This window comes from Lactuca serriola, chromosome 3, assembly GCF_051521515.1.
Source record: "Lactuca serriola cultivar US96UC23 chromosome 3, Lser_US96UC23_V15, whole genome shotgun sequence".
Taxonomy (NCBI): Eukaryota; Viridiplantae; Streptophyta; class Magnoliopsida; order Asterales; family Asteraceae; genus Lactuca; species Lactuca serriola.
This window is the reverse complement of record NC_136410.1, coordinates 7,399,185-7,471,273: the sequence shown is the minus strand read 5'-3', so window position 1 is coordinate 7,471,273 and position 72,089 is coordinate 7,399,185. Positions and strand designations below refer to the sequence as shown.

Here is a 72,089-nt window from a genome sequence, read left to right as displayed (position 1 = left end):
TCAACTATTGAAATTAACGAAAATATAAAGTTGGAAATAAATAAAAATATGTTATTGAAAGTTGTATATTATCTCGTTAGAAACATTTAGGCGAAAACCTCATCGAAATTTGAGTTATAAGGAAGAAGTTATGACCAATCGAAGATCAGCGACAAAACCGGGAAAACACTATTTACCGTAAAAAGTGAGTTTTCGATATACTACTTTTTAGCTTTAGTGATCTAAACGAAAGTCGTAGTATTCGTTAGACCGAGAATTTTCATAAAAAGAACGTCAAAATCTGACTTCGTATGAGGAAGTTATGATTTTTCTAAGTTTCAGTATACCAATATACAACTAAAAACCCGAAATAAAGATTGAGTGATTTTTAGCCGATGCAACCTAAACGAGAATCGAAGGTCTCGTCAATAGTAGTACAACGGTAAAAAGACAGACGAAAACGAACATCGGATGAAGAAGTTATGAATTTTTAACAAATTTGCATGTCCCGGCCTGTTAAAAATATAATAATAAGAATAAAGTTAATATTAGCCGACGGAGTCTAAACGAAAGTTGTAGAGCATAATTTCATGTACGCGTGCATATAAAGAACGTTGAAAATGGAGCTTGTATGCGAAAGTTATGGATTTTTGAAGTTCGGGACACAAAATCCGAGAAATCACGAGAGCCGAGAAATTTCGCATGGCCAGGGTTCGGCCATGTCACCTCGCACGCGAGCCTACCCCGTGTCTGATACCAGTGAGTCATCCGACGTGCGTCACATCCTCCTCGCATCTTTAGCGGAGGTCCAATCGTGAAGCACCGCGTGTCGCATCCGAGTCTCGGTCTTGGACTCGCCACCTCCCCCCCCTCGCACGCGACACGTGTTTCTTCTCCTTCTCTCCTCGGTTCGAAGCCTCCCCTATATAAAGGGAGGTGCAAACCCTCCCAACTAATGTTCGAATTTTGCACATTTTCACCCCTAAATCCTATTTTAAGCCACTTTTAATCCCCTGAAGCCCCGAGATCATACCCAACACCCGAAAAACGTTCCGAAGTGCCCGAAGACCCCGATAAATTTGTCTTTTCGGTTTGAATCTCAACCCTCGCAAGGCCCGGTTTTCAATAAAGCTATCGGTTTTCATCGAAGAAACTTATTTATTAGAACGAAGTGCTGCCCAAATTACTATTTTAACCTCCAGTTATTTCACTGTGAGTTCAATATATAGGAGCAATTGTATGTTATGTGTTATATATGCTACGTGCTTTTCCATGTTATTTTCCTGTGTTATTATTTCGTGCTATTTTGATGGCAAAGTCGTACCTTTAACCATGTGATCAATGAAAGGATTTAGATTCACAAGGATATTGGTATGTCGCTTTTGGCCATGTAGAGCATGTCTCATAAGAGAATGACATCTACCCCTATGGCATTGGCAGAAGGTTAGACAAGGTTGAAAGCCTGAAATCTACCAAAATGTTTAATCAGAAGTTGTAGGTCTTCTTAGCCACTTGGGCTGAAGTCTTATTGATGTATATGAAGTTGAAATTGTTGTATCTCATTGATTGTATATCTTTGAATCAAATCATTGATTGATATGGAAAGTTTGTCACATGATTCACATATGCCTTTGTTGTTCCTTGTTCCTGTTTACTTCTGCCATATTGATGTATATATATGGCATAACATTATATTGCATCTATTATTAAACTCAGTAAGCATCACCGCTTATCCCTCTTAGTGTTTAACCATTGCAGGTAATAAGGATCCAGTAAAGACATATAATGTTAGAAGATAAAACTATTATATCCTAGGTAATTATGTAATAAATATAATACTTTGTAATAGTCTTAATAGTTGGTTTCTATCCAGTCTTTTGTAATTAAACTATCAATGTAAAATATTATTTAAAAATATACATGTAACATGTTTTGGAATAATATGATGTAATTTTAGAGAGGGGTTCTCTCATTCTCCTACTTAGATCTTAACTGAAATGGCCCTATGAAGGGTAAAGTTACCAACTTTACCCCTAAGAACTACAAAAATGGGTTTAAAACCCAAACCCTAAACTTAAAATGGTAAGGAATTAATCATTAAGCACTTATTCCACAAGGACACGACTCCAAGATGCTAATCTGACCATATGAGGCTAGATGACCATGTAAAGTTTCCAACTCTACACTTATTCATACTTAGAAGAAGCTCAAAAGCTTAAAAGAGACAAAAAGAAGGACTTAATGAATGCATGAAGCCCTTAGGACCATAAAGTTGACACCTTTATGCCAAAAGAGCTCAAGAGGACCATAGATCTGGCACCAATCACCCAAACATGGCTAAAAGCATCAAAACATAGTGTCCTACATAGTATACTCAGAAAACTCACTTGAGTCAAAATATGGATATCAACAATCAAGTCTTGTAATGACAACTATACGAATCATCTAAAACAATTAGAGCTCACCTCTCAGTCTAAAGCTCAAAACCTCTAAGTTTGACCAAAAGTCAAACTGGTCAAAAGTCAACAGTCAACCACCACTGACCACCACGCCGCAACCAACTCCTTAGTCGCGCCATAGTTGCTAAGAGACAAAACAATTGCTGCTGGATCTCGCAACCCGTATCACGGCCAACAATCAACTACGCCATGGTTAATGTCCTAAATAGCTTAATACATTAAGCTCTTATTCCTCAAATTAAGAGCTCTAAAGCTCAAATCTAGATCAATTAATGCCATACATGGATAAATTTTCCAATTTTATACATTTCCTACCCTATATAAGCCTTGATCTAGAACCCTAATCCTCTAAGGGACCAAAAAGACTCAAAACTCATGCATGTCACCAAGTTCTCAACTTGAAGGGACCTAGAGTTCTAGAAATCATTCAATACTCCAACAATGGTCTTGAAGTTGCTCAAACTCCAAGAACACACATCAAAAGGCCGTTAAATGACCCCATAACCAATATAATCAAACATTAAACCAAAAGGTATGAACTTTATATCTTTTGAGCTACAGAAGAGGCTTGGATGTAAGAACTTCAGCTGGAACAATCTCTACAAGCTTCAACAAGCCTCCTTCTTCTCGAAGAGGCGCTTCAATGCTCAAAAACACCCACACACACTAAAACACACACACACACACACACACACTCAAGGTTAGGGTTTTGCTTTTAGAGGATGGAGGCTACAATGGAGAGAATTTCCTGTTAGCACCATTTATTAAATGGGTTGAAAATCTCAACCCGACGTAACCTATTTATTTAAATGTGTTAAGATTTCGAGCCCAACCAAAACCTATTAAATAAATAGGTTGTCATCGGGTTGACTCGTTTATGTATTTAATAATCCAATCTATTAAGTAAATTAGTTGAGCTTAATTTGACCAATTCAAATTAATTAATATAAATAGATTAAAAAGATTTAACCAAAATAAACAACTTAAATAACAAAAATGTGAACACTGTAATATATATTACTTTACTTACTATTCTAGGGGAGGATGAAATTAGAATACGGGTTGTGATTTGTGAATCAAAGAAAGCCAATGGGAGTGTGAATTAGAGGGAGATAGAGAGAGGTTGATAGGATTAGAGAGGGCTCCAAAAATGGAAGAGAGCATAATAGGCTCAAGCTTGACAATTCATGGTTATGCGGTATTTGGGGTAATTAAGGATGAGGTCTAGAGTGTGTAGTATTGTCGGTACCATGGTTAGAGATGGAATTATGAGTGTATTTTTAAATAAAAAAACACAAATAATAGTATAACATTATAATTAAAGTACAAAATAATATTATTGAATATAAAATTAAATCTATACTAATTTAAATGAGTTAGCGGGTCGAAAACATGTTGACAATTTTACCTAATCTAGCCCATCTAATTAAATGAGTAATACGGGTGGACACATTAAAATTAAATGGGTTGAAAGTCTGAATTCAACGTATTAATTTTAGGTTAGATTGAAGGGCTGAGTCGTTTTTTGCCGACTCTTTATTCCCCATATATTTTATAGTGTTATGATTACCATGATTATATAAAAACTATAAAATTGATAAATGACGGAGCGAATAAAAAGAAATGAATCATGAAAATGTTGGATTCATCTCTTTATGAATACTAATATTTGAAATAATATAAAAAGGGGGGGGGGGGGAATGACTTATGAGGGTAATGAACTTATGATTTTGTTCATATTTAGTTTCTTTTTTTTTTGTACACCATATACAATCCACCTTGTTGAACCTATTCACATTTTACCCTTATGACCTTCTACCATAGGTAAAAGGGTAATATGTGAACAGTTCAAGAAATTGAATGGTATATAGTGTACAAAAGCAAAATGACTAAATATGAACAAAAACTGAGCCTCCCCCGGCCACCTCCAACCACCTCATCTACCACCAACATGACACTTACCACCTCCACCTCCAGCACTACAACCACTGTCATTACTACCACCCCTTCCACCACTGTCTCCACAACCGCCTCCGTCACTGCCCCCACCTTCACCACCGTTACCACCACCGTCTCCATTACCGCTGCCTCCGCCGCCACCACCTCTAACCACAACCACACCACCACTTCCACCACCATCACCACCTCCATCATCACTAGTACCGTTCTCATCACCTCCACGGGAGGCGATGATGGAGGTAGAAGAGGTGGTGGTGGCGGTGGCGATAGTGGAGGTGGAAGAGGTGGTGGCAGTAGCGGCGGTGGTAGAGGTGTAGGTGGTAATGGTAGTAAAGTTAGCGGTGTTGACGGTCGAGGTGGTGGTGGTGGTGGCAACGGTGGTAAAGTTAGAGTTGATGGTGGAGGTGGTGGCGGCGAACGCGGTGGTATTAGCGGTGGGGGTGGCAAAGTTGGAGGTGGTGGTGACGATGGTAACGGTGGCGGAGGCAGTGGTGATGGAGGTGGATGTGGAGGTAGTGGTGACGGTGACGGAGGCGGTTGTGATGGAGGTGGAGGTGGCGGTGCTAGTAGAGGTAGCAACGACAATTGTGGAGGTGGAGGTTGTTGGAAGTTATGGGGGATTTTTTTTTTTGTTCACATTTAGTCCTTTTCTTTTTATGCACTATATACCATCTAACTTGTTGAATTGTTCACATATTACCCGTTTACCTACGGTAGCAGGCCACAAGGATAAAATGTGAACATGTTCAACAAGTTTAATCTTCTCTAATAAATGAAGGTTTTTTTTGCCATTTGTCACACTCTCATTCATTTTGCCACATGTCATTTTGTGGTTATTTTGAATTAATTTTTATTCCATATGTAATTTTGTGGTTTTCCTATTTTATTAAATTCCATATGGTATTTAAATTTAATAATAAATGCATATAAATTTCATTAACGAACTTTCCTTATAATTTTAAAATTTTAAAATAAAATGTGATTAATTTGCTTTAATTATTTTATTTAAATGATTTGTTTAAATTTAAAAGAGAAAAAAAACACTTTAATTTTAGTAATTCAATATTTTTCTCATTTTTCTTATAAATTCAAATTTCTCAAATGTTTATACATATTTAATTATTTTAAATACACCCATGTAATACATGAGGCTCACACCTAGTACTTAATATTATGTTAGGTACGCAATCAATATCGTTTCCCGTTTCAGTTATCTTAAATATTAATTTGTCAACTAATCATTAAAAACTTCAAGACCTTACTATATATTGCAATGGTATCTTGTTTATATATTTTTTATGTATCAATTTCTTAATATATTTATCGTCGTCGGAACAAACCATGTATTTTGACACTTAATAGATTTTTAGTTGTATTTATTTATTATTTATTTTTTTTATATGGAAAAATGACTTATGAGGGTAATCAACTATTGATTTTGTTTACATTTAGTCACTTTTCTTTTTTGCATACCATATATCATTAAATGTAAACAAAATCAATAGTTGATTACCCTCGTAAGTCATTTTTCCATATAAAAAAATAAATAATAAATAAATACAACTAAAAATCTATTAAGTGTCAAAATACATGGTTTTTTCCGTCGGCGATAAATATATTAAGAAATTGATACATAAAAAATATGTAAACAAGATACCATTGCAATATATAGTAAGGTCTTGAAGTTTTTAATGATTAGTTGACAAATTAATATTTAAGATAACTGAAACGGGAAACGATATTGATTGCGTACCTAACATAATATTAAGTATTAAGTCCACTAGCCTACCAAGTTGACACTTGCCAGGCAATTCAAGAAAGGGGCGGCCAAAATGGCACCATGGTTTAATGTAGCTTTTCATGAAACATTGAAATGGTGTCAAACCATTACAATAATAAACTATAATACCTCATTTAATTTTTCGAAAGAGCTAAAATCCCTCATTTTTATCATTGCAACAAAGGGAACATAATAAAGTTGATAGTAAACTATTACAAGTTAATGGCAAAGAATAAAGACATAAAATAACTTTGTAGTTTTATCAATATTTTTATTTGGCATTCATACATTTATTTTTTCTACTATGGTATGGAGTTTTTATTATTTCAAAATCTATCCAATGGCATCCACATTACATAAAAAAAAATTAGATAATCGAGACTTTTCTATTAAAAAACCAATATAAAGAAATCTCCGATAAAGTCTCAATATAGAAAAATGATATCCACGTTACATAAAAAAAGGTCCTACAAACATACATATGTGGCTAGGACTCTCATGATGATATTGTTTTTTTTGGATTACTAACCAGAGACCTTCACTAATATCTAGTAAGTGTAATGAACACGTCTTTCACATGTTATGTGATGAACACATGTTAAGTAACACATAATGATATGTAGAAGATAAAGAGAATGACGATGTAGAACGACAGGAAGAGCATGAGCACATTAGAGATGAAAATGAAGTTGAAGTTGGTGTATATGATCCAAACGTGAAATGGAACAAACCAAAACCCATTGTTGTAGACATGTATGAGCCCCCTACACAATTAAGGTTTTCATTAAATAACCATATTTTAGAAAATAGGTACCAACTTTATTTTTTTAAATATAATAATATTAGAATAATTTCAAGGCTTGGGGTAATGACAAATAGCTATATGTTTTTAGGGTGACATAGATGTATAACGAACGTTCTTTTCACAATAAATACATCATTGATACATACTTATGTGATATGAATTACAACTTTAGATGTCTTTTTAGTGGTAATTGGTTAATCAGGAAGCCTAAAATGGCTTTGAAAGATATGAAAGAACATGTCATAATATAGTACTCTATAAATTTTTCATCATGTCAATACCATAGGTCAAGGGTAAGGGAAAGAGAAATGATCGAGAGTAAACTAGAAGAAGATTATGTCAGGTGTAAGATTACGCACATAAAATTCTGAGGTCTAACCTAAGTATAATATATAAAGTAGGAGTAACTATTAATCTAGATATGAAGAACTATTTTCAAAGGTTTTATGTTTATTTCAAGGCAATAATCAATACTTGGAACAGAGTTTGTAGACATGTAATAAGATTAAATGGTTGCTTCTAAAGGGTTAAGTAACGGAAACTTTTGACTAATATTTCAAGAGATGCTAACAAATATATGCATCTAATAGCATGATTTGTGATGCATATATTTGTAGCAAACATAGAAAACAGAGAAATCTAGACATGGTTTTTGAAACTATTGGTTGGTGAATTAGGATATGTTGGTGGAAGGGGACTATTTGTCTTTTTAGACCGACATAAGATATAGTTATTCATTTTACCTCCTTTCTAATTCCTTTCTTAATTTCATTGTTTATACTTAGAAATATTATGTTGTGTCATACTTTTTAGGGTTTGCTAAAAGCTATGAAAAACATAGTTCCTTATGTTGAACATAGGCAATATGCAAGACATATTTATTCAAATTTCAAGAAAACTTACACTAGTTTCAAGTTTCAAACCTTGTTTGGTGGGCAGGGGGTGCAACAAGTACATTGGAAAGGGTTTGCCTATATAAGATGGAACAAATTAAGAGAATAAGTCAAAATGCCAATGATTAGATCCTATCAATGACCACAAGTTCATAATGTATTTTTCACAAGGATATGCATATAAAAAAAGTAGATAATGGAATATCAAAGTGTTTTAAGGCCATAATCATTTATATTTGAAAAACACCTACTTATAATGTTTAACTAATAATTTACATGATGCACATATTTTATCATATGACACCAAACTAACAAATCTAACCATCATAACAACCTAGACCAACGGCAATACCAACAAAAAATGGACTTTGGTCAACAATACAACCCAAAAACATGAGAAAGAATCTAATTAGCACCATCACCAATGATACCAACTCGTAAACAAGAATATTTTATTATCCAATTTCCCTATTTGTAGTTAGACATGGGCAAAAGAATATCACTATTTAAGGCTCATGCATCTTCAACATAATAGCCTTGTAGTATTGATTTGGAAATAATTGTTCAAGTCGCAAGAATTAATCACAACGCTTATATGGATCATGAAAGAACATGGCACAAAAGAAAGTTAAATGTCTTACCAAAACTACCATCTTGATGCTAAAACATACCTTAAATATGACGTCAACTTTCTTCTAGGGTTCTAGTCGGTCCATGAATTTGGGAAGTTTTACTTCAACACCACAACCACACTTCACCCCTCTAGTATATGGATGTTTAAACTTACTATAACTGTATGAGTCTTCCGTTAATTAAGATATTAATGAAAGGTTAATTAGTTATTAACAATTGTTATAAGATTCTTGATCAATGGATAGAAACTGTTATCACACAATTATTTTATGTAGTTTATGATCATTTGAACATTCCCCCAAATTTAGATGTAAATGAGAACATGATATAAATTTAGAATGAGATAACTGATAGAATCTATTGATCTAATGTAATCATACAACTCTCTTTAGTTTCCGATTTTAACCGATTAGGAGTACTTTTGGCCTTATTGAATTAATCATTAATATTATAATAAATGTAGAGTCCATATAAATGTAGAAATTTAAATCTTCCGTATATTTTAATTTTTTAAAATTTATCTACTAAATTCTTATTTTCTCATACATTTTTTCAATTTATTATGTGATTTCCAAGATTACCCTTATACACAAGTCGGTGTATAAGGGACAACTAGGCACCTCTATTTCGAGTAGGAGATTAAGAGTTGTATTGTGAGCCATGTTTCCTTGTAGAACAAGGATTGGGATCAATATAAATAGAGGCAATGTATCAACTAGATGAGAGTTGATTAAGAGTTTCTAGATTGCAGATTATAACCCAAGTTTTGAGTTAGTTTTCAAGTTTTTATTTGTTACATACCTTTTGTTTCTAACAATTGGTATCAGAGCAAACGAAAGATGGGTGTCGATGACAACAACTCAGGTGGAGGGAAGGACAACGGAAAAGGCATAGCTACAACCAAGGAGGGTCTATTTATGTCATTCCAGGTTTCGATGCTCAATTCGACAAACTACACTGTGTGGGCAATTCACATGAAGGCGATTTTCAATGTACATCAAGTTTGGGATGTTATTGAACCATGTACGACTGATGCAAAGAAAGGAGAATTGCCTATCCATAGCAATAACAAACTGAGTAAGACTCAGAGTCCAAGTACCAATGCTGAAATAGCAGAAATGAGTCGAGTACCATATGCTTCTGCCGTTGGCTCGATCATGTATGCTATGACATGTACTCGCCCTGATGTGGCTTTTGGTTTGAGCATGGTTAGTCGATATCAAGGGAATCCTCGTAGAACTCACTGGATAGCAGTAAAGAACATTCTTGAGTACCTGCAGAGGACTACGGACTGGGTATAGTGATGCTAGCTTTTAGACCGACAAAGATAATTTCCGCTCTTAGTCGGGCTGGATATTTACTCTAAATGGAAGAGCAGTAACATGGAAAAGTTCCAAACCTGAGACTATAGCTGATTCAATGTGTGAATCAGAGTACATAGTAGCAAGCGAAATGTCGAAGGAGGAAATATGGCTAAAGAACTTCATCAGAGACCTTGGAGTTGTACCAGATGTAAAGGAGCCTATGGAGATTTTCTGTGACAACGAGGGTGCGGTCGCTTTAACCAAGGAACCAAGGGATCATGGCAGATCCAGGCACACCGACAAAAAATATCACTTCATAAGACATCGAGTAGAAGATGGACTCCTCGTAGTAAAGAGGGTATCACCAGAGCATAACCCAACAGATCCCCTTACAAAGGGACTGAGCAGCGTTAAGCATTTGCAGCATGCTAAGAGCATTGGCCTAAGAGACGATATTAGTTTTAGTGATTAGATAGGCAGTTAGAAACTTGTAATAAATAAATGTAATTAAAATTTAATGATTATATAATAAGGGTTTTATTTATGAGTAAAGTTACTGTCTTTTGTCAATTGTTTATTTTATGTTTCATTTTTTGCATGTTTTGACTTCCAGAATAATATGATTATTCGAACTATCCACAGTCAATCATACTTTGGAAGTAAGCTACAAGGTTAGACAGTCATGAATTGGCTTGTAGATTGTCTAAATGGTTTAGACATAGCAAAAGTTTGCTACAACGTTCATGAGTGCTCCTGAAATAAGGTTTGAGTATTGGATTAAACTCATGCTCACATGAATCACTTCATGCAATTTATCACGAGTGCTTGTGAGATGATAATATCGTATAGTCTTCAAACCAAGATATATGAGTTGTTGATTACGAGTTGGTTGTGCATTGATAGTACGAAAACGCATCAGTAACTTGAGGTTATAAAACGTGTTGTTGTGTATAATTTAACAAGCAATTAGTGATGAGTTTTAGCCATAAGAACTTTCCTATGTGTGCATGCAAAACCCTAATGCTTGGATCTAGGCTTTCTAATTAAACATGCTTTGAATCCAAGACTTCTAATGACTATTTAGGAGTAAGAACAATGTTAAAACAGATCTAGAATCATACCTTTGAATCCCTTGTTAATCTTGTTGTCTTGGAGCTTCTAGAGTCACAATTGTCACTCCTCTAATGGCTTACAAACACCAAATAGCAAGGAGGATGATTTGGGAGAGAGGAGAGGGGAGGAAATCGGCCAGGGGTTCTATACTTTAGACAAAGTACCGATTTCCTTATGCCATAGGGTCTATTTATACTTGTACACTCCTTAAGGGTTACAACCTAAACCCTGATTGGATAATCTTCTCTTAAGGCTATCCAAATCCATTCCTTAGATAACTCTTGGACGATTTGAAGCAATCCTTAGCTTCTAGAATCCGTCCAATCCATATCTATATGGATTTACAGTCTAAAGTTTAACTATCAAACAATTGACAGTTTATACCCTCTTATTTAATTAATCTCTTTAAGTCACCAAATTAATTCCAATTAATTCTATGACTTATATTAATCAAATAACAATATATTATTCTTTATATTATTCTCATAATATACTAATAATATTTACTCTCTCTTAATAAATCATCCTATCAAGTTGCTATGGTGAAGGCAACCCAAAAGGACCATGCACAACCGGGTCAAATACTTGCCTAATATAGTTGCAGCCTTAGACACTATTCCAACAGTCTCCCACTTGGATAAGTCTAGTAACTATATGCTCAAGTACAATTCGGTTTGCAATCGTAGCTCTCAAAGATGCTGTCAAACTCTGATCTAATCAATCTTGTCCTTTAGATAAGGGATCGTACAGTCCTCTGTTAGATATCATGCTGACAATCCTATGGAATGGTTAGTCAAGCATTTAGGTTTCTCGATCTCTGATTTATTTGACATAGAACTTAATCGAACACATCAATTCAGTTCTGACCGGGCCCGGCACATAAGTCAAATCAAATCATCGAGCGGCCGAGATATCGCTTTTACCTTCTTAGATAAAAGTTACAGATAAACTTCGACTTATATGCATTTACTTATTCAATAATCAACTATACACAACAATGCGTTTTATAACATTGAGTTAGCAATGTGTTTTCGCATTATCAATGTACAATCAATTAACAAATAACAAACCATATATCTAGGTTTTAAGACTATATGATATTATCGTCTTGCGATCACCCTTTTATATCATATTCCATAAGGTGATTCCAGCAAGCGCGGGTTTGTTCCAATGCTCAAAACTAGTTCATAAGCACTCATGAACGTTGCAGCAACCCTTTGCTATGTCTAACACCATTTAGACATTTTACACACCAATTCATGACAATCTTCATTCATATCTACTTCCAACATATGAACGATTGTGGACAATTTGAACAATTCGATTATTCCTAACAAACTCAATTATTCTGGAAGTCAAAACATGCAAAGTGAAACAATAGTTAAATAATTAACATAAGATAGTAACATTACTCATAAATAAAACTCCTTTATTTAATCATCAAATGTTAATTATATTTATCTATTACACGTTTCTAATACTATCTAATCTATGCTAATATCATCCTTCAGCCCAATACTCCTAGCATGCTGCAAGTGCTTAACCCTACTCAGTCCCTTCGTAAGCGGATCTGCTGGGTTATCTTCCGATGATATCCTCTTCACTATGAGTTGTCCTTCTTCTACACGATGTCTAATGAAGTGATATTTTCTGTCGATATGTCGTGATCTACCATGATCCCTCGGTTCCTTGGTCAAGGCAACTGCTCCTTCGTTATCACAGAAAATCTCCATGGGCTCCTTTATGGCAGGTACAACTCCAAGATCACCGATGAAGTTCTTCAGCCATATTGCCTCCTTTGACGCTTCGCTCGCTGCAATGTACTCTGATTCGCACGTTGAATCAGCTACGGTTTCCTACTTGGAACTCTTCCATGTCACTGCTCCTCCATTCAGGGTAAAGACCCAGCCCGACTGCGAACGGTAGTTGTCCCTGTTGGTCTGAAAACTGGCGTCACCATACCCTCGCACCTTCAAGTCATCACTCCCTCTGAGGACTAAGAATCATTCCTTCATCCTCCGAAGGTACTTAAGGATATTCTTCAACGCAATCCAATGGGCTCTGCCAGGGTTCCCTTGATATCTACTAACCATGCTCAAAGCGAAGGCTACATCAGGGCGAGTACAAGTCATAGCGTACATGACTGAGCCAACTGCGGAAGCGTATGGTACTCGGCTCATTTCTGCTATTTCAGCTTCGGTACTCGGACTTTGAGTCTTACTCAACTTGACATTACTTTGTATTGGTAATTCTCCCTTCTTCGAGTTTTCCATACTAAAACGTTTTAGTACCTTCTCTAAGTAAATGTTCTGACTAAGTCCAATTAGTCTCTTACTTCTTTCTCTTACTATTCTTATTCCTAAAATGTAAGAAGCCTCTCCGCGGTCCTTCATAGCGAAGCACTTCCCGAGCCAGGACTTAACCTCCTGCAGAGTCGGGATGTCGTTTCCTATGAGTAATATGTCATCGACATATAGAACGAGGAAGCTTACTATACTCCTACTGGCTTTGACATATACACATGATTCATCTTCGCTTCGTACAAATCCAAACTCTTTGACTTTCTCATCGAAGCAAAGATTCCATCTGCGAGACGCTTGCTTAAGTCCATAAATGGACTTCTCAAGCTTACACACTCTATTCGGATGCTTCGGATCCACAAACCCCTCTGGCTGAGCCATGTAAACATCCTCAGCCAACTTTCCATTAAGGAAAGTGGTCTTGACATCCATTTGCCAAATCTCATAATCATGAAATGCGGCAATCGCTAGCATCACTCTAATAGATTTTATCTTCGCAACTGGTGAGAAGGTCTCATCATTGTCAACTCCGGGAGTTTGAGTAAAGCCCTTCGCGACCAATCGCACTTTATATGTGTGTACGTTTCCATCCACGTCGGTCTTCTTCTTGAAGATCCATTTGCACCCAACGGTCTTACGTCCGGGCACATAATCAACCAAATTTCAAACTTGGTTATCATACATGGATTGGATCTCGCTATCCATTGCCTCTTTCCATTTTGTAGACTCCGGGCCTGCCATGGCTTCCTTATAGCTATTAGGTTCATCAAGATTTATTAGTGTACCATCACTAATATACATGTCCCCTTCGGTAGTAATATGAAAACCATAAAACTGGGGTAGAACTCTAACTCTATCGGAACGTCTAAGAGGTAAGGATTCGTCAATCGGTTCAACCGAAGTTTCCTCCTCGGGTTGAGTGCCAGCGGTAGAGGTTCCTTCATCTATCGACTCTTGAATCTCTTCAAGCTCGATTTGCCTCCCACTGTCTCCTTAGCCTATGAGTTCTCGCTCTCGGAAAACTCCTCTCCTCGCAACGAAGACAACATTGTCCTTCGGTCTATAGAAGAGATATCCAAAGGATGTCTGCGGGTAGCTAATGAAAATACATCGCTCACTTCGAGGTTCGAGCTTGTCGTGAGTATCTTGTCTTACAAAAGCCTCGCAACCCCAAACCTTGATATGTGCCAACGAGGGAGCTTTCCCTGTCCACATCTCGTGAGGTGTTTTGGCAACCTTCTTAGTAGGGACTCGGTTAAGGATATGGGCGGCAGTCTCTAAGGCATACCCCCAAAAAGAGATAGGTAGTGAAGCACGACTCATCATAGAGAGAACCATATCCAATAAGGTTCGATTATGCCTTTCTGCCACACCATTCAACTGCGGTGTCCTAGGAGGCGTCAATTGCGAAACTATTCCACATTCCTTGAGATAATCATGGAATTCAAGACTTAGGTACTCTCCTCCTCGATCGGATCGAAGCATCTTGATTTTCCTGTCCAATTGATTCTCCACTTCATTCTTGAACTCTTTGAACTTTTCAAAAGTTTTTGACTTTTGCTTGATTAAATAGATATACCCATATCTACTATAATCATCGGTAAAAGTCACGTAGAAGCGGTTCCCATCCTTCGTGGTTGATCTAAACGGTCCACATACATCGGTATGTATTAGGTCCAATAGACCCTCACCCCTTTCACACGTACTCGTGAAGGGTGATTTAGTCATCTTTCCAAGTAAACAAGACTCGCACGTGTCATCTTCCCTAAGGTCGAATGAATCCAACACTCCATCCTTTTGGAGTTGGGCTATGCGTTTCTTGTTGACATGTCCAAGACGACAATGCCACAAGGATGCTTTATCCATACTAGTGGAAGAATCTATATTCAAAACATCATTTCCTAAGTTATCAACAATCATAACAGTTTCATAAATTCCATTACATGGTATAGCTTCAAAGTAAAAGACACCATTTAGATAAGCCAAAATAGAACCATTCTCATTATTAAAAGAAAATCTAAAACCTTGTCTAAACAAACCATGAAATGAAATGATGTTTCTAGCCATTTCTAGCGAATAGCAACAATTGTTCAAATCTAAACACAAACTATTCCTAAGCACTAAAGAATACACTCCAATCTTGGTCACAGGCGACGATCTTCTGTTCCCCATGATTAGATTGATCCTTCCTTGCTCCACATCCCTACTTCTTCTTAGTCCCTGCACATTAGAACAAATGTGATAACCACAACCGGTATCAAGAACCCAAGAAATAGCATGATTAGAATCGTTAGATTTAATTGTATATATACCAGCGAAAGATGGCTTGATCTTTCTTTCCTTGATGGCTTGCAGGTACTCTGGGAAGCTTCTCTTCCAATGTTCTATCTTGTGGCAGTGGTGGCACTCTACCTCCTTCGGGTTAGGGCAGGGCTTAGCGGGATCAACTTTGGTCCCACTAGAAGAGGCACCATCTCGGGCTTTAACCTTGCGATAGTTCTTAGACGAAGCCTTCCTCTTCTTTCCCTTTCCTTGACCAATAGCCAAGACAGGAGCAGCGGGTGGATTGGGAGTTGGTGCAACAGACTTGTCTTTGAAGTTGCTCTCAGCGACCCTCAAGAGACCTTGGAGTTTGGTTAGGGTGACCTCCTCTTTGTTCATGTGGTAGGTCATCCTAAATTGATTGTACATCGGAGCCAAAGAGTGAAGCACCATGTCGATCGCCAAGTCTTCCCCAAAGTCAACATTTAACTTGCGAAGGCGGTCGACATACCTTTGCATCTTTTGTAGGTGCACGGTAAGAGATTCTCCATGACCCATCTTAGCGGAAATCATGTTGGTGAAAATCTCATAACGCTCTCGTCTCGCGTTTTGGTGGTATCTCTCCAATAAGTCTTGATGCATCTCGTACGGGTACATGTCCTCGTAGGACTTTTGGAATTCGGAGTTCATGGTGGCTATCATGATGCAATGTACCTTCGTTGCATCGCGCTCATGAGTTTCAAAAGCGGTAATTTCGGCCGGAGTAGCGATTTCGGGGTTGATTTTCTCGAGCTTCTCGTCGAGGACATACTCCTTATCCTCATAGCGAGCAATGGTGTGAATGTATCTTATCCATTTGCTAAAGTTCGTTCCATCGAAGGTCACCTTTTGGCAAAGGCTCATCAACGTGAAAGAACTAGCAGCAACGTTGTTCGCGTTCGACATCTACAATTAGAAAAAGGACAAAGATAGATTAGAATATGAATCCCAAATTATCACCCAATAAGAAAAATTAGGGCTAGGATCCAACAACAACATTCACATATTAGAAAAGGGATGCCGTAATCTAACATGCAAATAAATTGAAGGTAAGTGAATGACGATTCACTAATTCTCCACCATAAAACCTAACTATTAGTCCTAAATGTATTGAGAATTCCTAGGTTCGGATGAGATTCATTGAAAACTATTCAATGGCATGTTTAAATCTCGATATGCCCCTCTAGTTTGTGACTGGGATACCGAGGATCACAAAGCGGGTGTGAATTACCATGCAAATTCACATGGTGCCTTCATTGTAACGATCACCTATTCGATGTGCCGGTAAACCACACACGCTCCATCGAACTATGATAAACAATGAATCACCCTTTGCCACCTTTGCTTAGAACCAATTAGTGTGCCGGTAAACCACACACGCTCCACTAACTTCTTAGCAAGGGTGCAAAGTGTAATTTCATGGGATTGCATCAATTCACTTTTCCTAAAGTAACTAAGATTGGGAAATTTTAAAAATATGTATAGTTACTTTGTATTTCCTATTATACTTTTAATGAGAGGATGAGGTTGCCATATCCTACCCGTTCGGCTAACGACCCTCCACCGATCAAGCAAGCGGTGGGTGTGAGTGTACACCCATTAAGTGCCATTTTATAGGCCGCAACCTTATACCCACCTTATAGATCGGCTTCGTGAATGAGGCCTACTAACGGTAAGACTAGCATTTTAGTTATACATATATATATATATATATATATATATATATATATATATTAATCTTGTAATATCATATTAGTATAGGGTTGTATTTTAAACATTTTAAAATCTAGGGTTTGAAATTTAAATTGTCTAAATTAAAACTTTTAATCACAAAATTTAAATTTCAAAACTTGAGGACAAGTTTTAAACATTTAAAGCATGGAGGATCAAATATCAAATAATTTTAGTTAACAATTAATTTCCTAATTATCTATATTTGATTTATTCAAGATTTCTTTCAAGATAATTACCAAAATAATCAAAATAATTAATTAATTATCATATAAGGAAATTAAATATTTTATTAGTTGATAAATATCTTTAATTAGATCAAGATAATAGTCATATATATCAAAAAATCGGATTAGGGTTGATCTAATATGATTAAGGTAACTTTCCATATGATAATCATGAAGAAATCCCGAATCTGGCCATTCCTGACGCTTGGACTCGCCGAGTGCACCAAGTGACTCGCCGAGTCAAGCCAACTCGCCGAGTCCATGACTCAGAAACACAAAAATCGAATTTTGCAGTTTAGTTTCAGACAATTAAGCAACAATTTAATGAAAACCAAGCTAGGCTCTAATACCACTGATGGGTTTTAGCCATAAGAACTTTCCTATGTGTGCATGCAAAACCCTAATGCTTGGATCTAGGCTTTCTAATTAAACATGCTTTGAATCCAAGACTTCTAATGACTATTTAGGAGTAAGAACAATGTTAAAACAGATCTAGAATCATACCTTTGAATCCCTTGTTAATCTTGTTGTCTTGGAGCTTCTAGAGTCACAATTGTCACTCCTCTAATGGCTTACAAACACCAAATAGCAAGGAGGATGATTTGGGAGAGAGGAGAGGGGAGGAAATCGGCCAGGGGTTCTATACTTTAGACAAAGTACCGATTTCCTTATGCCATAGGGTCTATTTATACTTGTACACTCCTTAAGGGTTACAACCTAAACCCTGATTGGATAATCTTCTCTTAAGGCTATCCAAATCCATTCCTTAGATAACTCTTGGACGATTTGAAGCAATCCTTAGCTTCTAGAATCCGTCCAATCCATATCTATATGGATTTACAGTCTAAAGTTTAACTATCAAACAATTGACAGTTTATACCCTCTTATTTAATTAATCTCTTTAAGTCACCAAATTAATTCCAATTAATTCTATGACTTATATTAATCAAATAACAATATATTATTCTTTATATTATTCTCATAATATACTAATAATATTTACTCTCTCTTAATAAATCATCCTATCAAGTTGCTATGGTGAAGGCAACCCAAAAGGACCATGCACAACCGGGTCAAATACTTGCCTAATATAGTTGCAGCCTTAGACGCTATTCCAACAATTAGTACAAGCATATAAGTCGAAGTTTATCTGTTCCTTGTATCCTAAGAGGATTAAAAGCGATATCTTGGCCCCTCGATGATTTTGTTTTGACTTTTGTGTCGGGCACGGTCAGGACTCAATTAATGTGTTCAATTAAGCTCTATGCCAAACAAATCAAAAATCGGGAAACAAACTGTTGGACAATGAGTATGAATTTATTCCATGGCTTTGTCCACACGATATCTTGAAGAACAGAGGATTATATGATCCCTTATCTAAAGGACGCATTATTGACTAGGTCAGAGTTCGACAACGACTTTTGAGAGCTACGACTGCTAATCGGATTTTGAAGTTACATTGGCAGTTATAGTTATTAGACTTATCCAAGTGGGAGACTGTTGGATTAGGTTTCTAAGCTCATAACTATAATTGGTATGTATTGTTGGATTAATGTCTAAGTCCATAACTATAATTGGTAAGACTTGACCCGACCCGACATGGTCCATTTGGGTTGCATGGCATCATGCATTTGGATAGACTAAAATGAGAGAAATAACACTTAAGGTTTATTAATATATTATAAGTTCTAATATATTAATAAGATTATTTAATTAGTATTGATCAAGAAATAATTAAGTGATCAAAATAAGACTAATTAAATATATGGGTTGATTTTGTAAATCATCCATACTTGTATAGTGGGCTAAGACTCCATGGATTATCAAGTTGGGCTAAAACCCATAGGATGCTCCATGGTGTATTTGAACCCATGGATCCAAGGAAATGGAAAGCCATGACAATTAGGGTTTACCCTAATTGTGACACTATATAAAGATCATATTCTTTGGAAAATTTGGCAACTATGTGTGAGAGAAAGGGCTTGCCGATTTTCATGAAGTGTGTATATTCTCTCAAGTCTTTCCAAGTGCATATGATATTGTGTGAACCATTTGAGGTGTCACACTTGGGGCACTGAGCACTCAAGCTTCATGAAGATATTCTACATCAAAGAGGTATGTAATTCTAACTTGATATATTCATATGAATCAATGTTATTATGCTAGTTAGGATGAATACCTTAGAAAGTTCATATTTGCATGTAAAATAGAGAAAAACATAGATCCAAGGTATTTAGGGTTGCATGTACCCTTAGGAGTGTTAGAATGCTCAAAACCCAACAGTGGTATCAGAGCCTAGGCTTGTTTTCTTGTTATACTTGCAAATTTAGCTGGAAAATCAAATTTTGTTGCTGTCTGCACAGCAGACTCGCCGAGTCCATAAAGGGACTCGGCGAGTCCAAGGCAAAATGCATCCAACTCGCCAAGTTTGTTCTTGCTCTCGACGAGTTGGAACCCCAAACAACATATATTCGACTGTTTTGGCTGGAATTGGACTAGGAACATTACCCTAAGCTGTTTTTGACCTTATAAACTTGTTTTTGATGTGGTAATGTTCATGCTAATCCAACTTCAAAGATAATTGTCAATAGATTCATGTTTTGTATTAGTGTAAAATTTATGCTAATTACATGAAAAAGTTTGATATGAATTATCTTTGTTCTTATGAGTTGCATAGATTAATAGGAAAAGTTAATTGATTATGTGTTTTCAATCCATTTTAATCTAAGAGTTGATTCTAAAATGTGTTTGTGTAACTTGTCCTCAAGTTACATGAAAGGTCACATTTAAGTTTCTTAAAACTCATATAAGTTGGCAAAGGTTACAAAATGAAGAGTCTTGTCCTCATTAAATGGTTTTATGACTCCATAACTTGTTCTCAAGTTATGGAGGTTCAAGAGTCTCTTCATTAAATAATAAAATGTGTAGCCTTAATTAGTTCCATAAGTTACAAAAGAAAAAGAGTTACATTCTTTAATAGTTTAAAGTCTTCCATAACTTGTCCTCAACTTATGGAACTCGAAGAGTTTTTAATTAAAACAACTTTAAACTCATAAGTTATGGAATTAATTAGTTTTGAATATTTTCAAAAACTTGCCCTCGAGTTTTGGAATTTGAAAAGTTTTCACTTATGAATACTTTAATTCCAAGTTAAGCCCTTAGAATTTTAAAAAGTTAAAATTCAACCCGTATACTTTATAATATTGTAAGTTAATAATATTTATATATGTATAAAAGCAAGTCAGTCTTATCGTTAGTAGGCCTCATTCACGAAGCCGTTCTATAAGGGGGGTATAAGGTTACTGCCTATAAAATGGCAGTTTAATGGGTGTCCACTCTCACCCACCGCTTCCTTGACCGGTGGAGGGTCGTTAGTCGAACGGGTAGGACGAGGACTATAATTCTCCCTTCATTAAAAGTATTAATGATAAATACTAAGTAACTAATGACTTATAAATTCTCAATCTTAGTTACTTAGGAAAATGTGAATGTGGTGCTAACCCATGAAATTACACTTTGCACTTTCCTTAAGTCGGTTAGTGGAGCGTGTGTGGTTAACCGGCACACTAACCTGGACTTAACAAGGTAGGCAAAGGGTATCTTAATATTTTTCATAGTATCGGTGGAGCGTGTGTGGTTAACCGGCACATTGATTAAGGGGTAAATATTAAGGGTACCAAGTATATTTTCATGGTTACTTCACACATTGTTTTGTGATCCTCGGCATCCTAGTCACAAAACCTGAAGGGCACACTCGAGATTGAAACATCCATTGAAAAGTTAAATGAATCTCAAAAGAATTTAGGAGTTTCAAAACCAATTAAAACTTAATAATACATTTCGTTTATCTTGGTGGAAATTGGTGAATCGTCATTCACCTACCTTCAAAATATTTTATAGCTTGGATTACGGCATCCCTCTTCCAAGTTATAAAATAGTTTGTTGGGTCCTAGCCTTAATATTTCATATTGGGTGTTATATTAAGGACTTTAATTCAACTATCTTAAATATCTCCCAAAAGATGTCTAATTCAGACATCTATGATCTTCCCAAATCTCTTGGAACTTCACTTCCTCCACCTCCTCCAATTATTCTCCCTATCCCACAAGTTCAAGGTCACTCAAGCCCTATTAGCAAGGCAAGGTCTAGGTGTGCTCACATCTTGGAGATGAAGTCACATATTGACAAGCCGGGAGAGTTAGGTGTCAAAGTCTTGAGAAAGTTGGTGGTTCAATCACTTTCTAAGTCAGATAGTGAGTTCCTTTGGGACTCCTATAAAACAGACTATGACAAGACCCTTAATGATCTTATTTATTTGCTTGGTGCTGCTGAATCAGCAATGATTTTGAAGGATAGTAAAGCAAATTTGATTAGAAGATCGACTTCCAAAAACTTTATGGAGATTGACAATGGTGACACTGGAAATCCAGAAAAAAGCATTCTCTTCCTAATGGAAAGGGATCGGCCATAGTCAACTCGGTTGACCAAATGGTAAAGAGAAAGGCTAAGTCTGTGATAGTCCCATGTACCATTACCAAAGTGTCCATATGTTAAATTACCAAAGGAAGGGGCATTGATTGCGAAGCTGTCAAATTTACCTAAGGATGTTAAAGTTAATAAGTTTGACTTTACTTCAGGTAAAGTCCATTGTCTAACTCTGTTAAGCTCCTATTTGGAGATTCTATTACATAATGTGACTGGTTCACCTGGTGATGTTATAAGAATCAAAGAAAGAGAGAAAGTTTAAAGGAAGTATATGCTGATTCTGATCGCAAGATGGATTTCGATCGCATCAGAATTTTGAGCTGTTACTTAGGAGTTATGACACATTGCTTAGGAATAGATAACAACAAGGTTTTCATTTGCACTGTTAGGATAAGTTTTTCCGCAAAGTTTTAAAATAACAGGAAAAATATTTGATTTTATTTATTTTAAGGATCCTTACAATGGCATTTGTCAAAAAGTGTTGCTTATATGATTCCATTGATAGCAATATTGGAATATGAATTTGATTCTTTCATTTGTGGTAGTGTCTAAATTTACGAAATAAGGAAAGATTCTCATCACCCAAGTTTCAGTTGGATAGAAACTTGGAATCATGCAAGTTGTATAGCATGATGAATGAGAACTTTCAAGCATTGGAAATATTAAGACTAACTACTTGTTCACATGGATGTGTGAGTTAAGTAAAGGACTAAGGGATCGAGTACACATTCTTGTGCACTGATCAAGTCCACCACAAAAGATGTATAAGACTATTCATCATGATTTACTAATGTTTAGTAAATATGGTTACACTTACAAGTTTAAGTGTAATTCTGATACATTGGAAAAATTTCGATGCATGGCAGAACGAATGAGAAGAATCAAATTAGGCAGAAGGATAAAAGTTTCTCAAATCTGAAAAGATGGGAGAGTACTTTAGTATCATGTTATATGATCATCTTAATGATTAAGAGACCTTATCACAATTCATCCTCTAAGTACATTCTAATAGCTAAGAAAAGGAGCTATGAATTGTTGAAGTGGTCAAATCAAGAAGATGAGTCATACTTTGTTCCAAAACAAGTCTTAGAGTCATACTCCAAGACTGTAAGTTGAGTGACATATCTTAAAGAAAGGTTTAAAACACTTGTCAAATATAAGAGTAAAAGTGTCCTACTCTTGTACATTTGAAATTGGTAAGTTGTGATGTTTTGGATAAAACAAAGACCAACTAAGGCCAATTGTGTAAAGTGTTTGTCTTGATAAAGAATCCAAACTATCTCTTGAATACTTGGCAAGTGAGTCTTATGTGTCAAGAGGATAGTGGGAGTCTTAAAGATCCTGAAAAGATAATTAAGAATAAAAACATGTAAGCTTATCGCTAGCACACAACGTGAGGTTTATAACCTATCGTGTTAACATATTTCTATTTCTGTGCCCATTCCAGTTAAAGTTGACTTTGCATATGAGTTCTTAGAGTTCTCAATTGGTTGCATAACAACTTGGAAGCAATGGTAGGCCCTTGTGCTACCAGGTGGCAAGAAGTTAAGATTGCACAAGTTCAATTCATAAGAGTTTGGATTTGTCACTAACCTTGTCTTGTGATTATGGTTTTGACAATTCACATGGATAAGAACACATACACCATTAAATCTAAGTGTCATAAGGTTTCTCTCCGATTCATGAAAATGATGGTAAGGAAACACTTTCACTAAGTAGATTTTAACTAGATAGCGATTGTGATATTTGCATTCTCAAAGTCGTTAGTGGAGCATGTGTGGTTAACCAGAACACTAACATGGACTTGTGAGAAGTGGCAAAGGTCTAAATAATTGAGACTATGATTATGGCATCCCTTTTCATAGTTCTTAAATTGTTTAGACACACTTATCAACTATCTAAGATAAGGTGTATGATATTGATAAAGTTTTATCAAAACAATCTAGTATCAGAAAATATGAACTTTGGTAAGAAAGTCAATAAAGTATTGTTTTTCTAGAAGTCCAGCTGATTTCTAAGTACATGTCAAAGCTAGTGGAAGCATAAGTTTTATGCTAATAATCATCATGTTAGGGGGAGCATGATAATTATGATAAGTATTGCAAGTTAGCAATGTTAATTATAGAAAACAAAAGTTTCAATTCGTGAGGTTGCAGGGGTTGAAAAAGTTGTTTTGCTATAATTAAGGGAGAGGAAATTATACTTCATCTCAAATCTATAAGCTTAGATCGTGAGATTTTAATCAAATTTAGTCAAGTATATATATGAATGTTATGTTGGAATGGCTCAGCATAAGAAAATTCTATATATGGGTCCATTATTTGCGTTCTAAAATTTGTTTATGATTACGAAATCCCTTTTCATAATCTGAATTATGAGAACTTGGCAAATTGAAATGGAAATATTATAGCAAAGGACTGGTCTAGTATCATGTCTTTATGTGAGACATCATGAATCGTGTCCCATATGCTTCGGATATAGGATCGATTGCATGTGCTATAATATTCATCCTTTCTAAATTTTCCAAATGCCTGGGGCATTAAGAGGGAAAAAGGTCTAGAATTGGATTTGACTAAAGTAATTAAGCAATTGTCGAGGACAATCTAAGGTTTTACCAAGGATTGGTTGCTCAAGGATAATTGGAAGTATAGTGTTGACTTTGGAAGGACCATATTGACATATTCTGAAAAGAGTCAACTCTTGTTCAGAAGTGATAGTCAAAATGGGAATATAGAGTTGTTCCCATAGTTGGAAGTTGTTCAATAAATCTGTGTAAGATTAGGAAACTTAATGCATGAAGGATGTTTCCAAGGAGTTGATCTCCTTTGGAATGCTCTGTAATGTTTGTTGTCAAGTCTTTGTGACTTTGTGCATAATCATTACAAGAGGATCAATGCATATAAGTTTAGAATCTAACAGATTTCAATAAATGGCATGAATTTGGAATTCTTGCATTTGCAGTAAGGAATTGGGAGTGTGAAAAGAGAATCATTGAAATTATGTTCAATCGATCTAGTTCACATAGTAAGGATCATAGACAAACATAGAGTGCATACTTGGTGTATGGCAAAGCTATTGTTTAAAAGAACATAGTTTACATGCTTGGAGCATGGGACAACTATTGTTTTAATTCAAGTATAAAGTTGATAGTTTGAAACAGTATGCAATGAATGATGGGTAATCAATACGGTGATAAATAAAAGATGTTTTATTTATATTCATAAGTTTTGAGACCATATTGGATTCGATTATTCTTGTGTTTCACTTTGCATGTTTTGACTTCCAGAATAACTAGGTCGTTCTTCCTGAATGACTAAGTTATTCAAACTATCCACAGTCGGTCATATGTTGGAAGTAGATATGAATCAAGACTGTCATGAGTTGGGCTTGTAGAGGTCTATGATGTTGGACAAGGTGGTGCTACACCACTCATGAGTGCTCATAAGTTCTGAGTATTGGACTCAACCCGCGCTCATTGGAATCACTTCATGGATTTTATCACGAGTGTTCATGAGACGATAATATCTTATATTCTTCAAACCAAGAGATATGAGTTGTTACTATGAGTTGGTTGTACATTGATTGCATGCAAACGCGTTGGTAACTCGATGTTATAAAACGTGCCTTTGTGTATGATTCAACAAGTAGTAGAACAAGCCATATGAGTCGAAGTTTATCCATTCCTTTTACCTTCAGGATAAAAGCGATATCTGTGGGCCCCTCGATGTTTTAATGATGATACAAGTGAGTGCTTGGCCAAGCCAGGACTGATTTGATTTGTTCAATCAGTCAGTCATCATGAATCGGAAATCAGGAAACAACAGATGGACAGAGAGAATGATTTATAATCCATGTCTCAGTCCATATGATATCTAGAATGGAGGAATATATGATCCCTTATCTAATCGACAAGTCATTGACAAAGGTTAGAGATCATCGGCAAGGTCAGAGTTCGACAGAAGCTTTTGAGAGCTACGATTTCCAGTCGGTTCTTGAATTCATACTTGCAATAATAGTTTTAGACTTATCCAAGTGGGAGACTATTGGATTAATGTCTAAGTCCATAACTATAATTGGTAAGACTTGACCCGACCCGACATGGTCCATTTGGGTTGCATGGCATCATGCATTTGGATAGACTAAAATAAAGAAATAACACTTAAGGTTTATTAATATATTATAAGTTCTAATATATTAATAAGATTATTTAATTAGTATTGATCAAGAATTAATCTAGAATTAATTAAGTGATCAAAAGAAGACTAATTAAATATATGGGTTGATTGTGTAAATCATCCATACTTGTATAGTGGGCTAAGACTCCATGGATTATCAAGTTGGGCTAAAACCCATAGGATGCTCCATGGATGCTCCATGGTGTATTTGAACCCATGGATCCAAGGAAATGGAAAGCCATGACAATTAGGGTTTACCCTAATTGTGACACTATATAAAGATCATATTCTTTTGAAAAATAGGCAACTATGTGTGAGAGAAAGGGCTAGCTGATTTTCATGAAGTGTGTATATTCTCTCAAGTCTTTCCAAGTGCATATGATGTTGTGTGAACCATTTGAGGTGTCACACTTGGGGCACTAGGCACTTAAGCTTCATGAAGACATTCTACATCAAAGAGGTATGTAATTCTAACTTGATATATTCATATGAATCAATGTTATTATGCTAGTTAGGATGAATACCTTGGAAAGTTCATATTTGCATGTATAATAGAGAAAAACATAGATCCAAGGTATTTAGGGTTGCATGTACCCTTAGGAGTGTTAGAATGCTCAAAACCCAACATGTACTTGACCGGATATTAGCATGGTCCTTTTGGGTTGCCTTCACCGGAGCAATTTGATAGGATGGATATTTGAGAAAGAGGTTATTTGTTATTTATTAATATATTATATGAATAATATATTAATTGAGAAATTATATTATTTAATTGGTATTGATCAAGAATTAATTTAGTGATCAAAAGAGACTGATTAAATTTACAGGGACTGATTAGGTAAATCAGTAATACTTATAGTTTGGGCTAATGATCCATGTTGATTAGATATGGACTAAATCTACATGAGAGTCCATGAAGAGTTAGTCCAAAGGTCTTATCATATGGATCATTGGAATACTTAAAGGTTTAAGTAAATTAGGGTTTTATGTAAGAAACCTTAAGGATTCCACACAATAAGTTGAACCCCTAGCCTTCCCAAAACCGGCTAATCATTCTAAGGTGAAACCCTAGCCGATTTTAGTGTTTACTAACCTCTCTCTCATAAGCCTCCTCTTGATTTTGGTGTTTGTGACTTATTTGAGGTATCACATTTGAGGTACTAAGCTCTTGGAAGGCCAAGTTCTACAAGCTACAACCAAGAGGTATTCATCTAACTTGTTTTATGTTGTAAATCTCTAAATTTTATGCTAGTTAGGGTTCATGCTTTGGAAAAATGAAAATTATATGTATAACTTGAGAAAACTTAGATCCAAAGCATTAGGTTTGTATGTGCAACATAGGATTGTTATAGTACTCAAAACCATCAATAAGTTTGGTCACTTTGCCTCCCAACACCCTAACCGAAAGGTCAAACAATTAGAAGCAAATCTAACCGAAACAAATGATCACGGTCCACACATGTTCATGCTCAAAACCCTTTATGAAACCGTACTCTTGAATGAAGACGATGTGATACCGAGTATGTATGAATCAAAAGGTGACAATAACATATGGTAACTAGATAATGGAGAAATTAACTACATAACTGGGAACCTCACTTTGTCAGCAAAATAAACAAACGAATTGGACGGCGAGTGAAGTTTGTTGATGATTCATGTGTTGATATCAAAAGGAAAGGTTCTATCCTCTTCGAAATAGAAAGTGGCAAGTAAAGATTGTTAACTGATGTCTATTATATTCCTAGTCTCAAAGCAAATATAATCAGCTTAGGTCAAGCAACAAAAGGTAGGTGTGAAGTCTCAATGAAAGGAGAGCACCTACTGATGTTTGATAGTCGAAACACACTTCTTTTTAAAATAAAAAGATCAATAAACAGGTTGTAAAAAACCAAAATATCAATTAGGAAACCGGTGTGTCTTCACAACCGGCTTAACAAAGAAGATTGATTGTGGCAAGCCAGGCTTGGGCATGCTAACTTTGATACGATCACAACCATGGGAAAGAAGGGGTTGGTTTTAAGTCTGCCATTAGTTGTCAGGGACAATCAGCTATGCGAGTCATGCTTAGTTGGAAAACAAACACATAAACCATTCTCTAAAGGTTCACAATTTCGAGCTAAAATGAGCTTGGATCTCATTCATGGTGATCTATGTAGACCCACATCTCCACCAACTGCAAGTGGAAACGGGTACATTTTTGTCCTAATTGACGATTAGTCACTATAAGTGTGGAGTTTTTTGATGAAGGGGAAGAGTGATGCAATTAAGTACTTCAAGATTTTCAAAGCAAACACAGAACATGAAACCGGAAATATTGTGTGAGTATTCCGAACAGACAGAGGAAACGAGTTCAATTCCCATGAATTCAATGAGCTATGTGATAATCATGGGATGATAAGGCATCTCACAACCCCATACACGCCACAACAAAACAACACGGTGGAGAGAAGAAATTCTATTCTTCTAGAGATGACCAACAACATGTTAAAGGAAATGTGAGTTCCAAATGAATATTGGGGAGAAGCGGTGATACATGTAACACACACCATAAACAAATTTCCAACATAAGCAGTAATGGAGATGACTCCATATGAAGCTTATCGAAAGAGAAAACCAAATATTAAACAACTGCGTGTGTTTGGATGCTTAGCTTATTCAAAAGTTGTAGGACCACATGTCAAGAAACTTGATGGTCACTCTAAGAAAACAATTCACTTTGGTATGGAACCAGGAACCAAAGGCTATTGTATTTATGAACCAATAAATTGGAATGGTATTGTATTACGAGAAGTTGTTTTTGATAAGAAATCAAGTTGAAATTAGGATGAAAAATGTGACTCTAAACTAAAACTTGGAATGATTTGGGTTCATTGGTCAAATCTCGTAGATACAGGAGATGGACCAGTAACTCATGAACAAGAAATCATGGATGTGGAAGCAGAGGTGGATAACAGAGATGACGAAGGAGGAGGAAGTGAGAATGAATTTTTCGATCACGAAAATCAAGAACCCACGATCCATGAAGATGTCATTCATCTAGATCCAACATGAGCCCCTAATAATGTAACAACAACACCAGACCTTCACAAATCAGGTTGTATTTCAAACCTGCCAGAGAAGTATAATGATTTTGAGATGGATCTTTATATTGAAAATCTTGAACTTCTATTAGCATTGAACAAAGATGAACCAGCAAATTATTAAGAAGCAAAGGAAAATCCAAAATGGCTGAAAGTTATGAAGGAAGAAATAGATTCAATTGTACGGAATAAGACTTAGAAATTAGTCCCAAGACCAAGAAATACAACCATCATAGGTTTGAAGTGGGTGTTCAAAGTCAAAAGAGATGCATATGGCTCCATCAGTAACTATAAAGCAAGAGTTGTAGCAAAGGGTTATCTACAACATCAAGGAGTCGAATTTAAAGAGGTTTTTGTAGCAATAGCTCGAATAGAAACAATTCGTGTTCTTATTGCCCTTGCAACACTCAAAGGATGGGAATTGCATCATCTTGATGTAAAGTCTGTTTTTTACATGGTGAGCTACAAGAAGAAGTGTACGTTCATCGGTCAGATGGGTTTGTAAAATAAGGGAAAGAAGATTACGTGTATAAACTTGAGAAAGCACTCTATGGCTTAAAACAAACTCCACGAACCTGGAATTTGAAGATTTATAAAATCTTAAAAGATATGAGATTTTGAAGGTGTGTATAGAAGCAGATTGTATACACAAGAAGAATAGAAGAAAATCTAATCATTGTTGGAGTGTATGTCGATGATCTTGTTGTCACAGGATCATGCACTGAAATAATATCAAAATTCAAGCAAGAAATAGCCATACACAAGAGGGGAAAGGATATTACAGTCACACAATAAGATATGCAAGAAAAGTGTTAAAAAATGCAAGTATGTTTGATTGTAATTTGACTCTCACTCTAATGGATGCAAATGTGAAATATTCCAAAGGAGATGGTGAAGAAGATGTTGATGCAAACGAATATCAAATCTTGGTACCGGAGACTCAGATATTTGCTTCAAACCAAGCCAAATTTATCATATGAAGTTGACATTACAAGTTGATACATGCAAGAACCAAAAAATTGCATATGTTAGCTATCAATTTTTTTTGAGATATGTGAAGGGAACTATCGAATTTGGAATACGCTACACTCAATGAATTCATTAAACATTGTTGGTTATAGTGATAATAGAGATAACATTGATGAGGATGACGGAAAAAGTACAACTAGGCATATTTTTTGAATGAATCTCCTATTACCTGGTGTTCACAGAAACAAGAAATAATTTCACTTTCCTCATGTGAAGCTAAATATATGGCTGCATATGTAGCATGTTGTCAAGCTATTTGGTTTCGTGATCTGGTAGCTGAGATAACTTGAGAGAGGATGTTGGAGGTGGTGTTACATGTTGACAATACATCTACAATAGCCTTGATGAAAAATCCAGTTTTTAATGGTCGAAGCAAGCACATCAAGTATCGATTTCATTACATACGAGAAAAAGTTGAAGTAAGGAAAATTATTGTAGAGCACATAAGGGAGAAGGAACAAAGTGTTGATATCCTAACCAAGGAACTCACGAATATTAAGTTTGTTGAAATACACAAGTTTTTAGGTGTAAAGGATCTCGCAATTTCTAGTCAAAAATTAAGGGGTAAATATTATGTAATTTACGAGATTACCCTTATACACAAGTCAGTGTATAAGGGACAGATAGGCAACTCTATTTTGAATAGGAAATTAAGACTTGTATTGTGAGTCAAGTTTCCTTATAGAACAAGGATTATGATCACTATAAATAGAGACAATGTATCGACCCCATGAGACTTGATTAAGAGTTTTTAAATTGCAGATTGTAACCCAAGTTTTGAGTTAGTTTCTTGAGTTATAATAAGAAGCATTCAAGTTTTTTTATGTTATATACCTTTTGTTTCTAACACAATCCACACACAAAGACATCCTTTTTTTTTATTGACGATGAGACGAGAGACAATTTTTCCGGTGATGCCTCACAACAACAATAGTTGTTTGCCTTCTTTATTGACATGTGTGAGATGGGCAGGTGAATGAAATGTTGTTGTATGTGTTTTCATCTTTATTGACATTCTTTCTCTTTGACATCGAGTAGAGAGTAGAGATACAGGGGAAGGCTTGAATTCGATGGTTATAAAATCTTCAATTTCAATTTTTATCACTTAAGAAACGCATGAAATGCCTATTGAATCACTATAAATTATAAATTTTGAATGTACATATACTTTTGAAAAAAAAATATTTCATAATTATACATGTTAGAACTTCATGGAAAATCTATCTAATCTAAGTACTATAAATTATAAACAATTCAGACTAAAACATGATAATTTAGTTAGGAAAAAATTTATGCCTATAGATGTCTCTTTTTATTTAAAAGTGCGTAGGTTAAAACTATGATATCGATCTTTTTATTTTTACTTTTTTATTTTTATTTTTAGTTACGGCTTTTTCTTAGTTGATTGTTAGATTATGGGCGTGTTTGGCAAAAGTAGCTGTTAGCTGGAAGCGGGTAGCGGTTAGCTGGTAGCGGGTAGCTGATAGCGTGTAGCTGGTAGCTGGTAGCGAGAAGCTGTAGCTTTTATTTGTTATATGAATGTTTGGCAAAAGTAGCTGAAAGCTTTTGAAATATATAAAATTACATAAAAGAACAATTGATTAAAAATAAAAAAAATATATAAATATATTTTTAAGGGTAATTATGGAAATTGATTTCAAAAGCTCCGGAGCGTTTTGTTAAAAGCTACATGAAGTAGCTTTTAGAATCGGAGCGTTTTGTTAAAACTAAAAGTTAAACGCCCGTACTACCAAACGAAGTTTTGTGTTTAAACTAAAGCGTTTTGTCAAAAGCTAAAAGCTAGAAGCTCCCAAACGCTTCCTAAAGCTCCATGCCAAACACACCCTATATATAAAACTTCCCGTTATAAAAGAGAAAAAAATAGTCAATTTCTCGAACACTTTAAAATGTGATGATTTAATCAACGTATTTATTCATTCTATTAAATAAAAAACTTAATGAGAAAATCGAAGGATATGACATGTAAAAATAGTATTAATTCATTTAAATTCTATCATTATGAAATTTTATGTTGTCTTCAATGATTATTGAATTATTTAATAGACGAAAATAAATATTTTATTAAATATCAATAAATTAGATTTTATAAAATATTTTATTAAAATTTGTAGATTTTAATGCATCACAAAAGAAAATTATTATATAAAAATTATTAGACTTGTATAGAAAATATAATTTTTATGTAACAATCTATTTAAACTCTAATAAATTCAATATAACATAATGTTTTTATATGATTAAATGTAATGATTTATAAGCAATATGTAGACATATTATTTTGCCAAAGCCAAATTAACTTTACAATGCAAGCATGTTCACTGAAAACTATATATGCGAATATTATGTCTGTCAAAGTTCAATTAAGTATTCTATAAATAGAAACCTATCACCTTTGGATACTCGCAAAAATAAGCAACTATGGAACTTCTATTTCTGGTTATATCTTCCATTACTTTCTTCCTCTTCCTCCATGGCCTCAACCTCTACCGTAGAAGAAAACTACCGCCGGGTCCTGCCGGCTTTCCCATCATCGGAAACCTTCTTGAGCTTGGACCTAAACCCCATGAGTCCCTTGCCAAACTCTCCAAGAAACACGGTCCACTCATGACAATCCGATTGGGCAGCATCACCAGTGTGGTGGCGTCCACACCTGACGCCGCCAGAGAAATCCTCCAACGCAATGACGAGGCCTGCTCCGGCCGTATTGTCCCGGACGCCGTCACCGCCTTGGATAACCATGACGTGGCGGTCCTATGGATCTCACCAAACGAGGAGTGGCGGACCATCCGGAAAGCCCTCAACACTTACCTCACCCACCAACACAAACTCGACACCCTCCGCGACCTTCGCCAGAACGTTGTGGAAGGCATGCTGGAGTTCCTGCGGGAGTCAGGGAGGAAGAATGTGGCCGTGGATATAGGAAAGCTGTCATTCGCGGTTGCGCTCAACCAGATGTCAAACACATGCCTTTCACAGAACGTGACGAGCTACGAGTCGGATGATATCGGCGGGTTCAAGACGGCGGTGAAGACATTGATGGAGGTGGACGGGAAGTTTAACATAGCAGATATATTTCCGGTGCTGAAACCGTTGGACCCTCAGAACATACGGCGGCAGGCGAAGGCTGCTTATGATTGGTTCGATAAAGTGACAGCAGGTTTCATAAGTGAGAGGCTAAAGCATCGAATGTCGAGCATGGAGAGGTTTGGTGATATGCTGGATTCGCTGCTGGACTACAGTGAAGAGAACGAAGCAGACTTCAATCTCATACATATCAAGACTTTACTTGTGGTAGATCCTCCTTCTTAATTTTCCTTATTTTACGATTTTTTTTTTTTTAATTTAAAAAAATAGCTTCCAAATACTCTTAGTGACAGAGTTGTTTAGTTTTTTTTCTTCTAAATAAGTAAGTAGTTATGGCTTTTTTTTCAAAATTTTAGAAGAGTGTCTAACATAATCCGTAAGGTTCAACGTATTTAAACAATTAATTAGAATCAGGCCGGTTATTCAAATCGTGGCAACTTGTTTCCAGTAACATGGTATAAGACTTTATTCCAACAGAAAGCCTTTTATACTCCAACTACTAATATATTTTTTTTGGAAATTAACTGCGGAATAATTGTATATGAAGATCCACATCTACAATTTTGCAAGCCAACTACTTCTAATAATTTAATATAAGAGTCACTACTTTTGATCTCCTTTTCATAAACATCATTACTCCAAGTTTTCCAGTACTAGTGAAACGTTGCTTATAAAAAGACCAAAAATGTCACATTGATTTTATGTCGATCGTTGAAAGAGACAACAAGGAAAATGATAGTCGGATCTGGAATTGTAAAAGTGTTGGATTGATCATAATACTCAAAAACAATAGTTTAATATTCTCAAATAAAGAATTATAGCAATAAGGTTTGATAATTGTTTCATTTTGTATAGTAAATGCAACGATGCTAATGAAAGATTTTAATACCAATATTCCGTTAAATTACAGGATCTATTTTTAGCTGGGACAGAAACAAGCTCAAATACAACCGAATGGGCAATGACTGAATTATTGATTAATCCTGATATGTTCTCAAGAGTCCGAAAAGAAGTGTCTACAATAGTAGGAAAAGATGGGAAAATTCAAGAAGCCAAAATCCTCGACTTGCCATATTTGCATTCTGTCATCAAGGAGACAATGCGACTTCATTTATCTGTTCCATTATTAGTGCCTCACAAAACTGAAACGGAAGTTAAACTTGGTAAATATGTTGTGCCAAAAGATACACAAATTTTGATCAATGCATGGTCTATAGCACGGGACCCAAGGTATTGGGAGGAGCCAGAAAGGTTCAAGCCGGAAAGGTTCTTGGGAAATGAGCTCGACTATAAAGGTCAACATTTCGAGTTTATACCATTTGGATCAGGCCGAAGGATGTGTCCTGGAATTCCATTGGCACATAGGGTTGTGAGTTTAATGGTTGCATCCTTTGTGTATCATTTTGAATGGAAGCTTCCGCACGCTAGAGAAGAGATGAATATGAATGATATTTTTGGTCTCACTTTGCTAAGGGCAACACCTCTCGTTGCAACTCCTATACCCATTAAATGAGTGCATAGATTATGAAGAGAGCATGCACCTATTAATAACTATGGCCGAAGAATTCTAGTATTATTTTTAAAATTGTAAGCTTTGATTTTTATGTAACTAGTTGTGAGACTCACGTATTACATGGGTTAATTTAAATAAAATAGTTAAATATAAAAGTTAAAATATTTAAGAATTTGAATTTATACGAAGATAAGAAAAATAATAAATTATTATAATGAAAATATTTTATCTTTTAAATCTAAATAGATAAACAAAAAAACTAGCGAGTTTTAATTTTGAGAATTTTGAAATTAAAAGGTAAGTTGATTAATAAAATTGATATTAATTTATTACTACATTTATTTAATTATTACATTAAAATATTACGTGAAATTTAATAGAATAGAAAAACTCATAAAATAACATATGAAAAAAAAATTCAAAATAATCATAAAATAATATTTGGCGAATTGAATGAGAGTACCATAAGTGGTAAAAAAAACATTCATTTATTAAAATAGATATATACTTTTAATTTACCGACCATTTTCAAAATAAGTACACAAAAATATTATAACTTTCCAAATATCATTTATATACAAAATACAGGCCCACCCTACGGGTGTAGGGATGCGACCACATAAGGCCATGAAAAAAATAGCTTTGGGTTTATCGAACATAAGCATTTTTTGTTGTTAATTGGTCCGTTTTCAATTCCTGGCAGGTACAATTTATTTTAGGAAAGAATTCATTAATATTTTTTTTTATATTTTAAATATTAGTTGTATGTCCTTATAATTTTTAGTTTACATGTATGTCCACTTAAAACTATAGAATATATATATATATATATATATATATATATATATATATATATATATATATATATATATATATATATATATATATACTATAAAAAAATATTTTCTTTCCTTACATGTATTTGAAACTCCTATATTTTTCAATTTGTTTATAATAATGATTATAAATCGGGAAATCTCTCCGAAAAAAGTCCTAATATTTCACCATAATTTATGAAAAAGTCTCAAACTAAAATTTGTTTACAATTTGACCCTTTTTCGGTTTATCGGTTTCAATACTTACCCGATTTCATTAAAGTCTCATTATTTTACCATAATTTCATTAAAGTCCAATTATTTTACCATAATTTTGGACTTATTCCTAAATTATGGTAAAATAATGAGACTTTAATAAAACTGGGTAAGCAATGAAACCGGTATACGGGGAAAAATTGGTCAAATCGTCACTTTTACCAGTAATTGAGATTTTTTCGAAAATAAATTTTAGTTTGTGATTTTTTCGTAAGCAAGGGTAAAATATTGAGACTTTTCTGGAGATTGTCCTTACAAATTTGGTTAATATTGTTAAATACATGCAACACATAAATTGTAATACTAAATTAATTAAACATCAATATTAAAATATCATCTTTTACTTCTAAGGAACATCCTAGAAAAACCCAACCTATTATCTACCAACACTCGAAAAAACCGTTATATTATTTTTGCGTACGATAAAACCATTTTATTTTTCGATCATACCTAACCTAATGCTTCGTAACCAGAAAACCTTTCGTAGCCGGTTACATAACATTTTTGACATCAGAAAAACCCAACTTATTAAACTATAATGCTCAAAAAAACCATTATGTTTTTTTGTACAAAAAAACCATTTCGTTTTCTGATTATGTATAGTAAAACCCTTTTATGTTATGATTTTGTACAATAAAACATTTATTTCCCCCGTTATGCCTACATGTGTTATGCTAGGTTTTGTGGTTTGGGTTTGTACTCGATAGTAGAGGTTAACTCATATGTTTTTGTTTACTCAATGGCACAATCTTGGGTGTTACAAGACTACATCTTACGGGATAGCAATATATGTGGTATGGATTCTAATTATGCTTGTGCATTGGTTTTTCTACGTAACAAGCTTCCGTACATTGACCTTATCAATTTTACTGCTAAGGACATAATCGCCCTCCTAAATCCCAGAATATACCTGATAGTGCCATTTTTACTAAAATTGTCGAAAATATGGAAGTGCATTTTGACATGATAACTCGGCAGAAAGCGGTTTTCCAGTGTTTACATGCACCACATGCTTAAGATTTTCTTCTACTATACCTATAGATGGTCTTGGCTAAATATGTCTCATGTGGAGTGTTGTATTATCCTCAAATATCTGCTCCTGATCCCGATATTTCCAAATGACGAGATATGCCTTGTGTGTCGTAAAACATGTTTGGACTCCTTTGGAGAGCATGCAGTTCACTGTAAAGTACTTCTAGGGTTCAAATACATGTATGATATGGTTAGGGATGTTTTTTTTTACATATTTAAGCATGCAGGGGTTTCCACCAAGAAAGAGGCACCTGTGAGTTTCTTGTCTGACCAGACAGAAGGAATGTCAACCCTTAGACCGGCTGATGTTTTGATTCCTGTATGGGTTGGAGGGAAACACGCCTGTGTGGATCTTACAGGGGTATCCCATCTCATGGGCTTGAGGGTTATGGGCTTCAAGACGAGACATGCTGCTTTAAAAGCTACTACATGCAGGGCCACAAAACCTGAGAAATCATGCATGGAAAATCAACATGTGTTCATACCATTTGTGTTTGATACGTTTGGTTTCCTCGCGTCGAAGGCGGTGAGGGTTCTTAATAGAGTACAATGGATCATGCATAATGATGTTATATCCCCTAGATCTATGGATGTAGTTTTCAAAAGAATTGACTTTACCATACAAAAAGGCTTAGCAACACAACTTGATGCCCATTTGCCTTCTCATTCAAATTATGATAACTAAGTTATTAGAAATGTCTTTATTCTTAAGAATGAATTTGGTTGAATAGATGATTAATTACCCATGTTTTGTTCATTACTTTTTGCATTTGGTGAATACTATGAAAATGGTAGTTCATTACAAATCGCATGTTTAATTTGATGAATTGTAGAATTGTGCGTGTTTATGTGTAGTGGGTTTGGGGTAGTAAATAATAATTTGACTAAAACATTATCTTCACTTTAGGGTGCCTTTTTTTAAGAGGACCTATAAGGAAGAGCTCAAGCATGATCAAAAGTACCTTGTATGTAACCCAATCCAACTTGATGTCTATACTAATCGTCCACCATAGACCCACACAAATCCAGTCTACAAACATTGTGGAAACGGTGAACATATACCGTGTGTCCCGGGATTTTCTAGATAGGCTAGGTGACTTACAATACAATGGCATAAGCTCTTCTCTATATGTCCTCTTTTTAAAAAAAATATATGCACCCTAATGTATCCATATAAGTTTTTCTGCAAAATATTATTTACTACCCTAAACGCACTACGAATTAACCCACACAATTCTACAATTTATCAACTTATGCATGTGATTTTTTATGATATTCCAATAACATAGTGTTCACTAAATGCAACAAGTGAACAAAAAATGGGTAATTAATCAATTTATTCAACCAAATTCATACTAGCATACCACCGATGTTTTAAAAATCGGTTTGAACCGATTGGACCGAAAATCGGGGAATGGAGCAGTTTAACTATCACCGGTTTTATGTCTATTTCTGAACCGGTCGGTTTTCACAAAAATCCGGTTGAACCGGTTCAATTAAACCGGTTAAATTGAATAAAAACACATGGAATCGAAACCTTTTGCATAATAAATTTTGGTAGTTTTTTCACATTTCTTAAAAAATTTATGAATAAAAACACATGATAAATACTATGAAGTTTTTTGATGCATTTATATTTATCTAGGACTTTATTTTCTTTTTAATACACATGGATTGACGTAAAACTTATTGTTATGAGTTATTTTAATCTATTTAGAATGATCTACAACTTGTTTTCATGTGTATTTTAATGTTTGAACATGTGGGCATCATATTCTCGATTTGTGTATATAGGTATGTGTATGAAAATACGGAAAAAGATGAAAATTATAGAAATCAGTTTACTCAGCGGTCGAACCGGTTAAACTGGAAACCGCTCACCATTCCGATTCAACTAAAAAACCGTTTTTAAAACATTGCATACCACATGTGGGCATAAAGGGGGTATAAATGTTTTATTCTACAAAATCATAACATGAAAGGGTTTTAGAGAAAAAAAAACCTAACATATTTTCATCAAATGTTTAAAAAAACCACTATATTATTTTTTAGTGCATTAAAACCCTTATATTTTCTAAAATTCTTAAATAATGTTTTCTAACCTTAGAAAAACCTAATCTATTTTCATGGAAGGATTAAAAAAAACCCTTATATTATTCTTTTTAGTGCATTTAACCCATCATATTTTAAAATTTTTTTTTTTTAAATAATGAATTGTAACTATCAAAACGTTCAGAATAGATTAACTACCATTTTTGGCTATCAAGGATTTACCGAGTTTAATGCTTTAAATGATACATTTTAAAAAATAAAAGGGTTTTAACATACAAAATAATAATTATAGTGGTTTTTTTTAAGATTTTGATGAAAATATGTTGGATTTTTATATGGTTTTCCCAGGGTTTTATTGTACATAATCGGAAAATAAGATGGTTTTTCTGAACAAAAAATAACTTAATAATTTCTCCAAGCATTAGAGGATAATAGGTTGGGTTTTTCTGATATCAAAATGTTACGTAACCGGCTATCAAAGGTTTTCCGGTTACGAAACATTAGTTTATGCATGATCGACAAATAAAATGGTTTTATCGTACACAAAAATAATATAATGGTTTTTTCGAGCATCAGTGGATAATATGTTGAGTTTTTCTAAGGTTTTCCCATATTTCTATTTATAAATATATGTATATAATTTTTAACAAATTATAATTAACTTATTAGTTTAGATACGTTTTTGTATGTAAATCATTATCATTTTAAAGTCATAAATTTAAATAATTTGTATAAAATATTTGAATTATCAATTCAAATATAAAGAGAAAAGGTTAACTTAAATAGAAATGTCAAGTAAACTTAAGAGAAAATCCAAATATTATTTTGTCAATAACCAAAAATTATAAATTGTCATGTTAATGCAAAACCTAAGTTGTAATCCCAAATTAACTAAAAATATTTTTATAATCATTAAGTGCTTCCAAATAAATAGATTAAAAATGACTTACAACAAACTTAAAAATATTATATAAAAAATTATATTGCTACCTTTAAAAACATAAAACAATGTTTGATATTTTAAATAATTACAATGATATAAATTCGAATGTTATATATATATATATATATATATATATATATATATATATATATATATATATATATATATATATATATATATATAATGACAACAACTATAAATAACATTAAAGCATATATTATATTTAATTTTGTTCATGAGTAACTTGCAGGTATATGCGATTGAAACGATTGAGATTATATAGTTTTGACTTATGTGTGTATAACACCCGTTTTGCAGAACGGATCGGTTAAAGAATTGATGGAGTGTAGATATGATTTTTTGGGAAAACTACATGCCATGGTGTAACGCCTGTGTTTCTGAGCTTGCCATTTGTAGCAATATAATAGTCTACGTTAACCTTTGTAACTAAATTTGAAATAATAAAAATGTATTATTTGTGAATTATGTGAATTATGTGATTTATGTGTTTATTTTCTTGATTTTTATAATTTAATGAATTAAGAATAAAATAAGCGTCAAAATTAAAGTGTGAGATAAGCCCGATATCTTTGCATAAAGTTGTAGTGGTCGAAACAAGGATTCCGGAGATATAAGGAATGCCAGAATCCGAGTTATAACGAAGAAGTTATGACCTGTCAAAGTTTCGCGACAGAACCGGCACGACGCCGAGTGACGTAAAATATGAATTTAAGATAGAGCGATATTTAGCCTTAGCGGTATAAACGAAAGTTGTAGATTTCGTTAAACCGAGAGCGTGCATAAAAGGAACGCCCAAATCTAACTTCGTATGAAGAAGTTATGATTTTTCTAAGTTTCGACTTAGCAGTATGCAGCCCGAATACTCGATTTGAGATCGAGCGGTTTTTAGCCGAAACAATCTAAATGAGAATCGAAGATCTCGTTGTTAGTAGCGAAGCGATGAAAAGATAGGCGAAAACGGACGTCGGACGAAGAAGTTATGATTTTATAACGAAGTTTTCCTGTCCCGGCCTACTAAAAATAAATAATAAAAAATAAAGTCAAAATTAGCCGACGGAGTCTAAACAAAAGTTGTAGAGCGTAGTCTCACCTACGCGTGGATATAAAGAACGTCGAAAACAGAGCTCGTATGCGAAAGTTACGGAATTTAGAAGTTTGATGAGTCAAATTACGCCCAGCGTAATTTGAGTACGCCCCGCGTACTCAGACGGATGCAAGTTGCCTGACCAATACTCGAGTGCCACAGATCGACGCATGCAGTGACGTCAAAGTACGCCCCGCGTAACCAAGTTATGCCCCGCGTACTGAGTACGCCCTGCGTAATTTGAGATTACGCCCCGCGTAATCCCAAACCCTCAGCCTATAAATAGAACTCGAAATCAGCCATTTTCTTTTGTTCAAACTCTTCCCTCTCTCTAAGTTTTGACTCGATTTGCATGCCAATCATATCCCGAAGCCCTGGTATCATTCCCAAGCCCCGAAGCAAGATCCGAAGCCTCGAGGATCCCGAAGAGATTTATTCCCGAGCCGAAGCCTGCCTGCAAGGAGTTCGATTTTGGTGAAGATCTTCCAGATCTATCGAAGTATACTATTTCTATAAGCCGTAGTGATGTCGGATCATCTTTTGATCAGGTGAGTGTATAGTCCCTTTCAATACGCGATATTATACAAGTAATCGTTAAATGTATATAAGAATACGGGAAGTGAGTGTGTAGTTACCTTCTTCCAACACATTATTATAAAGTATTTTATATAAAATACGTGCTATGTGTATATATTTTGTTGTTATATGTGTGAATGTATATTCACTCTCTTCTATCTCATAGATCTGAGTTATTCTCTATGAAATACGTGTTATGTGTGTGTGTCTCATCTATTATGTGGAATATGTATTGATTAAAGCATACTATACAGGTTTTAAACTATGTATAAAAATGTATATTTTTATCTACTAATATGCTGGGTAGAACATGGGTAGATAGTTGGTGTGTAATAAACAAATGAGAGGCCTCGATATTGTTTTGATTTAGTCATCTAGCGGAGTTTAGATGACGACCACAGAATTTTCTAGACAGTCCTGTGGAACACTAGCAGGCTCGCCACCTGTAGGTGTTAATGAACTTGGGTGTTCATTCGCTGTACTCCATCCCCCCCCCCCCCCCGGTTGCCTTATTTGACATATATTGCCGGGAAACCCCCGAATGCATGTGTTGTCGCCCCGATGAAATATTCTTAGACTAGGTCCCTTGTGTTAGTTATTTTAGGGACATAAAGTGAGAATAATGGGAATGGGTAATTGGGTTATCGTTGGTTGATGAAAAATTAATTTAATTATTTATTGTGGGTTGAAAACCCTATATGCTCACTAGGCTCCCAAGCCTGGCCCACTCAGTTTCTTTGTATTACAGGAAGTGGCGCGAGGGCATAAGATGGATAATCATCAAGTTGTTTTTGTTTACAAGTCTGTATATGTATATATTTGTTGAATGACTTGTAATGTTTATCGTTTATGCTTTATGGTCTGTATCGGAACATGACATCCCGAGTTTTGGTTGTATAATAAAAATACATTTCTTTATGAAATGCTTTGGTAAATATTATTTTATCATACTTTGTTTTTGGGAACAAATTCCGCATCTCTTTTAAAATCAAAAGGATTTACTCTGAAATTATTTTAAAAAACATAAATAAAACCGGTCTTTTCTGGCCGTGATTTTGGGGATGTCACACATGGTGTGATAAGTTGATGGCCACGACGTGACATGACAATTTAATGGAGGTCTCGTCTGGCTTGGTTGTCACGACGTGGTAAGTGGATAGCCACAACGTGGCAGCTGTTACAGCCTAAGCCCATGATTTTTAAGGTTTCCTTCCATATTTAAGGACCTTAACTTTAGGGTTAGGTAATTCTCTTCAACCTTCACCGTTCTATCTCGAAACCCTATCCCCCTTAAGGGTTCTTGCGGTGTTCTTGGCCACTTGAAGGTTCATTTCAGTGGAGCTTGAAGATCAAGTTGTTTGTAAAGTGTTTTGGTGAAGAGCTCAAGTGTAGATCTAGCAAAGTGATTTCATTTCTAGACCATTGTAAGTATAAAACTTCCAATTTTACTTATAGTTTGCTAGATTTAGCTTATGGTCAATTTTTATGCTTTCGGTCCCTTTTTGGTGGTGTGCTTGGAAAGTTAGTAGCTTGATCTTGTCCTTGGAGCCATGCATGTTTTGTGAAGGATTTATGCCATTTTGGACTTAGTATTTTAGATCTTTCTTTGGGGGTGAGGTCCTAATGGATAAAGTTGGAAACTTTATCTATTAAGTCTTTAAAAATGACTAGATATAAAGTTTTGGGCTTAGATCTGTAAGGATTAAGCTATTAATGGAGAAAGGAGAGTTCTGACAGCAACCATGACATGACTGAGGGCTCACAACGTGGTAGAATGCTGATTCGTGATTGTGTTGTCCTGACATTCCCACGAAGTAGCCAAGGAGGGCTCACGATGCGGCGATGTCCCGCATGTCATCTATTTTGTTTTGTCATGCCCACGACGTGGCCAAGAGGTCTCCACGTCGTGGTGGTTGTTGACTTTGTTGACCGTTGACTTTTTTTGACTTAGTTTATCGTTGAATTTTGACCAATTTGACTTGGGGTAAGACTTGGATGAGTTGTATTGTTGATTGAGAATTTATCTCTTTTGGTGTTAGTCGGTTCACAAGATTGAGCAGTGCAAGGTGTAAGAGTGTTGTTGTGCTTCTCTGGTTCTTCAATTCAGGTGAGTTTCTCACTATGAACCATATTCCATTGTATATCCTTTATATGGTAGGATAGAGGTAATGTTAGAGTAAAAGTATGCTAATTGACTAGGATAAGTCCTTGTTATACGTGTGTAGTATATGATACTTAGTGTCATGGTTTGTTAGACCAGTAGGGTCTTGCCCGTTGTATGATACTGTTAGGAGTTATGTTTGGTTTGGGTAACCGGGGAAGGCCAGTTATCAGGATTATGTATGATTTACCAACAAAGGACTTAATTGAGAAGTGGTTAACGACAAGGTAATAAGGGAAGGTTGGTTGTCAAAGGAATGTAATATGCTAGTTTATGTTATATGATTGTGTGGTAATGATAACTTTGGTTATATGTAGTTTAAGTTGGATAGCCTGAGAACTACTGGTCCAATGCCTTATTGCGATGTTCTTGTCTGATTGTTCGTACTCGGGTGGATCAACTGTTCGACTGTCTATCTGATCCATGACTACATATAACCTTATATATTATATGAAAGACCAATCAAATTCGAAAAAGCAGGTGTTACATAAGGACTGGTCTCGGTTTGGTATTAGGTAGCTTGTGTTACTCATTATGTTGTTGAGCTTCTGTTATTTAGTTCATGTGATTTTTCTCACCGTGTTACTTATATCATATGTTGTATGTGAGTTGCTAATAGCTCGGGGTTGCTGATAATCCAATATGTTGTATGTGAGCTGCTAATAGTTCGGGGTTGCTGATAAGCCAATTTTTCGTATGTGAGATGCTGATAGCTTAGGGTTGCTGATAACACAAATTATTGTATTTGAGTTGTTGATAACTCAAGACTACTGATAGTCTATAGGGTTGTTGATAATCCATAATTGTAATATATGTTTTGTTTTGTTGTGTTATATGTGATACTTTTGGGAACTCTCTAAGCTTTGTGCTTAAATTTATGGATTAAACATTTTTCAGGTAGTCCAAATGATCGTGGGAATGCCAAGACGTGACTGTACACACACATCATCAATTTTATGATTGGAGATTTCGCTACACCTTTCTTTATGACTATAATTTTAGATTATGTTTATGGACAAATGATTTTGACTTGAATATATCTTCATGAAATTGGGTGTTTATTTTGATTTAAAAATGAAAAAATTATTCTGAAAATCAAAATGTTACTAATTTTAAAATGATAAAGAAATAAAAGAAAATAACAAAATAAATTATTAAAGAATAAAATAGCCATTTCATGTCAATAGAGACTAAACGTGCAAGAAAAAAAAATTACAAACAATCCAAATTAATTTTTAAAAATATATACTAAATATGCATTTTGGTACATGCACGAATGACAAATTGTGCAATTTACCCTAATAAGAATCGACAAAAATAGGTTTGATAATTTTCCTTTAAAAATTACTCATTTTAATCCCAATTATAAGTAGGTTTTAACATTTTAATGTTTGAATATTTTATTGTAAACTAGACGAATGCCCGCGCGTTGCGCAGAAGCGTCTACATAGTTGAAATATTTACAAATATATGTTTTTTTAAATATAACAATAATGTTGTTGTTAAATTTGATATAATAATTTGTATACTAAGATGATATAATATGTTGATTATTTTAAATTATATGATAATATATACATTTATTAAAACTGCATAATCTCAATCTTTTGAATGACCTCTACCTGCGGATTACTCATGAATAAAATTAAATATAATATATGATTTAATGTTATTTATAGTTTTTGTTATTGTTAATTAATTTTTTAAAATTTATTTGCTTAACGTTTTAATTTTTATCATTGTAATTATTTAAATCATCAAACAATTTTTTTATTTTATTTTAAAGGTAACAATATAATCATTTATATAAAGTTATTTTTAAATATTGTTATTGTAAGTTATTTTATGCTATTTATTTGAAAACTTTTAACGAGTATAAAAATATTTTTAGGGAATATTTTAGTTAAATTCATATTACAATTTTGATTTTGCATTTAGCAGTATAATTTATCACTTTTAACTATTCACAAAATATTTTTCTGGTTTTTTAAGTGGAACTGAGATTTATATTGACGTTGACCCTATAATGTTTTATTTAAGTTAAGAATTTAAGTATTTTGTCCAAACTGTTCAAAAGTTGTAGCTTTAAACTGATAATGGTTTACATACAACAACATATTAAATCTAATAAATTAAGTATAATATGTTAAAAGTTAAAGACATAACTTTATAAGTAAAAATAAAAATATTATTTTAATATTGAAATTTAGTTTATTTATGATTACACTTTAGGTTTGATATTTATTTAACCTTATTAACCAACTTATAATCATTATTAGAAAGACACTATAATTTATCACTTTTAATTATTTACAAAATATTTTTTTAGGTTGTTTAAGTTGAACTAAAATTTATATTTAAGTTGATCCTGTAAGGTTATATTTAAATTAACAATTTAAATATTTTATGCAAATTGTTCCAAAGTTGTAGCTTTAAAATGATAATGATTTACATACAACAACATATTAGACGTAATAAATTAAGTATAATATGTTAAAAGTTAAAAACATAACTTTATAAGTAGAAGAAAATATATTATTTTTAATATTGAAATTTAGTTTATATATGATTACACTTTAGGTTTTATATTTATTTAACCTTATTAACCAACTTATAATCATTATTAGAAAAAAAAATTGAAAAGTCATGGGAGTTTCAAATGAATGTGGTGAAAGGAAAAATGAATGGGAGTTTCAAATGAATGTGGTGAAAGGAAAAATGTTTCCTTTATAAGTATATAATGATAATGATAATGATGGGTAAATGGTGATTCGTCGTTCCATCAATAATCCAGCTCGGATATATTTCTTTCGTAGAATGTATTATAATAGTTTTGGCATTTTTTACTTTAAAAACTCTCTTATGTTTATTTATTTATTTATTCCATATGAATTCATGTCGTTCAATCTCGAAAAGTTTATTGGTTTGGTTTTTCCTTTTATTCCTATAAAAATTTCGGTGTTTAACCTTAATGGTGTTTTTGAAAAACTTATTTACTCAATCGGTGTAATTTTAAACTTATTTACCAAAATAGGGTTATTTGGTTATTTAGTAAAAAAGAAAAAAAAACACGGTGCCCCTAACTGAACGTCATTCTTGTTGGAACGATTAAAAGACGACGCGACAACACCCATCTCCCGCCAAACTTTCATCTCCGACGTAAACACAGGCGACGGCTCCACTCCAGCCGGAAATTCAATCACAGGTTCGATTTTTGAACCACAATCTTCCATCAGTTCGATTTTTTAACAAGTTTACTTCGATTCTATTGCACCTTAGGGTTCGATTTGGTGTATTTAATTAGTTACAAGTCAGGTAGTGTGTGATAGTTTATTCAACCTTACCGTTCTTAACTCTACTTCAACCCTTTGCTTTTGCATTCTAATTTTCTAAGCATTGTGAGGTCAACTCTTTAATTTCGATTTTCAAAGCATTGTGATTTATTGATATTTATTCAATGTATGATTCACTTGGTCTTTCTTTACAATTTCATTATGTAGGTGTACCATATTGACTCGTCGAATGAGACAAAATGAAATTCCTCAAGACATACCATCGTTTAGGTGGACCAATACTTACTTGTGAATGGAACAATTGGACACCGAACTGTGTTTTGCTTGAACATTAGTTTTGAATAAAACATCCACCGGTGTAAATCTTGCAAAAAAAGGATTATCAAATTCATAGTAAATTGCCCTTTTGTAACTTGCTAGATGAATGCGTGCACAAAGACAGGAGTTACTAAAAGGTCAAAATCTAATTCAGGCATTGATTTTCACGGTGTTCTTGTGGGTTTGGAAGTCACGCGTTCTTCAACTCTACAAAACAAAAGCATTCAAGTTACTTTATTCAATTGGATTAAATTTAAAGCTAAAAAGTTTGGAAATATATATTGGTTTGCTTGGTGCATTAACCCTTGTACTCCATGCTCTTTGTGGGGATGCCTTTGGATTTAAATTCTCATGCAAGGGTTTTCGATTTTTGTTTAAAACTCGATGTAGTTTTCAAGCCATTGGTGAAAATTAACATTCATAACAGTAAAAATTAATGAAACAATTAGAGTTATTAGTGTTTGTAAAAAAATTTGATAAAGTTATAGTAAAAAGTAAAAAAATGTAAAAATAAAAAAAACAGTAAAAATAAAATAAAAGCTAAATGTTAAGAAAATATAAATTTCTAAAACTATACATATTTTGTAAATATTTTTAAAACTATACCTAGATGGTAAATAAAATTTTCAAATACACTTATTTGATCAAAAACTCAAGTTGGTTTCGATTGGCTTTCATCAGTGTTTTAAAACGCTTTCCCATAAAGGGTTTAGTTTATTCAAATCCAATATATTTAGTAGTTTGATTTTCCTTATTTCTCCATAAAAAGGGTTGTCTTGGTTCGATCGCATTAAATTTAGTGTTTCGACTTTCTTTCTTTGTCTATAAAAGTCAAGTGATGATATTAGATAGTATTTAGCATATTGTTTAGATTAGGGTAATCTTCATATTATCTTGATATAGTTTCTTTACTTTAGTATTAGAGTATATAAGGTTTTCAGGATGTACTCTATAAATACCTTTAACATTAATGAGAATGGACATATATAATTATTCCAGATATTATATACTCTTTCATGATATCAAATCATTAGGTTAAAACTACAAATTCACTGACCACCACCTCTAACGACCTTCTCTGGCCGTTGTCGGAGGTTCCTTTTATAGTTGTCTATGTCTTCCCTTACCACTACTTTACCTACCTCTTCTCTCTGTATTTCTGGAGACATTACACCATTAATCACCATCATCTTTCTCATATGTCTCCATTCACAGCGAGGTAGCCTCAAATCGGGGTTTGCAACGGATTTCCAACATATATGTCCATAGTTGATGAGTTTGAAAAAAATATGTATGTTGTTGATGTTGTTTTTTCTTCTCTCTCTCTCTCTCTCCCTCCCTCCCTCTCTCTCTCTCTCTTATTTGTTTGTTACCTGAGTATCGACATAACATCTAGATCGTCGGTACCCTTTCTATTTTTTATATCGATCTCTTCTCTTCTTTTATGATTCTTTCTTTTCTTTCTCTATCATAACAATCAAACTCTTATATTTTCTTTTTCTCTTCTTACGTATCTTTCTTTCTTTTCTTTTCTCTTACATCATAATTTTTTTCTATCCAATAATTCAAAGGCATCATCAATTCAAAGCATCAACGCATTCAAATTCAAATTCAAGACTCAATCAAGTCAAATCAAGCATAGTTCAAAGATCTACAAGGTAATTACCATTTGAAGATTTCAAAGACAATACGAGCATTTGTCTTGCTCCCTCTCCAACTATGTAAGATGTATCTGATAGTATTTATCATATTTTTTATATCATGATAATTTTCTTTATCTTCATATAGTTTCCTTTTTTTTTTTGTATTAGAGTTACAGAAGGTTTCCGATTTGTACTTTATAAATAGCTTTGAGATAATAAGAATGGACACACAAAATTATTACAAATATTATACACTCTTTCATACTTGGTATTTCTGAGTTTCGAACTCTTTACTTACAAAGAGTTATATTGGTTCAAGCCTGATAACTTTAGTGGTTTAACTTTATGTCTTTTACCATACAAGTGTTAGTGATTTTAGTGTTATCAATATATTTTGGTGTATTATTAATAATAAGATAGGTTGAACTCAAATTACTAACCGAGATAGGATTTAAGGGGTGCACACTCGGAGTGATAAATGTGAACTCGAGAATACAGGGGGTTCGGAGGTAGCACTCATGGTGGGGGTCTAGGGGCAGCTCCCCTAACAGGGTCTAAAGGGCAGAGCCCCTAAACGGATTTCTATGTCGAGTATGACTCTAGCCATGCATTTTCCCACCAAAACCATTAGTGATATCATAATGATGTCCTGAGTTGGTTATGTCTTAATAACCACCGATTTTTGGCATCAAAAGGAGGCAACATCCTTTTAACTACAATCCCTCCAGTATAAGAACTTTTCTCTGGTTCCGGAAAAAGTGTTGGAACTTACATACATGATATCATACATTGAATTGTTCTATCTCTTAAGAACAAAAAAACAAGGTATTTCCTATGTTTCTGATTTAGAAGTGGCCTGACTTCCAAATTGAAATTCTTTGGATTATTCCAGAATTGATTTCGTGATACCCCAGGCTATAGGGTCGAAATCACAGATTTTGGAAAGTGATTGCAATCATGATCCAATAAATATCCAAGTATATTGATATTCTTAAGACCCCAAAATTCTAACAAAAAGGGTTGACGATATATGGGTTAACAATTGGTATATACTTTTTAGGAAAACTTGACGAAGAATTGAAGACTATGAATGAAATAAAAGCTTTGTTTCATTGGGATTATCTTTATTGGAGTTGTTACATCACGCAAAGCAAACCACTATTTTGAAAGAAATTATAGTTATTGTGAAGAAATTTAAAGGTTTACTAGAATTAAAGATGAAAAGTTAAGTTGAAGATGAGTTCGTGTTAGACCATGATTACTTGAGTTGTTGGTTGTTGAAAAACCAGGCCATGTGTTTGAAGAATATTAAAGATGCCGAGAAGATTTTAAGAGCTTTATTAAGTGATAAGCCACTTACTATTTGCAAGATGGGAAATTGAAATAATTTGAAGACCAGTGATAAAAGAGTTAGCTAGCTCCTTATATATTTATTTAGAAGACAAACTACATGGAGTTTGTTTGAAAGAAATGAGGTCAATAATGTATATGTAATCATTTTTATTATAGGTTATATATCCTTCTCATATTGGCCCATGTTGCTTAAAAGAATTTGATTGGTCTGACTTGTTGAGACGAAAAAGGTTAAAGTTGATTTTGAAAGAGGAAATGATAATTGTTGCTAGTAAGGGTGATAACTATTTGGTCTGGAACAAAAAATCCCGTAAACCAAATCGAATTGAAATTGATTTCATACCAAACCATATTTGAATTTTGTTTTTGGTTTGAGTTTGAATCTCATAAATTTTAGACCAAACCAAACCGACAATTCGAATTGAATTAATTAATTTATTAAAAATTATATCTTATATTTTATATATTAAATAATCAATATAAAGTGAAAGATATTTTAGCCCTTTTACCAATTTAGGGTTTTCACTGTTCCGTTTTCACAGCTCAAAACCCTCTCGATTTCACGATTCACACGCACACTCACTTTTCGTTTTCATTTTCATCTACGAATCATAGAAACTTTAGATCTTTATGTTTGAACATCTGTAATTTATGTTTGGAAAATTATAACATTAGTTTTTTTTTAGAAATATATTGTTTCCTCGGTTTCCAAACCGAATTCAATTAGTCTAGGGAGATCTAAATTCTATTTGGTTTAACTTTTGAATTGGACAGAAAAAAAATCCAGACCGAAAAAACCAAAATATCCATAAACCAAACCGCACCTCTAATTGCTAGAACGGGGATCGTAGGATTAATAAGATGGGCTTTGGCCAAGAATGGAATTGATCCATTTAAGTCCTAGAGGGCTGGAGGATAGAAAGCATCACCTATCACTTTACTAGACGAATTCCATCTAATATTTTTTTTCCTTACCATTCTAAGAGCATTCACAACGGGGAGTTTAATGGAAGAGTTGAATGAGGTGTCATGGTTATTTGTCATTCAATGGATACAACTCCACTATTAAGAAATGTCACCTTGACATTCAATGGATTTGGAGTTCAATGACCATTGAACTCTTCAATAGGAAAAAAGAAAGTCTTTAAATCTTTAAATTAATATTTTTTAATATGTTCCATTAAACTTGTAGAGTTTAATGCATTGTAGGATAAAAATGAATAAATTTGTATGGAATATTAAATAATGATGTGGCACTCCATTAAACACTATAGAGTTCAATGCATTATGGATGACCTATGGAAGCTACCGAAGCCATGAAGATAGGGTCACCGCAATTGTGGGAGAGTATTTTGATATATTTAATACAATTTTATTAACATAAATAAGTTTTGTAAGTTGTTTTTTGGTTTCTTATCATATATCCCGTAACTAACAAATCGTGAGCAAAAAGCTTATTAAAAGAAGTTTCAGGTGGATGCTCTAGTCTAATTAAGCATCAGGTATCGGTTCTATCATTCCCACTGTCGGTTCTACTTCTACACCATCACCATAGATAGATATTGCACACTGCTGCATATATGTTTCTATAAATAGACTTCATCACCCTCACATATATATTGCATACCAAGCAACGAAAAGGAAAACGGTTAATGGAGCTTCTGTTTTTAGCTCTCTCCGCCGTTATTTTCTTCTTCTTCCTCCTCCATGGCATCGACCACCACCGTAGAAGGAGACTACCGCCAGGCCCAGCTGGCCTCCCAATCATCGGAAACCTCCTTGACATTGGACCACAACCCCATGAGTCCCTAGCCAAGCTTTCCAAGAAACATGGTCCACTTATGACAATCCGATTGGGCAGCATCACCACCGTGGTGGCGTCCACACCCGATGCTGCTAGAGAAATCCTCCAACACAATGATGAGGCCTGTTCTGGCCGGATTATCCCAGACGCCGTCACCGCCTTGGACAACCATGACGCGGCGGTGATTTGGATTCCAGCCAACCACCAGTGGCGGACGATCAGAAAAGCGCTCAAGACGTACTTCACCAACCATCTAAAACTTGACATCGTTCGTGACCTTCGCCAGAACGTGATGGAGGGGATGTTAGATTTCCTTTGGGAGGCAGGGCGGAAGAAGGCAGCTGTGGACATCGGAAAGCTGGCATTCGCGGTGGCGCTCAACCAGATGTCAAACACATGCCTTTCACGGAATCTGACTAGCTATGAATCTGATGATATCGGGGGGTTTAATACGGCAGTGAAGACATTGATGGAGGTGGACGGGAGGTTTAACATCGCAGACATATTTCCGGTGCTGAAGCCGTTAGACCCGCAGGACATACGACGGCAGGCAAAAGCAGCTTATGACTGGTTCGATCAGGTTACAGAAGGTTTCATTAGAGAAAGGTTAAAACATCGACAGTCGAATAAGCTGTCGAGGTTTGGTGATACCTTGGATTCATTGCTGGACTACAGTCAAGATCATGAAGCCGACTTCAATCTCACACACATCAAGATTTTACTTGTGGTAAAATTAATGCTTTCTTCTATACCCTATTTTTCATTTAAAAAAAAATGACATAATCCTAAATAAAGCAGAACTTGTCTTGGATAAAATTGGCTGATTAAAATAGTTATTAATATTTCGTATTATAAATAGAAATTAATTAATTAAAAAATCAGATAGTTGTCATGATCAATTGTTAAATGCCTTGCATGCAAAGCAATAACAAAGATCGACTTGGCTTCTAATTAAACAGAATTAAGCTCATGTCCTGAAATGATCTTAAATATAAATTTTGACCTTTTAAGTTTTTTATTGTACTGTTTGATTTCGTAAAGCTATTTTACAACCAAGATTTACATAATCAAATCTTCAACAAAAATCTTTAAGATCTTATAAACTCTTTCATTAAATGAAAGAACTTCAATTTGAGATTAAAAAAAATGCTTTTGAACAAAATGATTTACGAAACGACTACTCCAAAAACTATGAAGAACTCTCTCTATAAACTCTTTCAAAACTTGAACAAGTTTAAAGAACTACGATGAGTAAACACAATATGTTGTTAAATTACATACAGGATATATTTATAGCTGGAACAGAAACGAATTCAAGTACAACAGCATGGGCTATGACTGAGCTGCTACTTAACCCTCATATGTTCTCAAGACTTCGTGAAGAAGTCTCCACAATAGTGGGAGAAGATGGAAAAATTCAAGAAGCCAAAATCTTGGATTTGCCATATTTGCAAGCTGTAATCAAAGAGACTTTACGACTTCATTTACCTGTACCTTTACTAGTACCTCATAAAACTGAAACCGAAGTTAAACTCGGTGAATATATAATACCAAAAAATACACGAATTCTTGTGAACGCATGGTCAATGGCACGTGACCCGATGTATTGGGAAAACCCGTTGACATTCAACCCAGAAAGGTTCTTCGAAAATGAGCAGATTGAGTATAAGGGCCAACACTTCAAATTTATACCATTTGGATCAGGCCGAAGAATGTGTCCTGGAATATCATTTGCTCATAGGGTGGTGAGCTTAACTGTGGCATCATTTGTGTATCATTTTGATTGGAAGCTGCCTCATGCTATAGAAGAAATGGACATGAACACTGTTTTTGGACTTACATTGCTTCGGGCAACACCTCTAGTTGCTATCCCTTTACCCATCAAATTGGGCACATAATATCGTGAAGTTTAAGTGTGTATGAAGTTGTTAATGAATGAATGATATAAGTTTTAAGCAGTTTATGTAATTTTTAGCTTTTAATCCTCCATATCGTGTTTCATTACAGAAAAATATTGAATTGCTGCCAGCAATTTAGCAGCTAGAATTGGAAATGTCATAGCTACGAAGGTCGAAGGGATAGTGTTAGACCCATTACGACATATGTAGATTAATTCATGATGGTTCTTTTGATTTAATTGATACTAGATGTGAGACCCATGTATTATATAAGTTTATTTAAAAAAATTAAATATAGAATTTTAACAATTTGAAAAGTTTAAATTTAAAAGAAAAACTAAGAAAATTTTTGAATTATTAAAATTAATGAGGCTTTAATTTATTGAAGGCATTACATATATAAATCATTTCTAATAAATATCTTACATATATATTATCTTACATATTAAATGCGAAATTTTAATTTAATCAAATTAAAAATACAATAAAATGATAAGTGGAAAATAGAAAATTTAAAAATTCTAAAAAAATAACATGTGTCCAAATGAATAAGAAGAGGACATGTGGCAAAAAGTTCTTTATTTATTATGAATGATGATGATGATGATGATGATTATGATTATTTAAATGTAGTTGCTAAAATTAAATAAATTAATTGTTGATTTGATATTTTTTTTTAAAAAATATTGATATTGCGATGGTGTAAAAATAGTTAGAAAAAATAAAACTAAAAAAGTGTTAGAAAAAAACAATGACATTTGCATGAAAGTATTGGGATGTTGGGCCGTCTGTATCTCTTTCAAGAAAAAAAAACAATGACTTTGGTTTTCAATGCTTATAAAAAAATTCAATATAATATTGAGTAATCTAGTTATTTACTTATTTATATATTCATTTGTATTATATAAATATATTCATATATTTATATATTAAAAAAGTTAATGTATATTTTATTAATACTTTTAACTAATTTTTAGGGTTTAGGTCATTTTTGGTCACTTAACTTTTGATTTTGTGTTTATTTGATCAGTTAATTTTTTTTAAGTTTTACAAATTCATCAAACGTTTGTTTTTGTGCTCATTTAATCATTTAACTTTTGGTTTGGTCACATTTAGTCACCTAACTTTTAAAATTATGCTCATTTAGTCACTAAACATTTAAATTTTTTCAAAAGTTTAGTGACTAAATGAGAATAATTTTAAAAGTTAGGTGACTAAATGAGCACAAATCTGAAAGTTAAGTAACCAAACCAAAAGTTAAGTGACTAAATGAGCACACAAAGTCAAAAGTTTGATGACCTTTTAAAACTTAAAAAGAGCTAAGTAACTAAATGAAGACAAAAACAAAAGTTAAGTAACAAAAAATGACTCAAACATTGTAAATTAATTATTAGAAATACAATAGTATAACTATATAAGTTGGATATGTTTTAAAACATAAATATAGAAATAAAAAAAATATTATTATATAAATATAAAATATTTTAACAACTGACAAATTACATAAAAAATAACATCATTTTTGGTTATAAAGTATATCAAGTTGCTTTTTCATGTAAATTTTCTTACCAATTATTGTTTTTGATATTCTTTTTTCTTTGACTTTTATTTTCTTTTTTGAATCTCCGGTTATGTCAAAGCTTATGTGCATATTTTTATTATATTTATTTATATTACAAATAATTTTATTTATGTCAATTTATTACTTAATAATTATTATGTATAAGTAATTTAGATATTTAATAAAAAAAATATAAAATGGTTGTTAATATGACAATGACCTGGACGAATTTATGCATTAGGAATGCCTAATTTTATAAAATGCATTAGAAGTTATCAAGCCGTACTAAGCCACTTGACTAGCAAATATGGATTAATCAATCTAATCATGGATTAATTAGAGATCTTAAATTATAAATTCATAAAATTTAAAAAGTTAAATATGACTAATAGCATAACAAAGTTTGTAAAACGCCACTAATTATTGGATTATGTGTCTAAGCTCATAACTATAATTGGTATGTATTTGATCCGATAGTAGCATGGTCTTTTTGGGTTGCCTTCACCATACCAACTTGACTGGATGAATTGTGGAGAAAGAGATTAATTGTGATTTATTAATATATTATAAGAATAATATATTAATTGAGAAGTCATATTATTTAATTAGTATTGATCAGGAATTGATTTGGAATTAATTTTGTGATCAAAAGAGACTGATTAAATTATGAGGACTGATATTGCAATTATATGATAGTTGCAAAGTTGGGCTTGTGGATCCCTAAGAAGGGATGGACGAAATCCTATGCATAGCCCACATAGATTTCATCCAAAAGAGGCCTTCTGGAAGGATCTACTGGATTGCTTAAGGCCTAAGCAGAGAATTAGGGTTTTAGTCAAATACCCTAATTGCACAACTATATAAAGACCCCATGACACCTTGAAATCGGCCACTTGCTTCTAGGAGAATACCCTAGCCGATTTTGAGCTTCCTAACCTCTCTTATATTCTTCCGACTTGCTACTTGGTGTTTGTGACTCACTAGAGGTGCAACAATTGAGGCACTAAGCACTTGAATGTCAAGATCTACAAGCTACAAGTAAAATGTATTCTTCTAACTTTGTTTTATGCTACAAATTCCGAAAATTGTATGCTAGTTAGGGTTCGTGCTTTGGATAATTTGATTTGCATGTATAACTTGAGAAAAAATAGATCTGAAGCATTAGGATTGCATGTACACAATAGGAATGTTGTAGTGCTTAAAACTCATCACTAATATCATAACAAAATAAGTTAACATGATTAATACAACACTAACATTTTCTCAAATAGTTTTTATTGAGATCGAACTTTTTCAAAGTGTTAAAAGTTCATCGGTTTTTACAGTTATATTCATTTTCTAGGCAGAGATTAATCGTTAGACGTCTTCTAGTCGGTCGGATAGTATATAGGGGTTAATCAGAGATTAATTGGGGCACAATCGAATACATTGAAAAGTTTTGGACCAATCTTACAAACTTTTAAGAACCTACTTTGGAGCCTATATTTTATGATCCACTTGTAATATAACCAATAGACACTACTTAAAATTAAACAAAGAAAAAAATAGGTGCAAAATTGAAACGTTGCCTGATCCAGACATCACAGATGTTGCGCACGCACATCTCCAACGATTAAACTCGACCTTGGTTCCAATCAATAAGTCGATGTCAACAATGTCCAACCTCGCATTAGTCTTACACGTTGCAACAACAAGGTGTGGAAGACATGTTTTCAGCAATGAAGTTGATAAAGCCTTATATATGCAACCAAATGAATGATTAGTTTTTAGTTTATAATTATGTGTCATATATTAAAAATGTGTTTTATATAGTAGTAACAATACAATTATGAATATATTTCAAGACATAAGAATCGTCAAGTTCATTTGTAAGGAGTTACAATTAAATATTTTAAGACATAAAATCTGACCCGTCCTATTATTAAGTCTTTCATTTTTTTTAGTTTCAGTTAAATAAGAAACTTCATGGTTTTCTGTACTACATTCACTACTAAATATCACAAATAAGAAATATCATTACATTGATGTGGATGGACTTCTAATTATAATTATTATTTTTTTTATTTAGAAATAATAATAACATATATTATGTGAACAAAGAAAACATAAGTATGATTCTTCCAAATCCATAGTCAAAAAATCACATTCACTATAAATAACTTTAAGGTGTGTGTATATATATAAATAGAACTTTGAGGGAGCAAAATGTCATAACGTTTAAACAACAGGGTACGTATACAATTTTCTGACTTTTCAATATATCATAGTCACCTGCACTGTACACATCTCATTTTCCCAGATCCAATCGGAATCATAACATAAACACATACAGCTTCACTGTGTGTGTAAATTGTGGTACACCGTCAATGGTGGAGGCTCAGTCATGGACCATTCGCCGGAGCAGAAATCCTAGGTTAGAAACCTCCGTCGACATCCCCACCACGCCCACCGGTGAAGTCCCTTACGGCACCAGCAACAACATTTTCGCTGCCTTATCTATCACATCAGTCGTTTCTCCGACAATCTTAACGACTCTGATCATCGCGTCATGGTACTTATCCAACATCGACGTCCTCCTCCTCAACAAATACCTTCTCAGCTTCTATGGTTTCAGATACCCGATCTTCCTCACAATGCTTCACATCATCTCCTGTACTTTTTATAGCTTGATCGCAATCCGGTGGTTTCAGATTGTTCCGTTTCAGCAGATTTTATCTCGAAAGCAGTTTTTTTAAAATATTCGCATTATCTGCAATTTTCTGCTTCTCAGTACGATGCTATAAAGCATAAAAAACCAAATGTCAAATGCTATAATCCATTTTAAAATGCTAAAACCATACCAATTGTAAGTTGCTATAATCAAATAATATTAGCATATGTGCGTTAAAATTGTGCCAAAAAGCCTATCAAATAAGCATATATGACAATTGGACGATCGATAAGGGTTTTATTTAGCTTCAGATCTCATTCTACAATCATTAAGGGTTTTTGTTAAACATGAGTATGTGGAAATTTCAATCTCATGTTTCATGTTATTTAGATATAATTTTGGATGGATAGGAGGGAAGCATGCGTGCGTAGATCTTACTAGGTTTCACAGCAGGGCATGCCGCTTTGAAAGTCACTGCATGCAAAGTGGTAAAGCACGATAATGCATGTATAGAAAATCAACATGTGTTTGTACCTTTTGCATTCGATACATTTGGTTTTCTCGCACCAGAGGTGGTGGAGCTCCTCAACAGAGTCCAACGGGTCATGCATTATAATGTCATATCTCCTAGATCTACAAATGTTGTTTTCAAAAGAATTGGTTTTGACATCCAGAAAGGGCTAGCGGCGCAGCTTGTTGCCCGTTTGCCTTCAATCGATATGTATTGAATTAATGCTAACCTTGCGGTGATGAAACAAAATCATAATCATCATCTATGTAGATAAAATTCAACTGTAAACCAAACAAACCACAAGAAATTATTCAACTCCTTTAAATTCCAAAACATATTCCAAATCCTTGAAAAAACAAAGAAAATGTGTTAACTACATAATGCCCTTTTATTTAGCTTCAGATAAATCTTGTGCATATTGACTTAGGGTTCAACATTCTGTTAACACTACACATGGAGGAAATAAAAGGGGTAAAGATTCATGGATGAGTTAAAAGAAAATGAATTTTTGGTCATACTCATACCATATAAGAAGATCCCCAGTTGATGACATTTTCTCCTCGATCCATTTTGGAGCTAGTACTAGCATTAAGCTGAGTTGTTCATAGACTTCTCCTGTAAGTAAAGGTTCGGATTAGATTTGGGCTTTCATGATAAAAATGTTTATACCATGATCATGAAAACACTTACTTTCTTCAGCTGCTTCAAAATGGTCTGAGATTAATATTTGAACAAGCTCCTTTTTTGACATGACTGGGTCTGGGTGTGCTACAAAGATCTCCAAAAGACTGTCAAAGACTTTAGGCAACTGTGCAACCATCTGTTTAGTCCAGTTAGACTTTGAGATCCATTTGCGCTTTATAACCTGAAAGGAGATGACATAAACAAACTATCTTTTCAGAACATCAAAGATTTAAAGAAAGAAAATGTCCCAAAGTAACAAAAACATGAGTTAAAAAAACATATTGTAAACAAGAAGATTACTAAGATCATCATCATAATCAAACATGGAGGCCCTTTAAAGAGAATGCATTTTATTCTTCATAAGACATTTTTTATAGTTGCCTCTAATTAAACTGAGGTTTATTTAATTGCATCCAAAAAGAAGGGAGATCAAATGGTATGATAAGGTATTATAATGATTTGTGTTTAGAGGTATGATCAGGCATAAAGATATGTGTTTGGAGGAAGAAAGAAAACGTAACAAAAACATAAGTTATACAAACATACCCACGGAACAAGAGAATTAGGACGATCACCACGATTAGTGGAGAGAAAGGAGGCCTTTCCGACACGAAGCATTTCATTCTCCAAAGAATAATCAACAGTTAGTGATCTTCTGGGGTTTTTTTTTCTGCAGATGTGGTAAGAACAGTCTTGTGTGGTGCCGCTAGTGGTGTAGATCGTGCCAAATCAAAGCTCTTGATTCGAGTGGCATCCAGAACCAAGCCCAAATCGTGATTTTCCATTGCGAATGAAGATGTCACACTTCATTCAAACATGGCCGTAATATTCAAACCTTATGAATCATGTTGTATACAAACCCGAAATATAGTCAAGTATCATCGTCAATTTATTCAAATATAGGACATAGTTTTCAATAGAGGACGGTAGCAGAAACGGGGAAACTATACGTACCTTTCTGGAAGGACTTTTGAGGTGTTTGGATTCGTAAGCGGAAACAGAAGGTTTCAAATCCAACTGCTTCGAGATCGGCGGCGACGAAGAAACTCCGGGTGAATCCATTTTGATGTTAGAGTCTATTTGTAACTTGGGCAAACAAATAGGGTTTCTTATGGCAAAAATGTTTATATGGAACCCTATCTTATATACTCTACTCTAGTCTATTAAGGTATTATATACTAGAGTAAATTACATGAATGGTCCCTAAGGTTTGGTGTAATTTGCATGTTTGGTCCATAACTTATTTTTTTAACTCGGAATGTCTCTATTATTTGTTTTTGTTACGTGCTTGGTCCTTGTCTTACCTAAAAAGACCATTTTCCCTTGATTTTTTCATTTATTTAATCAAACACACTCCCAACCCCACCCCTCACCTTACCTTACCTAACCCATCATTTTCCCCTATTTAAATAATAGTATTTTTAGGTAAAATAGGGATCAAACACGTAATAAAAACAAACAGTAGGGACCAAGTGTGTAACAAAAACAAATAGTAGGGACCTTCCGAGTTAAAAAAATAAGTTAGGGACCAAACACGTAAATTACCTAAAACCATAGGGACCATTTGTGTAATTTACTCTATATACTAATCCTTTCATTACTTTATTTTTTAACTAGGCGAATGCCTCCGTGTTGTGTAAAAATATTTATACAGTTGAAGTCTTTAAAAATATATGTTTTTCTTAAATATAGCAATAACGTTGTTGTTAAATTTAATATAATAATTCGTATACTAAATTCATATAATATATTGATTATTTTGAATTATATGATAATATATACATCTATTATAACGACATAATCTCAATCGTTTGAATGACTTCTACTTGTGAGTTACATATGAATAAAATTAAATATAATATATGGTTTAATGTTATTTATAGTTGTTGTTATTGTTAATTAAATTTTTAAAAATTATTTGTTTAATGTTTTAATTTTTGTCATTATAATTATTTAAAACATTAAACATTGTTTTTTGATTTTAAAGGTAACAATATAATAATTTATATAGAGTTATTTTAACTATTGTTATTGTAAGTTATTTTAAGCTACTTATTTGAAAACTTTTAACAATTATAAAAATATATTTAGGAAATATTTTAGTTATATTGAGATTACAATTTAGTTGTTGCATTTATCACTCCAATTTATCACTTTTAACTACTTACAAAACATTTTTTGATTTTTCAAGTGGAACTGAAATTTATATTTAAGTTGACATTGTAATTTATATTTAAATTAACAATTTAAGTATTTTGTCCAAACTGTTCAAAATTTGTAGCTTTAAACTGATAATGGTTCATATACAACAACATATTAACTCTAATAAATTAAGTATAATATGTTAAAAGTTAAAGACATAACTTTATAAGTAGAAATAAAAATATTATTTTAAAATTAAATTTAGTATATTTATGATTACACTTTAGGTTTGATATTTCTTTAACCTTATTAACCAACTTATAATCATTATTAAAAAACATTACAATTAATCACTTTTAACTATTTACAAAATATTCGTTGGGTTGTTTAAGTTAAACTAAACTTTATATTTAAGTTGACCCTGTAATGTTATATTCAAATTAATAATTTTAATATTTTATACAAATTGTTCCAGAATTATATCTTTAAAATGATAATGGTTTACATCTAACAATATATTAAAACTAATAAATTAAGTATAATATGTTAAAAGTTAAAAAATATAACATTATAAGTATAAGTAAATATATTATTTTAATATTGAAATTCTGTTTATATATAATTACACTTTAGGTTTGATATTTATTTAACCTTATTAACTAACTTATAATTATTAGAAAGAAATTGAAAAGTAATGGGAGTTTCAAATGAATGTGATGAAAGGAAAAATACATGAAAGTTTGAAATGAATGTGGTGAAAAGAAAAATGTTTCCTTTATAATATAGTACTAGGCGAGTTTACGCGCATTGCGCAGAATAGGAAAAAAATATTTTATATTAAAAATAACTAAATTATTATTATTAACAATTAAATAATATTTTCATAACAAATATAAAAAATGATTTTTAATATTATCATTATGTTGAACTATATCATAAGAGATAAAGTTGGAACTTGAAGTTGTTGTGCATATACAAAGTTATATGGTTAAAATAGAAAAAAAAATATATAAATTTTTTAAAAATAAATAAATCATTATCGTTATCTATTAAATAATAATTTTATATTAAATTAAAATGTTTATATTAAATATTATCATTATGTAGAACATACGATAACAAAGTCAACTTTTTATATATCTTAAATATTATCATTATGTACAACATATGATAATCTAGACATCTTTTTATCTTAAATAGTAAATTAAAATTTTTTTGTATCATAAATATTACTATAATTATGTAGAATATATGATAATAGCGATGTCTTTTCTAAGGTTATAACTTAAAATTGTATTACATACAGGGTTGTAAAAGTTGGGTAACACAACCAAATACTTGGGATGTTACTTAAACTCGGCCTCCAATGGAAGCGAGTTTGCCTAACTCCGCCAAAATACACTTGGATATTAATCAAACTCGATCCAAATCTAAAAATCCAGTCCAAAATAATTTTCGAAATTCTAAAACTTAATTGGTCACTTGTCAACAAAGACAATCTCACCAAAAAAAAGTTTGTTTATATTTAGTTTCATGATTCAAAAGGTCATTATAAAATTAATTCATGTATAAAATATAATCGAGTATATATTTCGTGCTTTTGAATTTTTCAAACAATTATAATCTTATATTTAGGTAGATTTTTTTTTATTTATATAACATTATGTAACTTATTTATAATATTATTAGAAACAATTTGAATAATCATGAGATTTTCAAATGTATGTGGTGAAAGGAAAATGCTTCATTTATCGGTCCAAATTGATCAAATTTGGATCGATTCAACTCAATATACCAAACTACATAACGTTTTTTTACTGAAACTCGGTTTGTATATATTCCTGTTTTTGAATCAAATTCAATTCTCAAATAATTATTAATTTTATGTTTAGGTAACTTATTTATAATATTATTATGAACAATTTGAAAAAATCATAGGAGTTTCAAGTGTATGTGGTGAAAGGAAAATGTTTCCTTTATCGCTCCAAATTGATTAAACTCATATCGATTCAACTCAATATACTTAACTACATAACGTTTTTTCTATTGAAACTCGGTTTGAACCTGAAAAAATCATGTTCAAAATCATTTTCAGAATTCTAAAACTTAACTGGGCAGTTTCCAATAAAGACAATATCACCAAAAAAATACCCTCGACGTCCTAAAAAGATAGGCGTAAGGAAATTCCCATGGTTTGATCCCTTTCAAACATTTCACAATCTTTTATATTTATAGAAGAGGAAATATTCTCTTGTTTACTCTCACCATCGATGTGGGACGAAAACATTATAATAAAACACACTTTCTTGTTTATAAAACATTATTTCAGTTATTTAATAAAACACCATTTCTCTTGTGTACACTTTCTTTATTATTCATTAGTTGCATTTTTCTATAATCTCGTAAGTTGCTATCCAAAAAAGTAAGTTTTTATTGAATAACTTTTTGATAAATTCTAAAATCATAAATATAGTTAGGTACTTAATATAGAAAGTTTGTTTATATGTATTTTCATGATTCAAAAGTTCACTATAAAATGAATTCATTTATAAGATATAATCGAGTATATATTTCGTGCTTTTGAATTAGAGCGATTTTTCAAAAAATTATAATTTTATGTTTAGGTTGATGTTTTTTTTTATATTTATATAACATTATGTAACTTATTTATAATATCATTGGAAATAATTTCAAAAATCATGGGAGTTTCAAATGTATGTTGTGAAAGGAAAATGCTTCATTTATCGGTCCAAATTAATCAAACTCGGAGCGATTCAACTCAATATACCAAACTACATAACTTTTTTCTAGTGAAACTCAGTTTGTATGTATTTCGTGCTTTTGAATCAAAGTGATTTTTCAAAAAGTTATAATTTTTGGTTTAGGTAGATGTTTTTTTTATATTTATATAACATTATGTAACTTATTTATAATATTATTAGAAATAATTTGAAAATTCATGGGAGTTTCAAATGTATGTGGTGAAAGGAAAAATGATTCATTTATCGGTCCAAATTAATCCTGCTTCGATTCAACTCAATATATCAAACTATATAACTTTTTTTCTACTGAAACATGGTTTGAACCTGAAAAAATTCGGTTTAAAACCATTTTCGGAATTTTAAAACTTAACTGGACACTTGCCAATAAAGACAATCTCATCAAATAATACCCTCAAAATCCTACAAATGTAGGCATAAAGAAGTTTTCATGGTTTGGTCCCTTTGAAACATTTTACAACCTTTCCTATTTATAGAAAAAGAAACGGTCTATTGTTTACTCTCACTATCCATGTGGGATGAAGACATTGTAATAAAACATCTTTTCTTGTTTATAGAACATTATTTAACTTATTTATATTATTATTGCTAAGAAATTGAAAAGTCATGGGAGTTTCAAATAAATGTGGTGAAAGAAAAAATGTTTCCTTTATACGTATATACTAGACGAATTATGCGCGTTGTGCAGCGAAGATTAAAAATATATTGTTAAAATATTGAAAAATATATGTTTAAAATGGTTATGTTATTGACATTAACTTTGAGATAATATTTTTACACTAATATATATATATATATATATATATATATATATATATATATATATATATATATTATTTTGAACAATTATATTCATTGACATCAACCCATATTCGTCATTAATAGAACTAAATTTAATTATCTATTTAGTATTATTTTTAACAATTATTATTATTGATTAATTATATTCTTACTTATGCGATCATTTTGTAATTTCAATAATGATGTTCATTTAAAATACAATTTATTACAGTTAAATGTAATTTATAATTTGATGTTATTATCATTTAAAATTGTTATTCATTAATTTTAAACCACTTATTATTAATAATAAGTTAAAGAAGACTTTTAAGAAACAATAAATATTGTTATTAAAATATGAAACATACACTAAATAATAAAGTGATAAGATAGACAATTTGCATTTCAAAAGAGACTTGTATGGATAATATGACATATCCATGTACTTTGATTTTATTATTTATAATTATTGCTTATTAATTTTAAAACCATTTGTTATTATTAATAAGTTAAAGAAACTTTTAAAAAATATTTATTATTATAATTAAAATGTTAAACATATATACTAAAATATAAAGTGATAAGATAGACAATTTGCATTTAAAAAAAAGGCTTACATGGGTAATATGGATAATATGACATATCCATGATTTTTAATTAATTATTGTTTTGAAGCAACATGAACATACAAACATGTATACAATAGTTAATTAAATATTATATATATCACCTTCCCTAACATATGATCAATAACATGAATCTAATTTAATTTACATTAAAATTACAACCACAACATACAATGATATTCTAAAAAAGAATACGTAAATCAAGAAAATACAAAAACGAATTAGTCACAAACTTACAAATTAAAAACTTCAATGTATTAACATGGCTCGAAAAATTGTTCAAAGCCTCAAACCAACACAAAAAACTTTAAATTGTTTTCTTGGTGAATTTTGTATGTGAATTGTATTTGTGTGTCTACTCAAAAAGATTGACCTTTTTATAGTAGAGTATTCATTAACTGTTTATTAAATATATTATATAAGTTACAAAACCTTTGAATTCTTAAGAATAGTATTCATTAAAATAGGAGATTTCAAATGCATGAGGTGTTTGCAAATTTTTATGAGGGTTTCAAATGCATGAGGTTCAAGGAAAAATGCTAGCTTTATAAGTATGTATGATATGATGTATGACTAGGCGAATGCCCGCGCGTTGCGCAGAAGCATTTATATAGCTGAAATCTTTACAGATATATGTTTTTTTAAATATACAATAATGTTGTTGTTAAATTTGATATAATAATTTGTATACTAAGTTGATATAATAGATTGATTATTTTGGGTTATATAATAATATATACATCTATTATAACTGTATAATCTCAATCTTTTGAATGACATTTACCCACGGGTTACTTATGAATAAAATTAAATATAATATATGGTTTAATGTTAATTATAATTGTTGTTATTGTTAATTAATTTTTTTAATTTTATTTGCTTAACGTTTTAATTTCTATCATTGTAATTATTTAAAACATCAAACAATTTTTTTTTAATTTTAAAGGTAACATTATAATCATTTATATAGAATTATTTTTAACTATTATTATTGTAAGTCATTTTAAACTACTCATTTGAAAACTTTTAATGATTACAAAATATCTTTAGGAAATATTTTAGTTAAATTAATATTACAATTTAGTTTTTGCATTTAACATTTCAATTTATCACTTTTAACTATTCACAAAATATTCATTGGGTTTTCTAAGTGGAGCTGAAATTTATATTGAAGTTAACCATATCATGTTATATTTAAATTAACAATTTAAGTATTTTGTCTAAACTATTCAAAAGTTGTAGCTTTAAACTAATAATGGTTTACATACAACATATTAATTCTAATAAATTAAGTATAATATGTTAAAAGTTAAAGACAAAACTTTATAAGTAGAAGTAAAAATATTATTTTACTATTGAAATTTAGTTTATTTATAATTACACTTTAGGTTTGATATTTATTTAACCTTATTAACCAACTTATAATCATTATTCGAAAGACACTACAATTTATTACTTTTAAATATTTACAAAATATTATTTAGGTTGTTTAAGTTGAACTAAAACTTATATTTAAGTTAATCGTTTAAGATTATATTTAAATTAACAATTTAAGTATTTTATACAAAATGTTCAAAAGTTTTAGCTTTAAAATGATAATGGTTTACATAAAACAACATATTCGACCTAATAAATTAGTATAATATGTTAAAAGTTAAAAACATAACTTTATAAGTAGAAGAAAATATATTATTTTAATATTGAAATTTAGTTTATATATGATTATACTTTAGATTTTATATTTATTTAACCTTATTAACCAACTTATAATCATTATTAGAAAGAAATTGAAAAGTCATGGGAGTTAAAGGAAAAATGTTTCCTTTATAAGTATACTAGACGAATTCTCGTGCGTTGCGCGACACAGGTTAAAAATATATTGTTAAAATATAGTTTTAAGACACCTTTTAGTTAATTCGATTCAATAATTTAGGTTCTTTTATTATTATTATATTTAATGTTTTCCTTTTAACTATGTTAAAAAATATATATTGAAAATTTTTTTATATACATTATTTGATATTTTACTTTAGGTTTTAAATTTTACACTAAAATTTTAAGCTTATTTGATATATTAATGTAGGTTATTTATTTAAGTATATATTAAAGTTAACAAATTAAGTATATCATATGGATAAATCACAAATTCTTCATTTATGATAATGTTTAGAACTAAAAGCATATTTAAGTTAATATATTAAGTATATTGTATGGAATTATAAAAAGTTGGGAGTTTCAAATGAATGTGGTGAAAGAAAAAATGTTTCCTTTATAATATAGTATGATATGATATGATGATTATAGTTTAATTTCTAAGTCATTGTGATATATACAATTATTTTGATAATTTTATAAACCGTTTAAAATTGTATAATTTATATATCAAACGTATGATAATCTATATATAATGGGTAACAAAATGTATGAACAAAAATATGAACTACAACTTTTAGTAACATAAAAATACAAAAAACATCTATTATAACATTTGTATTAAAAAAGATATATGTATAAGGAATAGTAAAAAATATGAAAAATAAACACTACAACTTTAATAACATAAAAACACTAAAACATTTATTATAACATTTATATTAACTTTTCATATTTAAATCACAAATCTCTTCAAATACATTAATGTTTTTAATGAGCAAAAGTTTACAACCTTATAAAAGAAATGAAAATAAAAAGTTATTAGTGATTAATAATCATAAGTTAAAAACTCTTGAGTTGTAACTAATAAATATACATAAATTAGAAAACTCTTGAGTTGTAGTGTGAGTTTCAAATGAATATGGTACTTGGAAATGTGTATTTATTATTATTATTATTATTATTATTATTATTATTATTATTATTATTATTATTATTATATTCGTCTTAATAATTGGTTTTGATGCATCATTTTAATCTATGTAATTATTAAACATAAAGATATTTAATTATAAATACATATGTGCATATATATGTTAAATAAATCACATATAATATATATTTTCGTAAATGTCATATGTAATTTTTGTCGTAGTAATATTGATAAATTACTTTCATATGAAAACATATCATGATAAGTCATCATAATTACATATCAAATGTTAAAAATTATGTTATCTTTTAAATATTATCTTGTAAATATGTTGTGTAGGATAACCCAACAAAAAATAATATAAAATAAACATAATCAAAATAAATAAATAAAAAAAAAACTACAATCAAATAAATAGGAAGATTAGGTTGTTGAATGTATAAATAAAAATGTTACATAAATATACGTTTAAATCAAAAGAAAAAAATAACATTCGTCTACTTTGCTCAAACAAAAAAAAACTATATCCGTTTTCTGAATCTTCTTTATTTATTTAACACCGTTCAACCATAGAAAGTTGATGTCAATTCTTCACTAACTTGCAATCAAAATGTTTTTCTTGAAAAAGAAGAATGAAAAAGATCTTCCAAGCAAAACATTGATGTTTGGAGAGTCACATTCAAGATTGAGTAATACATATAAATCACATATAAAGATCAAATGAGAAATTGAATATAAAGAAAGAATAGAAAGGCTTCATTCGTTTTGGTTGAAAGAAAAAATCATATTACAATTATCATCGATGTGACATAGCACATTTCTTCAAATCATCATATTTGGATCGTGAATGCTTCAACTATATGAAAACTTTTAAATCATAATATCTTGAATCAAATGACAACTTTTTTAAGAAAAATGTACTAATATAACTACATATATAATGAAAGGTGAAAGGGTGTGAGGGTTTCAAATGCATGAGGTGTTGAACTTATAGAGCGTGTGATTTTCTTAGAATGTGATTATGTGTGATTAATTACTTTGAATGTGAAAGGGTGTGGGGGTTTCAAATGCATGAGTTGTTGGAAAATTTTTATAGGGGTTTCAAATTAATGCATGAGATTCAAGAAAAAAAATGCTAACTTTATAAGTATGTACTAGGCGAATCCCTGCGCGTTGCGCAAGAATAGAATTATATAGTTAAAATAATAATTTTACCAAATTATTATTTAATATTTCTACTTTGAAACAAAATGTTAGTAGTAAACAAACATATAATTACCATATTAGTTTTATTAAACATTTTAGTTTAATTTTTAAGTCATTGTGATATATATAACTATTTGATAATTTTATAAATCATTTAAAATTGTATAAATTATATATCAAATGAATGATAATATAACGGGTAACAAAACGTATGAACAAAAATATGAACTGCAACTTTTAAAAACATAAAAATAAAAAAAACATTTATTATAACATTTGTATTAAAAAAGATATATATACAACGAATAATAAAAAATATGAAAAATAAACACTATAACTTTTAATAATATAAAAACACTAAAACATCTATCATAACATTTATATTAACTCTTCATATTAAAATCACAAATCTCTTCAAATACATTAATGTTTTTAATGAGCAAAACTTTACAACCTTATAAAAGAAATGAAAATAAAAAGTTATTAGTGATTACTAATTAATAATCATAAGTTAAAAACTCTTGAGTTGTAACTAATAAATATATACATAAATTAGAAAACTCTTGAGTTGTAGTGTGAGTTTCAAATGAATGCGGTACTTGGAAATGTGTATTTATTATTATTATTATTACTATTATTATTATTATTATTATTATTATTATTATTATTATTATTATTATTATTATTATTATTATTATTATTCATCTAAATAATTGGTTTTGATGCATCATTTTAATCCCTTCAATTATTAAACATAAGGATATTTAATTATAAATTTATAACCTACATAGGTGCATATACATGTTAAACAAATCACACACACACACACACACACATATATATATATATATATTTATATATATATATATATATATATATATATATATATATTCGTAAATGTCATATGTATTTCTTGTCGTAGTAATATGAATAAATTACTTTAATATGAAGAACATATCATGATAAGTCTGTGATAATTACATATCAAATGTTAAAAATTATCTTATCTTTTAAATATTGTCTTTTAAATATGTTGTGTAGGATAACCCAACAAAAAAATAATAGAAAATAAACATAATCAGAATAGAAAAACTACAATCAGATAAATAAGAGCATTGGGTGGTTGAATATATAAATAAAGATGTTACATAAACATACATTTAAATCAAAAGAAAAAACTAATATTCATCAACTTTGCTCAAACAAAAAAAACATATATCCATTTTCTGAATCTTCTTTCTTCATTTAACACCATTCAACCATAGAAACTTGATGACAATTCTTCACTAACCTGCAATCAAAATATTTTTCTTGAAAAAGAAGAATCAGAAAGATATTCCAAGCAAAACATTGATGTTTGGAGAGTCACATTCAAGATTAAGTAATACATACAAATCACATATAACGATTAAATGAGAAACTGAATATAAAAAAAGAATAGAAAATCTTAATTTTTTTTATTGAAAGATATTTCAAGCAAAACATTGATGTTATGACATCTTTCTTACATGTAAGATTTTATATAACACAAAAGACACAACAGATTGACCTTTTTATAGTAAACTTTTCACTAAATACTAATTAAACATAATATAACTTATAAAACTTTTGAGTGTTAAATCATAATTAAGAAAACTTTTGAGTTGCATTAGTTAAAAATGGGGGTTTCAAATGAATATGATTTGAGGAAGTAAAAAAAATGGAGGTTTCAAATGCATGAGATTCAAGAAAAAATGTTAGTTTTATAAGTATGTATGATGATATAGATGATTATAATATTATTATTAATTAATTACTTTATTACTATATAATTTTATTCAAATAAAATTCAATTACTCTATTAATATCTAAGAGCATTAGGTATAAGTCACGTTATAACCCCAAATTCATATGTTACCTCAACCATAACACCAAGGGGGAAATGGTGTTCCCCATGTTATAACATGTTTAGAGGTAGAGAGAGAAAGAAAGAAAATGATTTGATTGGTTGATAAAGGCACAACCAATTAAACTTCCTGTTGCATCATGTCTTCGTCACAACGAGATATGATAACACCCTCTTAACAAAAACGGGGTAGTGTTCATCTTGTTATGACTAGGTTATGAGATACCACATCATCAAAAATATCATTTCTTGTTGCCCATACCGTATACTCTAAGATTTTTTCAAACGTTTTTCGATAAAATGAATAAGATAGTATAT

At 32.2% G+C, this 72,089-nt stretch overlaps 3 protein-coding genes across 12 annotated transcripts; 2 read left to right on the top strand and 1 right to left on the bottom strand.

The window, feature by feature from the left end:
- The first annotated feature begins 32,668 nt into the window (after window positions 1–32,668).
- On the top strand, window positions 32,669–35,043 carry LOC145091389 (cytochrome P450 76T24-like). Its single transcript, XM_079029089.1, has 2 exons — window positions 32,669–33,565; window positions 34,269–35,043. Exons 1-2 carry the CDS (start codon window positions 32,693–32,695, stop codon window positions 34,869–34,871), a joined length of 1,476 nt encoding a protein of 491 aa, XP_078885215.1. The 5' UTR covers window positions 32,669–32,692; the 3' UTR covers window positions 34,872–35,043.
- Window positions 35,044–52,046: 17,003 nt separating this feature from the next.
- LOC145091388 (geraniol 8-hydroxylase-like) lies at window positions 52,047–54,200 on the top strand. Its single transcript, XM_079029088.1, has 2 exons — window positions 52,047–52,969; window positions 53,526–54,200. The coding sequence occupies exons 1-2, from the start codon at window positions 52,091–52,093 to the stop codon at window positions 54,138–54,140; spliced, it is 1,494 nt and encodes a 497-aa protein (XP_078885214.1). The 5' UTR covers window positions 52,047–52,090; the 3' UTR covers window positions 54,141–54,200.
- Window positions 54,201–57,857: 3,657 nt separating this feature from the next.
- LOC145091386 (CDT1-like protein a, chloroplastic) lies at window positions 57,858–60,675 on the bottom strand. Of its 10 annotated transcripts, none has more exons than XR_013702146.1 (5): window positions 60,093–60,675; window positions 59,553–59,727; window positions 59,387–59,477; window positions 58,886–59,091; window positions 57,858–58,478 (listed from the first exon to the last, which is right to left on the bottom strand). XR_013702146.1 is itself a non-coding variant. In XM_079029081.1 (5 exons), exons 2-5 carry the CDS (start codon window positions 60,162–60,164, stop codon window positions 58,962–58,964), a joined length of 468 nt encoding a protein of 155 aa, XP_078885207.1. In that variant the 5' UTR covers window positions 60,165–60,381; window positions 60,501–60,675; the 3' UTR covers window positions 57,858–58,961. The 10 variants fall into 10 exon arrangements, 8 of the variants coding, with proteins under 8 accessions (XP_078885207.1, XP_078885208.1, XP_078885209.1 ...); XR_013702147.1 differs by having other exon boundaries at window positions 57,858–58,450; XM_079029081.1 differs by having other exon boundaries at window positions 57,858–59,091; window positions 60,093–60,381; window positions 60,501–60,675.
- Between the last annotated feature and the right edge of the window lie 11,414 nt (window positions 60,676–72,089).

Excerpts from the sequence above, each read along its gene's own strand:
- LOC145091389 (XM_079029089.1), top strand. The coding sequence starts at position 32,693 with ATGGAACTTCTATTTCTGGTTATATCTTCCATTACTTTCTTCCTCTTC. Across the intron at positions 33,566-34,268 it reads ATATCAAGACTTTACTTGTG|GATCTATTTTTAGCTGGGAC; the intron begins GTAGATCCTCCT and ends GTTAAATTACAG.
- LOC145091388 (XM_079029088.1), top strand. The coding sequence starts at position 52,091 with ATGGAGCTTCTGTTTTTAGCTCTCTCCGCCGTTATTTTCTTCTTCTTC. Across the intron at positions 52,970-53,525 it reads ACATCAAGATTTTACTTGTG|GATATATTTATAGCTGGAAC; the intron begins GTAAAATTAATG and ends AATTACATACAG.
- LOC145091386 (XM_079029080.1), bottom strand. The coding sequence starts at position 60,164 with ATGCTTCGTGTCGGAAAGGCCTCCTTTCTCTCCACTAATCGTGGTGAT. Across the intron at positions 59,478-59,552 it reads TTTTGAAGCAGCTGAAGAAA|GAGAAGTCTATGAACAACTC; the intron begins GTAAGTGTTTTC and ends CTTTACTTACAG. Across the intron at positions 59,092-59,386 it reads ACTGGGGATCTTCTTATATG|GTTAGCATTAATTCAATACA; the intron begins GTATGAGTATGA and ends CATCACCGCAAG.